The sequence below is a fragment of the Sapajus apella genome, unplaced genomic scaffold (genome assembly GCF_009761245.1).
Source record: "Sapajus apella isolate SASKATOON/1434 unplaced genomic scaffold, GSC_monkey_1.0 scaffold23, whole genome shotgun sequence".
Lineage (NCBI taxonomy): Eukaryota > Metazoa > Chordata > Mammalia > Primates > Cebidae > Sapajus > Sapajus apella.
In genome coordinates, this window is record NW_022436963.1 from 17,762,376 (window position 1) to 17,834,464 (window position 72,089).

Below are 72,089 nucleotides of genomic sequence, written 5' to 3' on the forward strand. Positions count from 1 at the left end.
GAAGTCATTTTGGACCTTTTAGCACAGACCAGCTAAATGCAACTGCACAAATGAGCCTTGTCAACATCACATGAGCAGGGCTACGCCATCCCCAAGAGCCTTGCCCAAATTCCTGACCCACAAAATTATAGCCAATAAAAAAAGATCTTGTTTTAAGCCACTAAATTTTGGGGTGACTTGTTTGTTATGCAGCCACAGATAACTGAGATAACAAATGTGGCTAAGTGAGCATGCAATAAAACGAGTGGATCTTGGGGGGAGGGATAACATCTAATCAAATAAACCTGTCATTAGGAGTGTCAAAAAAATTAGTCTTATCAGTTGACCTTCCTGGCATGTTTGTCAGGGCCCTTGATTGAGTGCAACACGCTAACTAGCTGATGCCATTGAACAAAACTTCTTAGGTAATAAATAGTCCGGTTCTTCAGCAGGCCACAAAACAGGTTCCCTTCCACTTCTCTTGGAAACAGGTATGAGAGAAATGCAGAGCATCTGCTTATTTATAAAAGGTATGTTTTCCTGTGTAACTCCATGGCAGCAAGGTAAAATAACTGATTGAGAGGATGAAATAATTGAAGTTCTCTTCTGTTCTTCCTGAAAATATCAGATACAGCTTAAAGCGTTTACTCCATTTTTTCATTAGGGACAAATACATTAGTATTGAAAAATGGAATCCCAGCCATAAAACTGACATTGAGATACAGCGCTTGGGGGTATGTTTTGATAGGGGGTGACAGAGGTGGGGATTATACCTCTTAGCTGTGTGCTAACCTTTAAGGTCTGCAAAGCACAGCTTACTGCCTCCTTATGTATTTATAATCTTGCACTCTTCTCGCACTCTCGTTTGTTAGAAGCCATCACTGTGAAGCACTGTGGCATACAAAATCAAGTTAGCTAAGTCCCTGCCATCAGAGAGTTGATAATCTTATGGTGTTGTTGACTGCTAGGTCCCCAGAATCTAGAACAGTGCCTGACACATAGCAGGCATTCAACAAATATTACTGAATGAATACATGATCAAATGAATGAATGGTTTTCTGTATGTGGACCTCATTTTCTGGTCAAGCATATAAGCAGGTCACAGGAAGCAGGTCACAGAATCACAGGCTATCTGAAGACAAAGGGATTTCATGTCTTTGAGTGCAGGGGTCAGGCTTCACCTCAGATCTGCTGGGTCAGAAACTTCTGGTGACCAACCACCTAGGTTTGGAACTCAGGTGTTTCCCAGGTTGTGGGACTTCAAGTGCTGAAATAGGAAAAGTTTTGGAAAAAATCAGGCCAAATTGGTCACCCTAATTGGAATCCTAGTTTCTAAATGCACATTTGGAACCTTTTGCATGCCATATAGCTACACTATGTGAGAACCTACTACAGTATGCATAGGGAAATAACTTGAGTGTTTCAAATGTATTAACTCATTTGATCCTCCTTATAGCCCTATGAGGCAGAACTATTAAAATCTTTCCTTTCTATAAAGTAGAACACTGAGGTGCAGAAGGAATTAATCCACTTAAGATCACACAGATAGGAAATTAGACTACAGAGCTCACACTTTTATTACTATTATTATTGTTGTTGTTATTATTGAGATAGGGTCTTGCTCTATATCCCACATTGGGGTGCAGTAGTGCCATCTCAGCTTACTGCAACCTCCAAGTAGCTGGGACTACAGATGCATCCCACTATGCCCAGATAATTTTTCGTATTTTTAGTAGCGACAGGGTTTCATCATGTTAGCTAGGCTGGTCTCAAACTCCTGAGCTCAAATGATCCTGCAGCCTCAACCTCCCAAAGTGCTGGAATTACAGGCATGAGACACTGCACCCAGCCCAGAACTCACACTTTAAACCAGCGCTCTCATATACTTCATTATAGTAGATACCCAGCACCTTCTCAAAAAAGTTTTAAACCTCATCCCTTTGTTTGTATTCATAACACCTTTCACGGTTTGCAGTTATTGTTAGATTTTGTCAGCCCATTTTGTACCTGACTCTTTCTAATAGTAGAGCTGGAGCCTGATGCCAGGGATGTCCACTCTACCCCGCAGGGTCTCTCACAGCACTTGGCATGAGAAAAGCTCAGGACATATGTATGAATGAATGCAGTAGACACGAAACACGGTAGGTTGACTGAAGGACTGATGAGGTCGATTTCTAGCTCAAATGGAATCTAATATTAACCATGTTTCAGCCACCATCCAGGTAAAAATGCTGGCCAAACTTGGGCTTCACATGGAATTAATTTGGCCTCAAGTATTTATTTTCATTTTTGGAGACAGCATCTCACTCTGTCACCCAGGCTGGAGTGCAGTGGTGCAATCTCAGCTCACTGCAACCTCCACCTCTCAGGTTCAAGCAATTCTCCTGCCTCAGCCTCCCAAGTAGCTAAGACTACAGGCACACACTGCCACGCCCATCTAAATTTTTTTTTGTGTTTTTAGTAGAGACAAGGTTTTGCCATGTTGCCCAAGCTGGTCTTGAACTCCTGAGCCAAGTACAGCAATCTGCCTGTACTTGCTGTACAATGAGACTGTACTTACTGTACAGTCCCCAAAGTGCTAGGATTACAGGCGTGAGCCACCGCACCTGGCCAAAGTGTTTGTTTTTTTTTTTCAAAATTTGAATTTGACCTACCTTTAGAAGGTAGGCCTCTGCTGTCTTAATTCATATTTCCTGTGCGCCCACCTGACCAGGCATTTGAGTTTGCCTCTATGATCCCAGCCTTTCTCTAACACTCATTCATTTATCCTTTACAGCAAGCCTACGTAGTAGGCATTTCCGTCAACAGTTTATAAATAAGAAAACTGGCCGGGCGCGGTGGCTCAAGCCTGTAATCCCAGCACTTTGGGAGGCCGAGGCGGGTGGATCACGAGGTCAAGAGATCGAGACCATCCTGGTCAACATGGTGAAACCCCGTCTCTACTAAAAATACAAAAAATTAGCTGGGCATGGTGGTGCGTGCCTGTAATCCCAGCTACTGAGGAGGCTGAGACAGGAGAATTGCCTGAACCCAGGAGGCGGAGGTTGCGGTGAGCCGAGATCGCGCCATTGCACTCCAGCCTGGGTAACATGAGTGAAACTCCGTCTCAAAAAATAAATAAATAAATAAATAAATAAATAAGAAAACTGAAGCCCGGAAAGCATAGGTAACCTGGCCGAGATAAAAACTTACGAACTGGGGACTAATACTCAACTCAGGGCTAACTCCTCATGCTGTATCCACCCCCTCACTCCTTAGCCACTAAGTGCCTCTAGACATCACATGAATGAGAGAGCTATTACTTCTCAGTCAACATGTCTGTTTTACAAGGGTGAGGCTTCTACACAAAGGATAAGACTCCTCCTGCATTCAATACAGGCAACCCAAATGTGTCCCAGGGGCTCCTAAATGTTTCTCTCCCATGATTCACCACCTCTCCTGTGCTCTGCAGCAGACACGGTGTTCTGAAAGCTAAGTGGGTGGGACAGTCCACTGTGGGAAATGCTTTTGGAAGATCTAGGTGAGAACTAAGAACTGACCATTGGACTTAGCATCAGATTTTATTCCAACCTTGATGATGGCTTTTTTGGCGAAGTAGAGAGAACAAAGCCAAGATTAGAATATTAAAGAGAGAACTGAAGATAATGATTTGGCACAATGAGGATAGCCCTTTTGAGGAGTTGTGCTATAAAAGCAGAGAAATGGGATGATCGCTGGAGAGGGAAGTGGAGTCAAGAGAGTTTGTTTTATTTTGAGATAAAAGAAATAACATGGCATTTTTAATGATGAAAATACATTTGTAGAGAATAGAAAAAAGGCAATAATGTACTAGGGGCAGGGGAGAAATGTGAGAAGAATATTCTTGAATAGCCAAGAGTGGTCAAGAGGAGAGGAAGATTTTACCTGGGACCAAAGAGTGTTAACAAGCTGGAAGGCAGATTACAGGCACACCTTAGAGATACTGCAGGTTTGGTTGTATACCACTACAATAAAACAAATATTACAGTAAAGAGAGTCACAACTATGCTGGCTTCCCAGTGCATACAAAAGTTATGTTTTCACTGTTCCATAGTCTATTAAGCATGCAATAGCATATGTTTTAAAAAAAAAAGTACATATCAGTCAGGCATGGTGGCTCACGCCTGTAATCCCAGTGCTTTGGGAGGCCAAGGCAGGTGAATCGCGAGGTCAGGAGTTTGAGACCAGCCTGGCCAAGATGGTAAAACCCCATCTCTACTAAAAATACAAAAAATAATAATAATAACTGGGCATGGTGGCCAGCACCTATAATTCCAGCTACTCAGTAGGCTGAGGCGGGAGAATCACTTGAATCTGGGAGGAAGTTCAAGTGATTCTCCTGCCTCTAGCCTGGTGACAGAGCAAGAGCTCATCTTAAAAAAAACCGTACATATCTTACTTTAAAAGTGTTTTATTGCTAAAAAATGCCAACGATCATCTGAGCCTTCAGCAAGCTGTAATCTTCTTGCTGGTGGTGGGTCTTGCCTCAATGTTTGATGGCTGCCGACCTAATGAGGGTGGTAGTTGCCAAGGCTGAGGTGACTGAGGCAATTTCCATAAATAAGATAACAGTAACATTTGCTGCAGAGACTGATCCCTCCTTTTCAAGATTTCTCTGTAACATGCCAAGCTGTTTGATAGCATTTTACCCATGGTAGAACTTTTAAAATTGGATTCAATCCTCTCAAATCCTGCCTCTGCTTTATCAACTAGGTTGACGTGAAATTTTAAATTCTTGGGCATTTCAACAGTGCTCTCAGCATCTTCACAGGAAGCATATTCCATCTCAAGAAACCACTTTCTTTGCTCATCCATAAGAAGAAACTCCTCACCTGCCCACGTTTGAGCATGAGATTGCAGCAATTCAGTCACATCTTCAGGCTCCACTTCAAATTCTTGTTCTCTTACTATTTCCATTACATCTGCAATTCCTCCCCCCACTGAAGTCTTGAACCCCTCAAAGTCATCCAGGAGGGTTGAAATAAACTTCTTCCAAACTCCTGTTAATTTTGAAGAACATTCATGGCTTCTAAAATGGTGAACCATATCCAGAAGGTTTTCAATTTACTTTGCCCAGATCCAGCAGAGGAATCACTATCTGTGGCAGCTGAAATACATTGCAAAATTTATTTCTTAACTAATAAGACTTGAAAGCTGAAATGACTCCTTGATCCAGAATGGGGTGCAGAATGGATGTTGCGTTAGCAGGCATGAGAACAACGTTCATCTCCTTGGACATCGTCATTAGAACTCTTGGGTGACCTACGGCACTGTCAATAAACAGTTATATTTTGAAAGATATCTTTTCCTCTGAGAAGTGGGTTTCAACAGTGGACTTGCTATATTCAGGAAATCATGCTATAAACAGATGTGCCATCATCCAGGTTTCATTGTTCCACTTCGAGAGCAGAGGCAGAGTAGATTTAGCATCATTCTTAAGAACCTTAAGGTTATCAGAATGGTCAATGAGCATTGGTTTCAACTTAAAAAGTCATCAGTTGCATTGGCTCTAACAAAAGAATCATCCTGTCCTTAGAAGCTTTAAAGCCAGACATTGATGTTTCTTCTCTAGCTGAGAAAGTCCTAGATGGCATCTTCTCCCAGTGGAACACTGTTTCATCTACATTGAAAACCGATTGTTTAGCATAGGCACTTTCATCTGTGATCTCAGATAAACCTTCTGGATAACTTGCTGCCACTTCTCCATCAGCACTTGCTGCTTCACTTTGCACTTTTATTTCATAGGGATGGCTTTTTCCTTACACCTCACGAACCAATCTCTGCTAGCTTCTGCTACTTTTCTTCTGTAGCTTTATCGCCTCTCTCAGCCTTCATAGAATTGAAGAGAGTTGGGGCCTTGCTCTGGATTGGGCTCTGGCTTAAGAGAAAGTTGTGGCTAGTTTGATCTTTTATGCAATCCTCTCATACTTTCTCCATATCAGCAACAAGGCTGTTTAGTTTTTTTATCATTCCTATTTTCCCTGGGGTAGCATTCTTTTTTTTTTTTTTTTTTTTTTTTTTTTTGAGACAGGGTCTTACTCTGTCACCCAGGCTGGAGTGCAGTGGAGTGATCTTGGCTCACCACAGCCTCTGCCTCCCAGGCTCAAGTGACCCTCCCATCTCAGCCTGCTGAGTAGCTGGGACCACAGACGTATGCCACCACACCCGACTAATTTTTTGTATTTTTGATAGAGACAGGGTTTCTCCATGTTCCCCAACCTGATCTTGACCTCCAGCACTCAGGAAGTCCATCCACCTTGGCTTCCCAAAGTGCTGGGATTACAGGTGTGAGCCACCGTGCATGGCCTGGGGTAGCACTTTTAATTTCTTTCAAGAACTTTTCTTTTGCATTCACAACTTGGCTAACTGGTGCAAGAGGCCTAGCTTTCAGCCTGTCTCAACTTTCAACTTGCCTTCCCCACTAAGCTTAATTATTTCTAGCTTTTGATTGAAAGTGAGAGGTGTATGACTCTTCCTTTCACTTCAACACATGGAGGCCATTGGACAGTTATTCACTGGCCTAACTGCAATATTGTTGTGTCTCAGGAAAGAGGAGGTCCAAGAGGAGGGAGAGAGACTGGGAAATGGTGGCTGGTGCAGCAGCCAGAACGCACACCACATTGACCTGTTAAGTTTGCCATCTTCTATGGCATGGTTTGTGGCATCTCCCCAAAGTAACAATAGTAACACCCCCCTCTAAGAGTGAAAGTGGGTCAGGAGTTAAAATCTTTGAGGATCAGTAGATGACTGCTATAAGGTAGCAGAGGGTTTGGGGAGGCGTGGATAAGAGAATCTGAAATCATAAGATTGAGCCAGGAATGGAGGCTCATGCCTATAATTCCGGCACTTTAGGAGGCTGAGTCAGGAGAATCCCTTGAGCCCAGGAGTTGGAGACCAGCCTGGGCTATTTAGTGAAACTCTGTCTCTACATTAAAAAATAAATAAATAAAATTTAAAAAAAAATAGCTGGGCATGGTGGTACATGCCTATGGTCCTAGCTACTCAGCAGGCAGAGGTAAGGGGAATCACCTGAGTCCAGGAGGTCAAGGCTGCACTGAGCCGTAATTGCACCACTGTAATCTGGAGCCTGGGTGACAGGGTGAGACCCTTCTCAAAAAAAAAGAAGAAAGAGAAGGAGAAGAAGTGGAGAAAATATTATTAAGAAAATTATAAAGAAGATAAAATATATTTACAATTTAAGTGCAAGTGGATCATCATACAAGTCTTTATCCTTGTCTTCATATTGAGTAGGTTAAGGAGGAGGATGGAGAGGAGGGATTGGTCGTGCTGTCCCAGGGGCAGCAGAGGCAGAAGAAAACCCATATATAAGTTGATTTGCACTGTTCACACTTGTGTTGTTCAATGGTCAACTCCACTGTACTCCACCATTGTATCACAAAAGCAGCCATAGACTATATGAATATGAGCTTATTCATTTAGAATATGTGTAAGTGCAATACAATAAAACTTTATTTACAAAAACACATTGCAGGCCTGCAGGTGGAAATCTGCTAACTGCCGATCAATACTGCTGAAAAAGCTCAGCTAGGAGAAGGTCTAATGAACAAAAACAGAACATGCTTATCTGAGGACCAAGAATAAAAAGGATATAAATTTAGGATCCTGGTTGCAAGCAGAGTGGCCATGTATAGTTGTGAAGGTTGTTCACTGCACAACCCCGGGGACACTAGTCACATAGATTCCATATGCTGTGCAGGGCATAATCTGCATAGCCACACTTGACAGTCCTAGTCGCAAGTAACGTCAAGGATTTTACTATAATAAAGGAGTTGAGAGGAGCCTCAAGCCTGAGAGAATGTCTCTACTCTTTTTTTTTTTTTTTGAGATGGAGTCTTGCTCTGTCGCCCAGGCTGAAGTACAGTGGCACGATCTCAGCTCACTGCAACTTCCACCTCCTGAGTTCAAGTGATTCTTCTGTCTCAGCCTCTCGAATAGCTGGAACTACAGTCATGTGCCACCATACTCAGCTAATTTTTGTGTTTTTAACAGAGACGGGATTTCACCATATTGGCCAGGCTGGTCTCGAACTCCTGACCTCGTGATCCACCCACCTCGGCCTCCCAAAGTGCTGGAATTACAGGCGTGAGCCACCAAGCCCGGCCACAGATCTCTAATCTTTCTAGAAAAACAGTCACTGCTTTTACTGAGCACCTGGCTTAGGAATATATAAACATTATCTCATATAATCCTCCTAGCATGGCTGTAAGGTATATATTTTCCTCATTTTATTTTAAGGTTCAGAAAGGCTGAGCAATTTGCCTAATGTACCCAGCTAGAAAATATGTAAACCAACGTTTGCCTGACTCCCAAGTCTGTCTTCCTTCCTATTCGCCTCTCCTTTCAAACCGGTTACAAGGTTCTCTAATGATGACCCAGTCAAACATACATTAAAAAATTTCTTCTGGAAACCTAATTAAAGATAATTACATACCTTAAAAGACACTAAAAATACGGCAGGCATGCCAACAAAGAAGACAGTTCTTATTATATCAATGTCTTTATGGATTTGGATTCTGTTCAGAAAAGCTCAGGCTCAAAAGGTAATTGCTGGCAGCATGCAGAATCCATCAACCCATAATTAACATATGACAATTATTCTAATTGCCTCAAACAACATTTCTATGTTTTTAATTGTAGAGCAATTTGCCAATAGCATTGTTAATTGGCAATTTATATTTTAAACCTGCAAAGGACAATGGGTCCTTATTTCCTCTGAGGCAACTGCATGCATTAATTGAATTTTAAAAATACATTTTCTTCTTTTCTCTGACCCCAGGACCTCCTTCAGATGGTTCTTATTGCAGTTCCTTCTGGCCAAAGTGTGTTTTCTCTGGGTAACTTAATCTTCCTTTAGCACTTTAATACATTTTCATAACAATTCGCTTAGACCAGATCCTTGTTTCTCTCTAGACAACCTGAGCAAGGCTCCTGTTGACTTCAAAGGGAAAATAGTGGGTGCAGGGAAAACGAGGAAATCTGGTTCCTGGTTCAAAAAACCTCCACAAGCTATAAAACCTCACTGGTGTCTTCCTGTGTGTTAAGAGCCAATTAATATATGTGAGTGAAGCCTTTGTACGAAACCACCCTGGCAACTCGTGAACTTGCTGGGAAGCACAGCAGCTAATACAAACCAATGTTTCGTGGACCCAGTTCCCATGCAGACCCCCCATTTACTCATAGGGAGGGAATGAGAAGAGTAAGAATTGCCTCAAAAGGCAGAAAAGCAATAAAGACCACCATTGATTCTCTCTTTCTGTCTCCCTCTCCATTCCTTCAACACACAATTATAGACCACTTTGAACCAAACACTTGGCTAAGTATCAAAGATTAAAAATAATTCATTACCTAAGCATCAACCACCAGCCCAAACGTTAAGGGTCACCTTCCTCTGGTATGTTTGGGAATGAGGTGGTAAGCCTGGCACGGCTCCTCAGTGTTACAGAATCTTCCCTTTGGCCTGCTGGCTGTCACCTGGAGCTCCTGAGCTCAGCCCTGCCACAGGATGCTGCTCCTCTATGTGGACTTTAGTGGAGGGGAGCAGGAGGGGCAAGGTGCCTTTAGCTTGTCCCTTCTTGACCCCACTGAAACCAGCACCAGGACCAAAACCTCTACCTTGTAAAGCTGTTCTAGAATATGAGAATTTAGGGATGATCTAGAAGTGACTATGATGGAAATTGAAAGACAAAGCTTTAATAATATCAAACTCCTTTTAACTTAATATAACTGCTCCCCATAGACAAGGGGAAGGGAGAGAAAAGCCAATACCTTGACAGAGATTTCTAGCCTGGGATTGTTTCTCAGACTTCTGGGCACCCTCCTCCCAAGACCATCACCTGCAGACACAGTGGAGCTGAACTCTGGACTTATGTTAACTGAAGAGCTCTACCTGTACCAAGTCAATCAGAATCCCTGGATATGGGGCCTAGGGATCAGTAGATACGTTTTTCTCTCCCCAGGTGATTTTCATGTGCAGCTAGGATTGAGACTTCCTGCCCTAGGATAGATCCTGTGCCACCACCAGGCCATGGGGTGGAGTAGGGGTGGGGGTGTGGGTGGACGATGTCAGCATAGGTCCCAAAGCTGGAGTTATTCAGTCTAGACTGGAGTTTGCAAATTGAAGGCCCACCCACAGGCTGGATTCAGCCCACAGATGTGTTTTGTTTGGCCCGCATGGGGCTTTAAAAACATGAATTACTTGCCAGCATTTGTTAATGAGAAATATATTGCACAAAAATCTGGATATCTGGCTTCTTTTGGAAAATAGGAATATCTGACTACTCTTGGTCTAAATTTCTTTGTGACAACAATTGGCTGGAGGGGAGGAGCCACCAGCCCTTTAGGTACAGCCTGTGCTCTTGGATTCACCATAGTCTTCACTGCTCTCTAATCTCACACTGGTCCCACCCCACTCATTTACCTCCCTGGCCTCTATAGCTCTGCTTAATGAGGCACACAGGGGAAAGGGAGGAAGCTTTGTCTCCCTTTGTAATATCCTCCCCATGAAGTACAATCCAAGGACTGACATCCACAGGATAAGAATGTAGATAAACACAAGAGATTCCTAAGAATCACAGAACAGGACTATTTTTCTATATACAACTGAAACAGGAGAGTTCCCCGATTTCCTTCGAAGGACCGGCAACAGTGTGACTCACCTGTTCGGTCATCCCCGAGGCTCAAAACCCTAGGGTGAGCATGCAGATGGTCAGGTGCAGAGGCTGGGATGAGTGCTTTGGGTTCTCAGCCCTGTGGTAGCGTCTAGGAGTGGGTGTCTGCACTCCAGTGTTACCAGGCTCTTTCAGCTTTGCCATCTGCAGACGGCTTGTGTGTTAATCAGCTCAATGGACCCTCTGCTTTGCCGCAAGGACAGAGGGCCAGTGTGACAGCCTTCTGTATCCTGAGCTCTTGCTCAGTGTCCCAAAAGAATTGGATCCCATGTGGGCTAGAAGGATTAGTGCAAGGTTTTACTGAGTGGTGGAGGTGGCTCTCACTGAGATGGATGGGGAGCCAGGAGAGGGACGGAGTGGGAAGGTGGTCTTCCCCTGGAACTGGGCCACCCAGCAACCGGACTCTCCTCCTACCACCCACGGCCAAACTCCCCTCCCTCTTCTCTCTCCCTCTCTGCTGCATCACTCCTCTTTTTCTCTTTCTCATCATTCTGCTTCATTGGTCTGTTGGTCTGATGGTCTGCAGGTCCGCTCTGGAGCATAGGTTTTGGGATTTCTACGGGGGCAGGATAGCGGGTGTGGCAGGCCAAAAGACAGCTATTGGGGCACAAAAACAGAAATGCCTCTTCTCATTTAGGGCTGTGGGTATCCAGACTTGAGGGTGTGGCCTTTGCCAGGGAACCACTCTCTTGTACCCAGTATTTCCCTGTCTCTTGTCCGTATCACAATTAATCTGCCCAGGGCTCTGCCTACAATGGAGAGTGCTTAACCTTATCATCACAGAGTTTGGAGGCCCAACCCATTTCTATCCTCACCTCCACCTCTGCTCTTTGCTCAACCTCAGGCTTGAGCTTGCACAGGAAAAATCCCACCTCACACCCTTCAAGTATCCACCCTTTCAACGATACACAGTTACTGTTTATCAATGCCTTAGGCTAGGTCAGGTTGCCATGCCAGATGGCCTCACACCTGTCTTCCTGGGGCAGTATTTCCCAACATCTGACTCCCACACCTCCTGGCAGAATTCTATGCCCCAGTTCAGATTACTGAATCTAGATATCTAGAGGTGGGGCCAGGCACCCACATTTAATGTGCCCAGTGAGCGTTCTGCTCAGTAACAGCAATAGCAGCTACACTTACGATGTGCTTCACATGTGTTATCTTATTGAATCTTCATAAAGATCCTTGAGTTGGGTAGTAGTAGCACCTCTTTGCAGGGGAGGAAAACTGCAGCACGGAAGTTAGGTAACTTGTCCAAGTTCACACCGCTGGTAAGTAGCAGAGCTGAGATGGCGCTCACCTGCTCTGGTTGGTGATCCTGTGCTCTAAGCGATAGGGAGGCAAGTGATGAAGTCATGAACCTCCAGGCCAAGTCATTCAAGGAAGATGGGGTAGAGTTTGTCAGTTACTATGATGAAACATAGGCCTTGTTTTCTGTTACTTGAAATTGTTTTGAGGTAGAGACTAGACAAAAGCCTCTTACCTATAACATATGGCAGCATATGATTAGATGACAAAAAATATCCTGTGTCCCATAGGATCTACTCTCTGCTTGTCTCTCAGGGACCATCTTCTGCATTTAATTCCAGCCTTTCTGCTGTCCTCCTGGTCCTTAGGCTGGGACTTAGCAGGTGTTGTTTCCTCTATCTGAATAGATGATGGGTGGGATCTGGTGGGAGGTCGTCATTTGCCTTGGATCTCACAAACAGTTCTTTCTTGTGCCTCCAGCTCTGCTCAGCTCAGCTCAGCTCAGCTCTTGTCTTCTCAGAGAGGCCTTTCCTGATTTCTCTGGCTGAAGTTGCCTCTTTCTTCCTCCTAGTCATCTCTTTCTCATCAGCTTAAAAAATGAATAGCACTTACTGAGATTTTCATATTCATACTTAGTTTCTTTGCATAGAGTGGGTCTTCCTGTGCTAGCATACAAGTTCCATGAGAGGAAGGTGGTTGTCTGTGCTGCCCTTTGCTGTTTCTTCCATGTCTAAACAGTAAATGGCACACTGTAGGGTGAGTAATTGGGTAAATGACTAGGCAAAGCTCTCCCTCTCCTGTAGGACAACTCACATTTCCTTACCATGCTAAGCTAGGGGGCTACAAAGATAAAATATTACCCAACTACTGCCCACAGGAATTTTAAGTTGTAAGAAAAACACAAAACAAAGCCTGATTTCTCTTTCCTAGAACAGAATAGTTTCCTGTGTACAAAGGACATGAATAGGATATGAATTAGGATGGTGACAGGTGAATAATGCACATAATTCTTGGAGTTAGGCATTCTTTTTTTTTTTTTTCAACGAAAGAAAAGAACAGATTCATTGAAATGAAAATACATTCCACAGAGTGGGAGGGGCTCCAGCAAGTGACTCAGCAGCTGTTAGGCATACTTATTATTCCAAAAGTGAAATTTTCATCTTGGACAAAACTAAGGGTTTCTACATTTCCTTATGAAAAGCTTAAACAATCATTTCGAGACAGGGTCTTGCTCTGTCACCCAGACTGGGGTACAGTGGTGTGATTATGGCTCACTACAGCCTTGATCTCTCATGCTCAAGCGATTCTCCCATCACAGCCTCTTGAGTAGCTAGGACTACAGATGCATACCACCATGCCTGGCTATTTTTAGTATTCTAGTTTTTTTTTTTGTAGAGACAGGGCTTCATTATGTTGCCTAGGCTGGTCTCGAACTCCTGGCCTCAAGCAATCCTCCCTCCTCTGTCTCCCATGGTATTGGGATTAGAGGCATGAGCCACTGAACCTGGCCTTATTTTCTTTTGTAAATAAATAATACATTAAAACAGTTGTTAAATTGTGCCTAGTCAGAGTATGAAGAAAACAGTCTCCTTATACACTGGCAATAGCATGTACATGAAAGAACAAACAGGCTGTTAAAATTTTTGTAAGCAGGGTCCGTGGGGGCCCCACAATTACAGGAGAAGCTTCTCTTAAGGCCCCCAGGGTCAGCCAAGTAGCACAGATGGGGCAAACCCTATGACATTCATCTACATCATAGGGAAGTTTGATGCTGGAAGTTTTCATTAAACCACACTAAAAAGAGCAGCTGTCTATTTCATTCCCGCTAAGGACTTATAAAAGGGGACTGTAGGCCGGGCGCGGTGGCTCAAGCCTGTAATCCCAGCACTTTGGGAGGCCGAGACGGGTGGATCATGAGGTCAAGAGATCAAGACCATCCTGGTCAACATGGTGAAACCCCATCTCTACTGAAAATACAAAAAATTAGCTGGGCATGGTGGTGCGTGCCTGTAATCCCAGCTACTCAGGAGGCTGAGGCAGGAGAATTGCCTGAACCCCGGAGGCGGAGGTTGCGATGAGCCGAGATTGTGCCATTGCACTCCAGCCTGGGTAACATGAGTGAAACTCTGTCTCAAAAAAAAAAGGGGGGGACTGTATTGGTCTATTTTCATATTGCTATGAAGAAATACCTGAGACTGGGTAATTTATGAAGGATAGAGGTTTAATGGACTCACAGTTCCATATGGCTGGGGAGCCCTCACAGTCATGGCAGGAAGAAAAGGAGGAACAAAGGCATGTCTTATATGGCAGCAGGCAAGAGAGCATGTGCAGGGGAACTGCCCTTTATTAAACCATCAGATCTCATGAGATTTATTCACTATCATAACAGCATAGGAAAAAACCACCCCCATGATTCAATTATCTCCACTTGATCCCTCCACAACATGTGGGGATTATGGCAACTACAGTTCAAGATGAGATTTGGGTGGGGACACAGCCAAACCATATCAGGGACTTCATCACATTTGCAGATGGAATATAGAATGGGAGTGGATCTCAGTATTTCAGGGAATACAGCTCTGACACATGACTGACTCCCCAGATGTCCGCTGGGTCCCAGGTGGTGTTAGTCCCATGTGGACTTTACAACACTGAACAATCAGGCTGAAGGGAGTTTTGTAATAATAATAATAAAAAGACAGCACTGGTGCTGCCTAAGAGGCCTGTCACCTGAGGCCTGATGATGAATGCTGAGTCCTCTGCAAATCTATTTCAGCCAACGAAGTCCCAAAGGGTACTGTGAGAACTGAGGCGAAAGCAGCCATGTCTTAAGTGTGGGATTCCAAAATGAAGATCTGCTTGTTTCTCTGGCAGACAGCCCTGTTTTCCTCAATGCATCAGCAATATTTCCCTTATTACATTAATTATAAGTTGTTTAAAATGACTCAAGGATTACGTTCTTGTTCCCCAGCACTCAGAGCTTTGAGATTTGATCGACACTCTCTCCATACAAAGTGACAGGCTGGCAGGCAAGGAGCACAGTGGAGAGGAATACAAAGATGAAGAGAGGAGGGTCTCCCCATGCTGGGGCTCCCAACTGATCATGAGGAAGTATGTGTTGCACAACATATTTAGATACTAAGATACTGAGAAGGTGGGATTTTAAAATTTAAATTTTTCCATTATCACTGAAAAAATATCAAGTAAGCTGCTCTTACTGGCTACCAATGGTTACCACTCATTGGGTGCATAATTTGTGTCTTATCTAATTTAATTCTCAGAGGCAACCAGTGAAGTGGGTTCTATTATTGCCCTGTTTCATGGATGAGGCAACCAAGCATCAGAGATGTTAAAAGAAGCTGGTTCACACAGCTGGTAAGTAGATAAGCTGGGAAACAATTCGGAGCCTGTTTAAAATTCATACACCTGGCCACCAAGCCCCTTCTGATGACACCCTTCTGGGTTGATCCACCCTTAGGTACAGGGTGTGATTGGATCACTCTGTGATTAGAAGGGCCCTCTCATCCCTACTACCTCGCATGCCTTGCTTCTGAGAGCTGTGATTTTACTATTAGAGATTCATTTCTTTGAAGGGGAAATCTAGATCTCTTGATAAATTACAAGTGCCCCTTCAGAAGACTAACACATTACACCTTCATCCTTTATAAACTGCTCACTGTCATATTGTAAAAAGGGAACATGGAAAGGATGGTCCAGGAGGTGGGGATAGTTTAGAGAGTGGTCCTCAGAGGAGTCCCTTGTGAAGCTTGCAGTTTGGGGATTCTGGTACATCTGGATGTAGGGCAGGGGAGCATGGACATGGGAGATGGGCCTTTCTCTCCTCCACAATTTGGCTTCAGACCGCCACTGATATGTGACCTCTTCCTGGGTACCTGGCTGTGATACATGTCCTTGTCTCTCTTGGAATAGGTGTGGTCACACTGAGTTCAGGCCAGTGAACTATGAGGGGACATGAAATGAGTCTTAAGAAAGAGAAGAGTAGGGACCCCTAAGTAGCCACTGCATGGAAACCCCACCCCATCCTCATCAATGAACTACGATCTGAATGAGAAGTAAACTTGGTGCATGAAGCCTCTGAACGGTGGGGAGTGTTTGTTATGGCAGTAGCTTACCCTGCTGCATGGCCAACAATTTCCCCACTGTTCTGCCCCCTTGACTTGCCAACGCTCTGCCAGTATCCTCACAAGCCAAGTGGGAATGAAGAGCTGTTTGTTTGGAGTTGGCTACAGCAAGGTGTACTGGGCTGGACAGTGTCCCCCACAAAATTCATGTGCTTCCCAGAACCTCCAAATGTGATCTTCTTTGAAATCAGTGTTATTGCCCATGTAATTAGTGAAGATGAGGTTATACTGGAGTAGGATGGGCCCATAATCCATGGTGACTGGTGTCCTTATAAGAAGGGATGGGAGCCAGAGACAGAGGCCCGCAAGAGAACATCATGTGATGATGGGGTGGGTATTGGAGTGATGCATCCACGAGCCAAGGAATGCTGATTGCCGGCAACACTACAAGCTAAGAGAAAGACAAGGGGCAGATTGTCCCCTAGAGTCTTCAGAGAGAGCACAGTTCTGCTGACACCATGACTTGACTTCCAGCCTCTAGAACTGTGAGAGAATACAGTTCTGCTGTTTAAGTCACCAAACTTGTAGTTACTTCTTATGGCAGCTCTGAGAAATGAATACACATGGGAGTCAGCCACCATTGCTTGCATTTGGCAGACTCAAAGACTGCTAGGGGAGTGAAAAGCTTTATCGACAGAATAAGAGAAGACTTCAGGTGTGCTCTGATTGGAGGTTGTAGGCATGGGGCAGCTGGGGGCAGGCACACAAGAAGTGGGGCATTTTTTTTTTTTTTTTTTTGAGATGGAGTCTCACTTTGTGGTGAGGCTGGAGTACAATGGTGAGATCTCGGCTCACTGCAACCTCCGCCTCCCGAGTTCAAGCGATTCTCCTGCCTCAGCCTCCCGAGTAGCTGGGACTACAGGTGTGCGCCACCACGTCCAGCTAATTTTTATATTTTTAGTAGAGACGGGGTTTCACCATGTTGGCCAGGATGGTCTCGATCTCTGGACCTCATGATCCACCTGCCTCGGCCTCCCAAAGTGCAGGATTACAGGCCTGAGCCACTGCGCCTGGCCGAAGTGGGGCATTTTATGTGATTGGTTTGAGGGCAATTTGGCTTTTTCTGGTTGGTCTTGAGTTGGAAGTGGAGGCAAAAAATGAAGAGACCTTGGCAGTCATTGACTGAGTCCTGACTGCATAGATTGTGGTTTGGTTTCCTGAAGTGGCTGCTGTAGAGGTTGCGGTTTGGATTCCCAAGGCAGTTGCTGCAGAGATTGTGGCTCAGGATTCTCTCGTCCTGTATGGTCTCACCACTGCCTGTTTATATATTCCATCTCTCTATCAAACCCTCTGGGCCGGCATCTTTTGAGAAGACATCACTGATCCCCACCAATGCCCGCAGTGCATTTCCAAATATGTCCCTTACCCCTCCTGGCTCTTCTGTACCTGCCTGTCATCATTTTATGCCTTTTTCCCTCTTATCCTCTCTTCTCCTTCCTTTTCCTCCTCTTCTTTAGAGATAGTATCCTTACTAAGAAACCATTAATCAATAAAAATGATAATATCTAACACTTACTGAATACTCTCAACATGCTAGAAATGTATAGTGTCCTTTTAATCATTTCAACAACCCTGTGAGTTAGATATTAATAGCTCTGTTTTGCAGATGAGGAAAAAATAGCTCAGAATAACTAGGCAATTTTCTAAGAAGTAGAAGAGCTAGGATTTGAATTTAGGAGTCCTTTTTTTCAAGTTCTTCCTTTTTTACTCTTCACATTACCTTGTAATAAGTTTCTCTACACAAAACTAATAGCCTTATTATAATTATTTTATTACTATTGTTAAATATATTTTTTATTTCAGAAAACCTTTTCAATGTTCTTATTACAAGAATAAAAGGTAGCATTTTTTTCATGATATAATGATGGTTAAAATAAATGTGTTTCAGAAGGAACGCTGTATATTTAAACTAGGGTTTTTAATTTCTAAAAACTGATATTATATAACCTCAGAGCAGAGAGCTGATAAAAACTAATTTAATGGAAACTATTTTATTTTGTTATTAAAGATTAAATTTTGATTGACTTAGCAAAACAAACTATTAAGCAACATTGAAAATCGATGTGAAAAGGGTTTCTGTATAATATGCCCACTCATGAACTGAAGTTTGACAGAAAGCAGGTGCTTCATTGGAATCTAATTATAGAGACTGGTTCAATACAACTCCAAATTGATTACCCAAAATTCACATTATAAAGACTATAGACTCATGCCTGCAGTCTGCCCTCCAAAGAACATAGTCATCTATTTTCAGAATCTCTCCAGTGATCTCTAGCCCTCCAATTTTTTTTCACTCTGTAGAATTTAAAATTAGGTGTGATTGCCTTTGGCTAGAAGAATTTATTAAACACGTTTGTTCATTAATACAACAAAAATTATTGAGCACCTGTTAAACAGGCAAAGCACTGCATTAGGCAACATAGGAGCTATAAAATAAATCACACACCAGAACTCACAGCCTTGGAGAAAAGATCAGGTGTACATCAAAGTACCTAGACAATGATCTCTGTTCTTTAAGAAATGGCCTCAAATTATTTGATACTCTTCCTGTAGAATAGTGGGGTTCACTTCTCCTTCCCTTGAAATCTGGAATGTGACTGCCTTGGGCAGTAAAGTAAGGCAGAAATGATGCTATGTCAGGTCCAGGCTCGCTTTAAAGGGACTGGCAGCTTCCATTTTGGTCTACTGGAAACGGGAGCTACCATGTACAGATGCTCACTACCCTGAGGATACCATGCTATGGCAAAGTAATGCTAGGCATGTGGAGAAACTCTGGAAAGAGAATGGGCAAGAGGGATGCCCATATCCACTCAGCCGAGGCTCCAGAAATCACAGAGCAACAATAAGCCAGCCCTGTCTTGTCCTGATCTAAGTTTTGACTCAGGATCATGAAATATAAAAATCATTATATTTTTAAGCTACTAAGTTTTGGTGTAACTTGTTGTAACAGATAACCAAATGTGCTTCGTATCAATAAAAGTGGATAGAGGAGGGCCCTGTGAAATCAGAAGAAAAATTTATTTCCAGCCTTGAAGGTGGTGGGAGGAAACAGGGAAGGTTTCAAACTAGTGGTGACATTTGAGTTGAGTCCGGAAAACCTTGGGATTTGGAAAGGCAGGGAGGAAGGGATAAGGATACTCCAGACAGAGAAAATAATGCTGACAAAGATACAGAGGTGAGAAAGAGCCTGATGCATCTGGGGAAAATTGAGTGTTACTGAGCAGTGGGCTCGCTGGGTGACGCCCACAGAAGCCAATACTTACAGCACTGACTTTTGAGATAAGAAAAAGCTTTATTGAGAGTTGATCAGCAAGGAGACAGGAGGTAATGCTCAAATGTGTCTCCTCTATATACGGGTTGTGGGGAGGGTCAAGCTTTTATGGCATTGCTAAGTAGTCCTAGGTGATGCCAATGCAGCTGATCTGCCAGGCTGGTGGTATTAATAATTAGGTTTCATTGCAGGTGCCTGGGTGACATGGCTTGCAATTCTGGCTCTGTGCCATCTGTAACAACTTAAGCAATGGTTAATTGGTTTGAGCTGGTCCCACAGTAACAAATGGTTCATTTTGACAAAAGAAAATTGTTTGCGAGAGTGAATTGTGATGATATAAATGAAAGGAAGGCTGGAATCAAGTATCACCAAAGGCCCAAAAGCCTTAAAGATCAGGGTGAGGAGTTACATTCAGTTACGTGGATGCCAGGGTGAGGACTTAGATTCAATTATGTGGAAGAGGAAGAGCCATCCCACATTTTGAACAGAGAAGTGATATTGCTAACCTTGTGTTTTGGAGGAAGTTAATTAAAAATGAGAATTAATGGAAGGAAGGAGGCAAGTTATGCCAGCTCACTAGCCAGTTGGAGAGCTGGGGGCCCAAACTGTTTCCTCTTTGGGGTAGAGGTGGAGGCCTGGAGGGACTGGGTTGGTATGCAGAATAATGGCCCCTAGGGATGCCCACATCCTAGTCCCTGGATCCCATGAGCATGTCATGGCAAAAGGGACTTTGCAGATGTGATCAAGGTTAAGGCTATTGAGATTAGAAGTTTACCCTGAATGACCAGGGGCCTAATTTAATCACGTGTTCTCAAAAGGCAGAAACTTTGGAAGCTGTGGTCAGAGGAAGGTAGGACTATGGAAGAAAGGTGGGAGAGATGCAGAATGACAAGAACTTGACCTGCCATTCCTGGCTTTGAAGATAGAAGAAGGGGCTAAAAGCCAAGGAATGCAATCATCCCTAGAAGCAGGCAAGGGATCTCAGTTTACAGCAACAACAACAACAACAAAAACAGTTAAAATTAGAACCTCAGTTTTACAACTGTGAAGAACTGAAGTTTACCAACAACCCAAATGAGCAAAGAAAAGGATCCTCTCCCAGAACCTCCAGAAAGAACATAGCCCCACCAATACCTTGTTGTAGCCTAGTGAGACCTGTGTCCAACATTTGAACTCCAGAACTGCAGGTTAATAAATATGTGTTGTTTAGCCACTACATCTGTGGTAATTTGTTAAGGCAACAGGAAACTAGTAGGGACCTCAATTAGCTAACAGCATTTACTGGACACCATTGCATTAGAAACCAGGAGCTGACTGACCTCTCTTGAGCTGCAGCTTCTTTTGGGCTATGGTTCTAGTTTCACACTGCATAGGAACATGGCTTTTTGTCCCTGTGTTTTCTGGATTCAGCCAGGTGTTCTTGATTAACTTACCTAAGGTCTCTGAGCTTGTTTCATGCGTTCAATGAGGAGCCTGAGCAAAAACAGCTCCAAACTTTACTTTTTTTCGCTATGACATGTTTGATAGAGAATGTTCCCATCTTCCACTCAGTGACAGGCATCATCTAGGTTTGGGAAATTTCGAGCACGCTAGAGATAACACTATTTCCTCTCCCCATCAAAAAATCAGGCCGGGTGCCATGGCTCACACCTGTAATCTCAGCACTTTGAGAAGCTGAGGTGGGTGGATCGCTTGAGCCCAGGAGTCCAAGCCGGCTTCAGCAACATAGGGAGACCTTGTCTCTACCAAAAACAAACAAAAACAAGAGCTGGGCATGGCGGCATGTGCCTATAGTCCCAGGTACTCAAGAGGCTGAGGTGGGAGGATCACTTGAGCCTGGGAGGTCAAGGATGCAGTGAACCATGAATGTGCCACTGCGCTCCAGCCTGAGCCACACAGTAAGACCCTAGCTCAAAAAAAGAAAGCATCCTCATTTAAGCTGGGTACAGTGGCATGCACTCTAGTCCCACCTACTCGGAAGACTGGGGTGGGAGGATCACTTGAGTCCAGGAGATCAAGGATGCAGTGAGCTGTGAACGTGCCATTGCACCCCCGCCTGGCAATAGAGCGAGACCCAGTCTCAAAATAACATAAAATAAAAAATAACATAAAATAAAAAATCACCTCAGAATACAAGTGATAAGTGATGTTTTCATAGGGATAACCTTATATTTACTCTAATTTATTGAACTTAGTTGCAGGGTTTGGACATTTGTCTATATGCATCATAATATTCTATAAAAGTGGCACAGAATTACATTAATATAATGCACAACAAGAGATCTACCATAGACTGGGCACAATGGCTCACACCTGTTATCCTAGCACTTTGAGAGGCTGAGGTGGGAGGATAATTTGAGTTCAGAAGTTTGAGATCAGCCTGGGTAACATAAGGAGATCTCATATCTACTTAAAAAAAAAAAAATTAGCAGAGTGCGTGGTGGCACACTCCTGTGGTCCCAGCTACTTAGAAGGCTGAGATGGGAGGATTGCCTGAGCCCAGGAGGTTGAGGCCACAGTGAGCCATGATTGTGCCACTGCACTCCACCCTGGTGACAGAGTGACACCCTGTCTCAAAAACTGAAACAAAACCAAACCCAACAACAATGAAACATTGTATATCATAAATATAAGCAATGAAGTTTTACTGTTATTATCACAATGTAGCCGTGAGCACTGGGCTAGATGTTGGTAATACGCTTCCTAGCAGTGAAACTGAGTAGTTTCAGGAATTGAAGAGTGGCCTGAATTAGTTGAGGGAGAACCACTTGCACCTGAAAGGGTAGAAGAAGGTGAAGGGGGAAAAACCATTTTCTAAACCTTTAAAAAAAATTAGTCCCTCCCCCTGAATCCCCACCCCCAACCAAACTGAAAAACCCCTTAATATAGCAATATGGTATTAGAGTTGTAATGATTTCACACTTCATCCTGAATCTGTGGAGGGAGCTAGGGCCAAGGGCCCCCTGATAATTCCTAATGATCTTCCTATTGAATAAGAAAGAATTAAAACAGGGTAGCAAGAAAACCGATCAATATCGATAGCAGGCCTGCCTGAGCTGCAGTCTATTTAGTGGCCCTGGAGCTGCTTCACATTGAGCATCTGTGCCAGGAATAGTTCTAAATCTGAATGTTTCAATATTTTCAAGGCAGTTCAACTTGAGCTAGGCATCCAGACACAAAGCACATGAATTTCTTGAAAAAGAGACGAAACGGTGTTGGGAAAGGAGTCCTTACATGGTGTGGCTGGGATCCTGGGCTCTGGGGGTCACACATCCCGGTGTATCAATCCCAGTTCTGCCATTAACTATGAGTATGATATTAGGCAAGTTACCTCACCTCTCTCGACCTCAGTAGCCTTTTTTGTGAAGTGAAGAGAATCATAGTGCCTTCTTCCTGTGCTGAGGACTTAGACAGATGCCTGGTGGGAAGTGAAGACTCAGTGTCAGCTTTCACCATTATTAAGACCACAGATACCTCAAGGAAAAACCTGCCAAGTAGACTGGATTGCTTTCTCATCATGCATTATATTAATGAAGTTGCATTATAAAAAATTTCAAGTCCTGCTTCTACGCTCTTATGTACTTTTTGAAATCTACAGTGTGGTTTTCATGGCATTTCCTTTTTTAGATGCGAATCCTTTTTTGTTTTTTTTCCATATAGAGTCTTGCTCTGTCCCTCAGGCTGGAGTGCAGTGGTGCAATCTTGGCTCACTGCAACCTCCACCTCCTGGGTTCAAGTGATTCTTGTGCCTCAGCCTCCCAGGTAACTGGGATTACAAGCACGGCACCACCACAACTGGCTAATTTTTTTTTTTTTTTTTTTTTTTTAGTATTTTTAGTAGACACAGGGTTTCACCATGTTGGTCAGGCTGGTCCTGAACTCCTGGCCTCAAGTGATCCACCCGCTTCGGTCTCCCAAAGTGCTGGGATTATAGGGGGTGAGCTACCGTGCCCAGCCTAAATGCTGATCTTTTTAATGTGTGAATTGCACTAGACTTCTGTTGAGAACAGGATTATACTCCTGTTCTCCTGGCCCAGTTCTGAGAGCAAGAGATGCATCAATTACTGGAAATCTGAAGTCCAGTTAGAAGACCTTCCTTCCCACTCCATAGCGATATGCAGTAGAGAATGAAGAACACAGATAAAGTAGAAGAAATGCTTTTATTTTTGTGCAAATGACACTGTTAGTTCTGAACAGATGACTGGACCACAGAATTATTAGGATAGCACAGCAGGTCCCTGGTAGGAGTGACTTAACGTGGTTGCCTTGCTTTTTGTTAACACCAGTGAAATTTGAATTGCACAGAGGAAAAAATGCATTGGAATGGGGAGTCAAGGGTGATGGATTCTAATCCCTCTTTTGCCAGAAATAGTTATGTGACCCTGAGCAAGTCACTTGCCCTTTCTGGCTTTAAATTTCTCCTCCATAAAATGAAGAAATTGAACTAGATCAATGCATCTCATTCTGGGACATGCAAAACATCAGTGCTGTGTGATTAGGTAATTTTGTTATGTATTTACTTTAACATGTACTTAGAAAATATATGAAGTAGCTGGGCGCGGTGCCTCATGCCTATAATCTCAGCACTTTGGGAGGCCGAGGTGGGTGGATCACTTGAGGCCAGGAGTTCAAGACCAGCCTGACCAACATGGCAAAATCTTGTCTCTACTAAAAATACAAAAAATTAACCTGGCGTGGTGGTGCCGTACCTGTAATCCCAGCTGCCTGGGAGGCTGAGGCATGGGAATTGCTTGCTTGACCCCAGAAGGCGGAGGTTGCAGTGAATCAAAATTGTACTACTGCACACTCCAGCCTGGGTGACAGAGTGAGACTCTCTCTCTCTCTCTCTCTCTCTCTCTCACACACACACACACACACACAAAGGAAAATGTACTAAGTATATCAGCCCCATGATTTCACAAATCGTATTGCTTAAAATGAAGCTAAACATATTTAAGTTTAGAAAGAAGAAGCAAAAACAGATGAAAACATTTTGTATTAGACACTGGTCTGATTTCCTAAGATATATATCCCGGCTGATGATGTTGGCTGGTATTAATCATGTTCTTTATTTTGCAGATTTTATGGTGCTTTGATATCTGGAGGCCTTTCCATTACAGGAAGGGACTGCTTCTCTCAGGATTAGCTAATTCCTAGAGATAGCAAACAACTGCTTTAGAGCATGCCTTTGATATCCAAACCAACCAATCCTGTGTCCATACCTCCCACCCACCTCTTTCATTAGGCTCCAGCAGTCTGGGATGCTAGCCTCCTGCCCTAAATCATACTGGGCCAGGTACAGGACAGTTAGGGACCATCCCCTATAGTCATGAGCTCACTGAAATTATTCAAACTATTCAGTGCTAAATCTGATTACCCTGCCTCGCCCATTTCTTCCTGTAAAAACCATAATAAAAGCTCTGGCCCATGCCCATGCATTTTCTTCCCTCCTTCTGCCTCCTGACCATCCCTGGTGCTTCCTGACTTGGCCCTGCATGACATGCCCTGACCCTCCTCTTGGGAACCGTGAGTAACAAACTGTCTTTTCACTGGTGGTCAATCTCCTGATCTGATGGCCTCACCATACCTGGATTTCAAAATGGTGAAAGAATACCTTTGAACTACTCTAATTGTGAAGAACTTTTACCTCATCACCTTTCAGGCCTGCTTTTTCTCTGTTTTAAAAATTATCTTGTTACAGAAAGTAGATTAGTTGCCAGGGGCTGGGAGGAGAGAATGGGGAGTGACTTCTAATGGTGATGGGATTCTTTCTGGAGTAATGAATGCTGGTTGTGGAATGAGATAGTGATGATCGTTGCACAATTTTGTAAATATACTAAAAACACTTTAAAAGGGTGATGTTTATGGTATGTGAGTTATATCTTGATGAAGAAAAAAATGCTCCTGTTGACCACTTTTCCTCTCTTCTAACTCATTTGTCTTGCAAGATTCAACTTCGATGTCATTTTGCCCCCCAAAGCCTTTGCACAAAATGCCTATGGTTATAATAGTTCTCCTTGCTGTGTTTTCAGGATTTTGTTTTTGTTTGTAGATACACAGGGTCTTGCTCTATCACCTAGGCTGCAGTGCAGTAGTACCATCACAGCTCACTGCAGCCTTGAACTCCTGGACTCAGTAGCTCAGGACTCAAGTAGCTGGGACTACAGGTACATACCACCATGCTCTGTAAATTTTTTTTTTTTTTTTTGAGACAGGGTCTCACTTTGCCACTCAGGCTGGAGTACAGTGGTGTGATCTTGGCTCACTGAAGCCTCAACCTCCCACGTTCAAGCAATCTTTCCACCTCAGCCCCACTAGTAGCTAGGACTACAGGGACGCATCACCACGCCTGGCTAATTTTTGTATTTTTTGTAGAGACAAGGTTTTACCACATTGCCCAGGCTGGTCTTGAACTCCTGACCTCAGGTGATCCACCAGCCTTGGCCTCCCAAAGTGCTAAGATTACAGGTATGAGCCACCATGCCTGGCCCTGGCTAATTAAAAAAAAAAAATTTATTTTTGTAGAGATGAGGTCTCACCATCTCATCTCATCTCAAAATAAAATTTTGTAGAGATGATGAGACCTCATCTCACCTTGCAATTAAGGTTGGTCTTGAATTCCTGGGCTCAAGATATCCTCCCACCTCAGCCTCCAGAGCGCTGGGGTTACAGGTGTGAACCAGTCCACCAGCTTCCTTGCTATGTTTTCAAACTGGTTTATGAGGGGTTGGGGTTAAGAAAGAGAAACACTTTGGGACGCCTTACTGTTGCTTGTGGAACTTGCCATTTAACCCCCACCCCCACCCCTGCCACCCCACCCCACCCCACCCCACCCCAACCCACCCCACCACTTCTTTGATTCAAGAAGTTCCTAGGCAAATCTCAGTTTCTACTTCAGTCTGAAGTCTATGATTTTCTGGTATGACTTTTCCCACACTTTTTCCTGGGGCTTCTAAGTCAAAAAATGTGAGCAAGAACTTGTTTGGACATTTGGAGGCACGGCTTTTCAAAGATCTGGGGACAGATGAGTTAGCAGTCAAGCAAGGTCCAAGTCTTATCTTTGCTATTAATTCATACTGGAAAAGATGACTTTTTCTCAGGAAAAGCCTATGACTTTGGGAAGAGCTCCAATCCACAAATGCCCATCAGAAGAGCCATACGACATGGAAGCAATTTCAGCAGATGTTGACTCTAAAGGATTAACTGCAAGGTTTGATAACTGGTTTTGTCAGCTTGTAATTGGCTCCTGGGGAGGAGGGAAATCAAATCCTTCTACTTCTATGTATCTATCCATATCTTTTCTGTGCTGTTTGGTCTCTGCTGTTTTTCTTGAAAGACTACAGCAAACCCGCTTATGACAGAGCCTCCTGATTCAATGCTGATGAACTGCAATGGTTCCTCTTAGACAAGACAGGACTCTCTCTAGCTGCCTTTACTCCTGTAAAGCCAAGTCACAAGCCAAAGCACAATCTCCTTGAAGAATGAAGAATGAAGGAAGGGTTGTTTAGTACCTGAATGGTGGGTGGAGTTTAAGGAGGTAAAGGAGTAGGCCAGAGAATTCACAACCTCCTATCCCACTGTGCTAGGGTTTCTCCAGCTGTAATGGGCATACGAATCACCTGGGCGTCTTGTTAAAATACAGGTTCTAGTTCAGTATGGTGAAATCTGAAATTCTGCATTTCTAACGAACTTCCAGATGACGTTGATGCTGCTGATCCTCAGACCATATGTTGAGTAGCAAGAAATATTTCTGATTTCCTATGTATCTTTTTGTCTTCCTTTTTATTCTTTTTGAGACAGGTTCTCACTCTGTCCCTGAGGCTGGAGTGCTGTGGTGAAATCACGGCTCACTGCAACGTTGGTCTCCCGGGCCCACGGGATCCTCTTGCTTCATCCTCCTAAGTAGCTGGAACCACAGAGATGTGCTGCCACTCCTGGCTAGTTTCTTAAAATTTTTTGTAGAGATGGGGGTGGGGGAGTCTCCCTATGTTGCCCACACTGGCCTTGAACTTTTGGGCTTCAGCGATCCTCCCACCTCGGCCTCCCAAAGTGCTGGGATTACAGACATGAGCTATGTAACTTTAAAATCTAGATTGAAAATAACTTTTTGAAAGTTGACAATTGGGGGTTCTTTCTTGCCTGTCTCAGTTAAATATTAATGATAGCAATAATAATTAAAATAACAACGACTGACATTTATGGAAGGCATAGTATGTGCAGGGCTAGCCTAGCCTAACTATAACTGCTACTCACCTGTGAAAGGACTATTTCTGGTCTAGAGACACTAAATAACATGCCCAAGATCTCTTTGCCAGGAGTAAGTGGCTGAGCAGGAATTCAAAGACGATTTGACTCCACAGGTGTGCTCTAAATATTACTGTCTCTCATCTCCCTGTGTCTTATTTTAGGTTTAGTGAGGCTGAACATGTGAAGTGTGATCTTTGCTTTCAAAATGGAGCATTTTCCTGTGCTCAGGACTAAGCCAGTGGTGCAAAGTTACCCATGAAGTCAGAGGAAGGCGTGGGCAGGCAATGCATGATACACAGGCAAAAACTCAATGGAGAAACTGGATGACCTGAAGACTTGGTCTGCACTGAGAGCAAAATGCTTTCCCCAGTGATTTATTTTTTCCTTGTAAAGCAGACACTAGATTAGGAGATTGTTGTCACTTTAATATGAGGCTTATTGAAAATTGGTGGGGTGGTAAGAAAGCTGTATCAATTATGTTTTTAAGTCAAAATTATGTAGTCTTTCTCGAACACAAATTAAAATGCTTAGACAAGACACCAAAAGCACAGAAAAAAAGCACATAGAAGAAAAAATAGATGACTTGGACTTCATCAAAATTAAAAATGTATACACTTCAAGTGACATTGTAAAGTGAAAAGATGAGCCACACAGTGAAAGAAAATATTTGCAAATTATCTATCTGATAAAGGGCTTGTGTCCTTAAACCTCAGTATTAACTCAATTAAATAATGACTAAAAGATCTGAATAGACATTTCACCAAAGAGGATATGCTGATGACCAATAAGCACATGAAAAGGTGGTAATATCATTAGACATTAGGAACATGTGAATTAAAGCCACCATAAGATGCTACTTCATGCTCACTAGAGTGGCTGTAATAAAAAAGACACAATAACAAGGGCTGACAAGGATGTGGAGAAACTAGAACACCCATGCATTGCCTGTGGGAATGTGAAATAGCTCAATTACTTTGGAAAATTCCAGTCATATAAAGGATTTTGTTTCCTTGCATACTGCAATGCCTTTTTTGTGGTAGGTTTCACTTATTTTTTTGACCTAAAATTTTTTTCACATCAAAAATATTTTAAATCCTTTAAAAGATGAAGTAGCTAAACTTAGACATTTTTGTTTTTGTTCTTGTTGTAACTTTTTAAAAATCATATTAATCGCAAGCAGCAGTTCATACCCAGAGCTACGGATAATCAAATTTAAAATCCAGCTTTATTTAAATAATTAAATTTAAAATTATAATAGTTGTCAGTTTTAATTTATATTTTGCCTTTTAAGTTTAATAGATAATTTAAAACATTTTAGAATAGAAACCATTTAAAATATTTCAATATTTTATATTTACTTTAATATTTTAAATAAAATGTATGCATATTTACGTATGTTTGTGTTAGTTGATTTCCCTTCTCTTTCTTCCCCACACTATTTTTATATAGTGTTATTGTGGTTAACTTTACAGTTGAGTCCACAGGCCTTATAATATTGAGATGGGATCCAAAAGAATTAGAAGAATGGTCCTCATGCAGAAACCCTGGACTTTGAGCTGGATACAGGAACCAAAGAGATTTTGTGTTGCCTTCTTCTGGGAAGTGGATGAGATCGTGATGAGATTTGGTTGCAAAACATTAACTGGAAACTTAAAAATATATACATACATATGGAAAGGCATGTTGAACAGCCAAAGGAATGAACTGTATTTCTTTAGCAGCTATCTCCTGTTCTAATTTGGGAGGAGTCACCAATTGCATGTGCTGCCTCTCTTGTTACAAAAGTCAGAGGGAGATGACAGGTTGCTCCTCTTCATTCTTCATGGATGCCAGAGTGGGGGCACGTGAACCTGAGCAGTCACTCAGCTAGGTCTGTGCAGGCCTTTACATCTTGATTGAGTGACACAGAGGAACATTATCACAGTTCACTCCTGACAGCAGCCTGATCTTGTCTGAGGACCTTGATCATAGTACCGCTCATTCTGCCTAGAGATTTTCGCATCAATCTCCCGTGGCAGCTCCATTTCTTTTTTCACGTCTCGGCTCCAACGTCACTCCCCTGGTCATCTAAAACAGTCACCTCCACTTCCCATCATTCTCTGTTCTCTAACTCGGCTTTATTTTTTCTATGTGGCACATATATAGAATTACATATTTATCTAAAAAAAATTTTTTTTTGAGACGGAGTCTCGCTCTATCTTCAGGCTGGAGTGCAGTGGCACGATCCCCGCGGACTGCAGCTTCCGTTGTCCGGTTTCAAGCAATTCTCCTGCCTCAACCTCCCAAGTAACTGGGACAACAGGCACGCTCCACCACGCCCGGCTAATGTTTTGTATTTTTAGTAGAGACAGGGTTTCGCCATGTTGGCCAGGATGGCCTTGAGCTATTAATCTCGTGATCCACCCGCCTCGGCCTCCCAAAGTGCTGGGATTGCAGTTGTGAGCCACGGCGCCCAGCCAATTGCTTTTTTTTTTAATTTTAACTACAATGTACTGTATTCTCCTCGAGGATACAAACATGTTTTGTTCACTTTATCTCCAGGGTACAGAACAGTGCCTAGCACAACTAAGTGCTCAGTACATTTTTGTGAAAAGTGAATAAATAAATGAACGCTAGTCCAGGGCTTGGCAGGCCAATCAATACCTGTGAAACTAAACTGAATTAGTATTAGTTCTATATCAGGCTCACTTGGGCGGAAATTGAATCTACTAAGTGACACAAAGATTAACACACGATTAGAGTTTATTTCCAGCAGCAACTTGTTTCTTTTGTGATGAAGCATGAAAACTTGGCCTAATTTAAAATGGCATCTGCTTGCAGGCCCTGACACAGTATCTGCCAATGTTCACTCAAATACTTATGAGAACTAAGAAAAATATAGAAACCAGCACTGACAGACAATCAGATGTAGTACATCAGAAGAATTTTCACTAATTCTAAGTCAAATAGTGCAGTGTTAGGCAAGCGAGTTGCAGTTCTTAAGAAACAGTGAAGCCTGCTCCCTCAAAAGAAATTAAAACACACTTTCTTCACTAGTAACTGACACCAGTTAAAAGAATAGAAACAAAATATAGCATATTGGTTACAAAATCTCTCCCCAAAGGAAATTAATGAGAAAAGGCTAGACATAAAAGAATGAGTAAGATTTTTCTAATGCAAAGGAAAGAACACAGAGGTGGCAAACTTATTTTCTGACAGTGTAGAATCTGAGGCAAAGAAAAAAAACATTAATGAGGCAAAAGAGGAAATTTTATACTGATAAAAGTTAAAATGGACGGCAAAGGTAGAAGAGTCAGTAATGTACATGCATGGTTTGTCAAAGAGCCAGAGAAAAAAGGAAGAATGGATAAAAGGCAACTGTGGGAGCTTTTGAAACATTTTTCATACACTTTTACAAATCTGGTAGTTAAAAAATATGTGTAGAGGAGAAAATTTGAACAATAAATTAAGATTTATTACGTATATTTGTATCTCTAAACCATATGCTCTTCTTGGGCACACATAATTTTAAAAAAAATTGCTTGTGGGTTAGCATAGTGAAAAAATAACTTCCCCAAATGAAAATACAGACCAAATGTTCTGAATATAGTACAGTAAAATTAGAAATGAATAACAAAAGTGTAAGAAAGAAATTTTAGGCCGGGTGCAGTGGCTCATGCCTATAGTTCTAGCAGCTTAGGAGGCCAAGGTGGGAGAATTGCTTGAGCCCAGGAGTGTGAGACCAGCCTGAGCAACACAGTAAAACCCTAGTTCTAAATTAAAAAAAAAAAAAAAAATTAGCTATGTCTTGTGGCATGTGGCTATAATCCCAGCTACTTGGGAGGCTGAGGCATGAGGATTGCTTGAATGCAGGAGGCCCAGGTTGCAGTGAGCTGTGATCACAGCACTGAATTTTAGAAGAGACGGGGTTTCACCATGTTGGCCAGGATGGTCTTGATCACTGTAGCCTCTGTGACAGAGTAAGACCTTGTCTCAAAAAAAAAAAAAAAAAAAAGAAAGAAAGAAAGAAAAGAAAACAGAAATAAATTTTAGAAATAAATAAAAATAGGGTCAAGTGCAATGGCTCATGACTTTAATCCCAGCACTTTGGGAGGACAAGCCAGTAGATTGCTTGAGTTTAGGAGTTCCAGGTTAGCCTAGGGAACATGGTGAAACCCTGCCTCTGCCAAAAATACAAAAAATTAGCCAGGCATAGGTCTGCCTGTGGCCGCAGCTACTTGGGAGGCTGAGATAGGAGGATCACTTGAGCCTGGGGGTGGAGGTTGCAGTGAGCCAAGATCACGTTACTGCACTCTAACCTGGGTGACAGAGCGAGACTGCATCTCAAAAAAAAGAAAAAAAAAAAAAAAGAAAGGAAATACTTTTCCCAAAAACACTGAGTCAAAAGAGAAATAAAAAGTATGATTTCTGACAATTTAGAAATTAATGTAAAAAAATATTTTCAGAAATCCAGCAAAACCAAACTCTGAGCAAAATCATTGGCTTAAGGAAGTACAAAAATAAATGAAGTGACTGTTCAACACAGAACTTATCAAAGTGATAAAACATAGGCATTGAAAAACAGAAGAAAAAATAATAAATGTTGAACAAAAGTTAGTGGATTTGAAAGAAGAACAATTTAATGGATAAATAATTAGATAAGCTTTTAAAAGGAAAAACAGTAAAATAGACAAATCTCAGGAAATTTTACCCAGCAAAGGAGGGAAAACAGAATAAAAGAAATTTCTTTTTTTTTTTTTTTTGAGACAGTGTTACTCTTGTTGTCAAGGCTGTAGTGTAATGCATGATCTTGGCTCACTGCAACCTCTGCCTCCTGGGTTCAAGTGATTCTCCTGCCTCAGCCTCCCAAGTAGCTGGGATTAAAGGCATGCACCACCACACCCAGCTAATTTTGTATTTTTAATAGAGACAGGGTTTCTCCATGTTAGTCAGGCTGGTCTCTAACTCCCTACCTCAGATGATCTGCCTGCCTCGGCCTCCCAAAGAGCTGGAATTACAGGCGTGAGCCCACGGCACCCGGCCTGATAAAAAAATTTCAAATGAAAAACAGCAAGGAAAAACAGATGTCCTCTGTCTATTAATATATTTGAGGATTTGAAAAAAATGGATGATATTTTGTGAGAACATAAAACTACCAAATAATCTTAGATGAAAATTGAACTATTAGTTAAAAAATTATCTCTAAACTAGCTTCCAAGGCCAAACCAGTGAGATCTCACACCATCACAAAATAAATAATTCCTATCTTTACTACATAAACTTTTCTAGAATAAGGTTAAATAAAATTTAACATTATTTTATAATAATCATTTATGATGACCAAGTACAGATTATATTAGTATTTCAAAGGAGTTTTATACTGGGAAACGTGATACTTCAGAAGGTTTCATATAAAAATTATTGTTTAATAAACATAGAAAAGGCACCTAATATTAACATGTTCTTATCTAATAAAAATTTCTTAGAAAAATATGAAGAGTAGTTTATTTCCTCAGTGTGCAAAGAACATTTATTTCATATCAGCAGGAAACAATGTTGAATAGTGAAATATATTCCCATTAAAATTGGATTTAAGATTGTTGTGGATGTTCTGGCCAGTGCCAATAAGACATGAAATAAAATATGAAAAATATTATTGGAAGGAATGAGATGAAGTTCTTAGGATATAGAAGATAGATTAGTAAATTTCCAGGATATGATGTAAATAAAAATTGGTAGCATTTTGCATACCAGCAATAACTAACTAGAAAATACAGTCGATAAAGTAGATTTCTTTCCAAATAAAAGTAACAACAAAAAATGAGCTAGAATCAATTTCAGTAAGAAATGTATGATACACACACACACACACACACACACACACACACACGTAATAAAACTACAAGAGGGCCTTTGAGATTATTTATGATACAATGTTATTTTTAAATGGTAGGATATAAATATACATATTACAAGTTTAATGTTATATTACATGTCATATATATGCTTAGAAAAAATATGGAAAGGAAATATAAGTAAATGTCAACAGCAATAAAATAATAGTAAGAGCTTTGGAGTCAGAAGAACAGGGTTGAATCCTCTCTACCTCTTGCAGAGACCCACTGAGGGTTAGGCCTTCAACCTATGAATTTTGGGGAAACTCAATTGAGTCCACAACAGAGATATTTGTGGATGAAAGAGAAATCTGAAACTTATACTTATGTCTTGCAGAGTACACACAGGTATGTTAATATCATTCATAGCAGTAACAATAAATATTCCTTAATATTTTGTAGTTTATAAAGCCTGCTGACATATTTTCCTCAAATCACTGAAATGCCACCTCTTCCTTGAGGTCTCCGAATAGCACCCATGTATCATGTGGCATTATGTGTACATAATAGTATCCCCAGACATTGTTCTCTCACCTCTTACCTAGCTTTACTTTTCATTCATCATCTTACCATCATCCAATATATTTATTTTTTCAACTTTATTAAGGTATAAATGACAAAAATGGCATATATTTAAGGTATACAATGTGATGCTTTGATATACATATACATTGTGGAATTATTAGTACCATCAAGTGGATTAAGACATTCATCACCACACAAGTTACCATTTCCTGTGTGTTTGTGTGTGATGAGGATACTTATGATCTGCTCTCCCAACAAATTTCAAGTAAATAACACAGTATTATTAAATAGTATGATTAACTACAGTCAGCAGGCTATAGATCCTCAGAACTTATTCATCATATAACTGAAAGTTTGGACTCTTTGGCCAACATATCCCCTTTTTCACCCCCTTTCAGTCCCTGACAGCCACAGTTCTAGTCTCTACTTCTATGAGTTTGACTTTTTTTCTTTTTTTTAAGAGACAGCATCTCATTCTGTCACCTAGGCTGTACTGCAGTGGCATGATCATAGCTCACAGCAACCTCGAACTTCTGGGCCCAAGTGATCCTCCTGCCTCAGCCCCTTGAGTAGCTAGGACTACAGGCATGCACAACCATGCCAAGCTAATTTTTTAAAAAAATGTAGAGATGGAGTCTTGCTATGTTACCCAGGCTGGTCTTGAAATCTTGGCCTCTGGCAACCCTTCCTTCTTGTCCTCCCAAAGTGCTGGGATTATAGGCATGATCCACTGTGCCTGGCCTCTAATTCTGACTTTTAAAAAATTCCACATATAAGTGAGATCATACATTATTTGTTTTTCCGTGTCTGACTTATTTCATTTAGCATAGTGTCCTCCAAATTCATCTATGGTGTTGCAAATGGCAGGGTTTCCTTTTTTAAGGCTGCGTAATATTCCATTGTGAATATATACCACATTCTTATTATCCATTCATCTTTCAGTGGATACTTAGATAGTTTCTGTATCTTATCTACTATGAATAATGCTGCAATAAACACAAAAGTGCAGGTGTTTCTCTGATATATTGATTTCATTTCCTTTGGATATATACTCAGTAGTGAAATTGCTGGATCATATAGTAGTTCTGTTTTTAATATTTCGAGGGACTTCATACTGTTTTTCATAATGGCTGTATCAATTTCCATTCCTGCCAACAGTGTATAAGGGTTCTCTTTTCTCCACACCCTTGCCAACACTTAGTTCTTATTTTTGTTTGACAACGGTCATCCTAACAGGTAATGATGTGATATTTCATTGTGATTTTGATATGCCTTTCCCTGATTATTAGTGATGTTGAGCATTTTCTTCATATACTTACTGGCCCTTCATATGTCTTCCTTGGAAAAGTATCTACTCAGTTGCCCACTGTTTAATTAGGTTGTGTTTTTTTGCTATTGAGTTGTATCAGTTCCTTGATATATTTTGGATATTAACCCCTTAGCAGATCTGTGGTTTGCAGATATTTTCTCTCACTTTGAAGGCTGCCTGTTCATTTTGTTGACTGCTAGCTTTGCTGTGTAGAAGCTTTTGGGTTTGATGTAGTCCCACCTGTTTATTTTTGCTTTTGTTGCCTGTGCTTCTGGTGTCATGCTCAAAAAAACATTGCAAGTATTGGTTTAGTTATTTTTTGCCCATTGCCTATACTAGGAAAGACTTCCTGAGAGCATAATATCCACTGGCTTTGTTCACTATTATGTCCACATCCCAGCATCTAAAACAATGTCTGGTGCACAATAGGTGACCAATACAATTTTATTTGAAGATTAAGTTATTATGTGATCATCCCAATTAACCATGTGGTTAAGTAGGTAGTGTAGGTACTGTTTATAGATGAAGGACAAGAAGCTCATATGGTCATAGGGCTTCTGATTTCCTGTCCCATAGGCTTTCTGTTATCAGGTACATTCTGTTATCAGTCTTCATGACTCATGATCTTGTCTTAGATTATGAAATAAATATGTGGGTTTTTTTTTAAAAAAAGCTTTGTTGAGATATAATTCATGTGCCATATAACTGACCCACTTAAAGTACACAATCCAATGGTTTTTAGTATATTCACAGAGTTGTACAACCATTATTACATCAATTTTATAACAATATCATCACCTCCAAAAGAAATTCCCTATCCTTTAGGCAGCACCCCCCCAATTTCTCCATCACCCCCAGTCCCAGGCAACCACTAATCTGTCTGAAGTCCTTTTAGATTTGCCTTATAGCTCACTGCAGCCTTGAACTCTTGGGCTCAAGCCATCCTCCCGCCTCAGCCTCCTGAGCAGCTAGGACTACAGGTGTGCACCACCAAAACTGGCTAATTAAAAACACTTTTTTTTTGTTGAGATGGAGTCTTACGCAACCCTCCTGTTTAAAAAATATACACAGCTTCTATACATTGCTTGTTAGAATTACTTCTATATGGTTTAGGTGTTTGTTCCTATTTTGTGTTTTTTTTCGTTTTTTGTTTGCTTGTTTGTTCTTGTTTTTGAATTGTTTTTTGCATAAGACTTCTGGTCTTATGCAATGCTCCTGCATAAAAAATACACACAGCTTCTATACATTGCTTGTTAGAAATATTTCTGTATGGTTTAGGTTTTTGTTGCTATTTTGTTTTCTTTTTTTCTTTTTTTTTTTTTGAGACGGAATCTTGCTCTGTTGTCAGGCTGTATTGCAGTGGCTCGATCTCGGCTCACTGCAACCTCCGTCTCCCAGGTTCAAGCGATTCCCCTGCCTCTGCCTCCTGAGTAGCTGGAAGTACAGGCACATGCCACCACACCTGGCTAATTTTTTGTATTTTAGTAGAGACAGGGTTTCACCATGGCCAGGATGGTCTCTATCTCCTGACCTTGTGATCTGCCCACCTTGGCCTCCCAAAGTGCTATGATTACAGGCGTGAGCCACTGCACCCAGACTTTTGTTGCTATTTTCAAAGAATTGAGTGTTCTAGAGCTGTGCTGTCCAACATAGTAGCTGCTTGACATATGCAACTATTGAGCTCATGAAATGTGGCTGGTCCTGTTTCTTTTTAAAGTCACTAGTAGCACATTTAAAATGACAGATGTGACAAATTATATTTCTGTGGAATGGTCATGTTCCTGACAGAACAAATTTATCAGATGAATTTAAAACACGTATTCTACTTTGTATTTTGCAGCCAAAATACTACAAGCTCTCAAGAAAATTGAGATTTGCTGTGAGGGTAAAATATACACCAGAATTGTAAAACTTGGTATGAAAAAAGAATGTACAGGCGCGGGATACAAGATGGCCGTTTAGGAACAGCTCAGGATTGCAGCTCCCAGTGAAAGTGGAGAGGCTGCTGCAGGTGATTCCCAGGCATGCAGGGCCTGGAGTGGACCTCAGCAGACCTACAGCAGAGGGGCCAGACTGTCAGAAGGAAAACCAAGAAACAGAAATAACCTCATCATCAACAAACAAAACGTCCACTCAGAGACCCAATCTGAAAGCCAGCAACTACAAAGATGACAGGTGCATAAATCCATAAAGATAGGAAGAAACCAGCACAAAAAGGATGAAAACACTTGAAACCGGAACACCTCTCCTCCTACAAGGGATCACAACTCCTCACCAGCAAGGGAACAAGGTTGGATGGAGAACGAGTGTGATGAAATGACAGAATCAGACTTCAGAAGGTGGGTAGTAAGAAACTTCTGTGAACTAAAAGAACATGTTCTAACCCAATGCAAAGAAACTAAGAACGTTGAAAAGAGATTTGATGACATGCTAACGAGAATGGACAAAATAGAAAGGAATATAAGTGAATTGATGGAGCTGAAAAACATAACACGAGAACTTCGCGAAGCATGCACAAGTATCAACAGCCGAATTGACCAAGCAGGAGAAAGGATATCAGAGGTCGAAGATCAACTCAATGAAATAAAACGAGAAGGCATGATTAGAGAAAAAAGGGTAAAAAGGAATGAACAAAGTCTCCAAGAAATGTGGGACTATGTGAAAAGACCTAATCTATGTTTGATAGGTGTACCTGAATGCGACGAAGAGAATGAATCCAAGCTGGAAAATACTCTTCAGGATATTATCAAGGAAAACTTCCCCAACCTAGGAAGGCAGGCAAATATTCAAGTCCAGGAAATACAGAGAACACCGCAAAGATATTCATCAAGAAGAGCAATCCCAAGGCACATAATCGTCAGATTCACCAGGGTTGAAATGAAGGAGAAAATACTAAGGGCAGCCAGAGAGAAAGGTCGGGTTACCTGCAAAGGGAAGCCCATCAGACTCACAGCAGATCTCTCAGCAGAAACCCTACAAGCCAGAATAGAGTGGGGGGCAATATTCAACATCCTTAAAGAAAAGAACTTTCAACCCAGAATCTCCTATCCAGCCAAATTAAGCTTCATAAGTGAAGGAAAAATAAAATCCTTTGTGAACATGCAAGTACTCAGAGATTTCGTCACCACCAGGCCAGCTTTACAAGAGCTCCTGAAAGAGGCTCTACACATATAAAGGAACAACCAGTACCAGCCACTTCAAAAACATGCCAAATGGTAAAGAGAATTAACACAATGAAGAATCTGCATCAACTAATGGGCAAAACAGCCAGCTAGCACCAAAATGGCAGTATCAAATTCACACATAACAATATTAACCCTAAATGTAAATGGACTAAATGCCCCAATCAAAAGACACAGACTGGCAAATTGGATAAAAAGACAAAACCCATCGGTGTGCTGTATCCAGGAAACCCATCTCACATGCAAGGATACGCAAAGGCTCAAAATAAAGGGATGGAGGAAGATTTACCAAGCAAATGGAGAGCAAAAAAAAGCAGGAGTTGCAATTCTCATCTCTGATAAAATAGACTTTAAAGCAACAAAGATCAAAAGAGACAAAGATGGACATTACATAATGGTAAAAGGATCAATGCAACAAGAAGAGCTAACGATCCTAAATATATACGCACCCAATACAGGAGCACCCAGATACATAAGGCAAGTTCTTAATGACTTACAAAGAGACTTAGACTCCCACACAATTATAGTGGGAGACTTTAACACCCCATTGTCAATATTAGACAGATCAACCAGACAGAAAATTAACAAGGATATCCAGGACTTGAACTCAGACCTGGAACAAGCAAACCTAATAGACATTTACAGAACTCTCCACCCCAAATCCACAGAATATACATTCTTCTCAGCACCACATCACACCTACTCTAAAAATGACCACATAATTGGGAGTAAATCACTCCTCAGCAAATGCAAAAGAACGGAAATCGTAACAAACAGTCTCTCAGGCCACAGTGCAATCAAGTTAGAGCTCAGAATTCAAAAACTAACCCAGAACCGCACAGCTTCATGGAAACGGAACAACTTGCTCTTGAATATTGACTGGATAAACAATGAAATGAAGAGAGAAATAAAGATGTTCTTCAAAACCAACGAGAATGAAGACACAACTTACCAGAATCTCTGGGACACATTTAAAGCAGTCTCTAGAGGAAAATATATAGCAATAAATGCCCACATGAGAAGCAAGGAGAGATCAAAAATTGACACCCTATCGTCAAAATTGAAAGAGCTAGAGGAGCAAGATCAAAAAAGCTTAAAGTCTAGCAGAAGACAAGAAATAGCTAAGATCAGAGCAGAACTGAACGAGATAGAGACACAAAAAATCCTTCAAAAAATCCATAAATCCAGGAGCTGGTTTTTTGAAAAGATCAACAAAATAGACAGACCACTAGCCAGATTAATAAAAAAAGAAAATAGAGAATAACCAAATTGATGCAATAAAAAATGATAAAGGGGATATCACCACAGATTCCACAGAAATTCAAACCATCATCAGAGATTATTACAAACAACTCTATGCACATAAATTAGTAAACCTGCAAGAAATGGATAAATTCCTGGACACTTGCCTCCTCCCAAGCCTAAACCAGGAAGAAGCCGAAACCCTGAACAGACCCATAACAAGGTCTGAAGTTGAGGCAGCAACTAAGAGCTTACCATCCAAAAAAAGCCCAGGTCCAGACGGGTTCACAGCCGAATTCTACCAGACATACAAAGAGGAGCTGGTACCATTCCTTCTGAAAGTATTCCAAACAATACAAAGAGAGGGAATTCTTCCCAAATCATTTTATGAGACCAACATCATCCTGATTCCAAAACTCTCTTGTTGAGGCAGAGACTCAACAAGAAAAGAAAACTTCCGGCCAATATCCATGATGAACATAGATGCAAAAATCTTCAATAAAATACTGACAAGCCGATTGCAACAGCACATCAAAGAGCTTATCCACCATGATCAAGTAGGCTTCATTCCCGGGATGCAAGGCTGGTTCAACATACGCAAGTCTATAAACGTAATTCACCACATAAACAGAACCAAAGACAAAAACCACATGATTATCTCAATTGATGCAGAGAAGGCCTTTGACAAAATTCAACAGCCCTTTATGCTAAAAACCCTCAATAAGCTAGGTATTGACGGAACGTATCTCAAAATAATAAAAGCTATTTATGACAAACCAACAGCCAATATCATACTGAATGGGCAAAAACTGGAAGCATTCCCCTTGAAATCTGGTACTAGACAAGGATGCCCTCTCTCACCACTCCTATTCAATATAGTACTAGAAGTTCTAGCCAGAGCAATCAGGCAAGAAAAAGAAATAAAGCGTATTCAAATAAGAAAGGAGGAAGTCAAATTGTCTCTATTTGCAGATGACATGATTGTATATCTAGAAGACCCCATCATCTCAGCCCAAAAGCTCCTGAAACAGATAAGCAACTTCAGCAAAGTCTCAGGATACAAAATCAATGTGCAAAAATCACAAGCTTTCCTATACACCAATAACAGACTTAAAGAGAGCCAAATCAAGAACAAACGGCCATTCACAATTGCCACAAGCAGAATAAAATACCTAGGCATACAACTAACAAGGAATGTAAAGGACCTCTTCAAGGAGAACTACAAGCTACTGCTCAACGAAATAAGAGAGGACACAAACAGATGGAGAAACATTCCATGTTCATGGTTAGGAAGAATCAATATCGTGAAAATGGCCATACTGCCCAAAGTAATTTACAGATTCAATGCTATACCCATCAAGCTACCAATGACCTTCTTCGCAGAACTGGAAAAAACCACCTTAAACTGCATATGGAACCAAAAGAGAGCCCGCATAGCCAAGTCAATTCTAAGCAAAAAGAACAAAGCGGGAGGCATCACACTACCAGACTTCAAACTATACTACAGGACTACAGTAATCAAAACAGCATGGTACTGGTACCAAAACAGAGATATAGACCAATGGAACAGAACAGAGGTCTCGGAGGTAACACAACATATCTACAACTATCTGATCTTTGACAAACCTGACAAAAACAAGCAATGGGGAAAGGATTCCCTGTTCAATAAATGGTGTTGGGAAAGCTGGCTAGCCATGTGCAGAAAGCAGAAACTGGACCCCTTCCTGACACCTTACACTAAAATTAACTCCAGTTGGATTAAAGACTTAAACATAAGACCTAACACCATAAAAACCCTGGAAGAAAATCTAGGCAAAACCATTCAGGACATAGGTGTAGGCAAGGACTTCATGACCAAAACACCAAAAGCATTGGCAACAAAAGCCAAACTAGACAAATGGAACCTAATCAAACTCCACAGCTTCTGCACAGCAAAAGAAACAGTCATTACAGTGAATTGGCAACCAACAGAATGGGAAAAATTTTTGAAGTTTACCCATCTGACAAAGGGCTGATATCCAGAATTTACAAAGAACTAAAACAGATTTACAAGAAAAAACAAACAAGCCCATTCAAAAGTGGGCAAAGGATATGAACAGATACTTTACAAAAGAAGACATACATGAGGCCAACAAACATATGAAAAAATGCTCATCATCACTGGTCATCAGAGAAATGCAAATCAAAACAACATTGAGATACCATCTCACGCCAGTTAGAATGGTGATCATTAAAAAATCTGGAGACAACAGATGCTGGAGAGGATGTGGAGAAATAGGAACACTTTTACACTGTTGGTGGGAGTGTAAATTAGTTCAACCATTGTGAAAGACAGTGTGGCGATTCCTCAAGGACCTAGAAATAGAAATTCCATTTGACCCAGCAATCCCATTACTGGGTATATATCCAAAGGATTATAAATCGTTCTACTATAAGGACATGTGCACACAAATGTTCATTGCAGCACTGTTTACAATAGCAAAGACCTGGAACCAACCCAAATGCCCATCGATGATAGACTGGACAGGGAAAATGTGGCACATATACACCATGGAATATTATACAGCCATCAAAAAACGATGAGTTTCTGTCCTTTGTAGGGACATGGATGAACCTGGAAACCATCATTCTCAGCAAACTGACAGAAGAGCAGAATATCAAACACCACATGTTCTCACTCATAGGTGGGTATTGAACAATGAGAACACATGGACACAGGGAGGGGAGCACTACACACTGGGGTCAGTTGGGGGGAAATAGCGGAGGGACGGTGGGTGGTGGGGAGGTGGGGAGAGATAGCAAGGGGAGAGATGCCAGATGTAGGTGATGGGGAGGAAGGCAGCAAATCACACTGCCACGTATGTACCTATGCAACAATCTTGCATGTTCTTCACATGTACCCCAAAACCTAAAATGCAATAAAATAAATAAATGGAAAAAAAAAAGAAAAAAGAATGTAAAGTATTTCATTACTAATTGTAAATGTTGATGACATATTGAAGTGATACTATATTAGGTCATATATTTAATTAATATTTAATGATAAAATATGTTATTAAAATTAATTTCACCTACGTCTTTTAAGTTGTTTACTGTCACGATTAGAACATTTAAAGTTACATTATATGACTTGTGATATATTACTGTTGGACAGTGAGAGTCTAGACATCAAATTTATCAGATAAGTTTAAAATATGTATTTCAGTTTGTATTTTGTAGCCAGAATCTTAAAATCCCTCAGAAGGAAACATATTTTCAAGGACAGTAGAGGAAGATCCCATAATCAGAAAAGATTGAAGATATACCAAGAAAGTAATGTTTGACTTTATATTCAAATATATCACAAATTTGATGACTAGGCATGGCCTAACCATATTTATCCCACCCTGGGCCTTCACAATAGCCTCCCTATGGGACATCCTCCTTCTGTTCTTGCACTGTCCCTGGGAATAATCCCCCCACCAGTCAGAGGGCTCTTTCCGCAATGCTGGTCAGGTTCCACCACTTCCTGGCTCAGCACCCGTCAATGGCTTCACAAAGCCTTATGTGATCTGGGCTTCCTCTCCAATCTCTCTCTTCAATCTAGGCTTTGCTCATCAGTCGTGGCTCCTCCATCCCCTCTCCTTGTTCCCTTTCTCCTGGGATACTCTCCTGGCCTGGTCTCGTCAGGGCTGGCTCCTTCCTGTCAATCATATCTCAGCTGCCTTTGCAGTGGGTTTTCACAGTGTCTCATGAAGAGTAGAGACTATGAAGCTATCCTGCCTGAGTAGCTGTGTGACTCTGGGAGAGTTTACTTTTCTGTTCCAGTTTGCTCATCTGCAAAAGGGGATAATTATGGTGTCCTCAGAAGGTTAAATGAGTTATTATATGAAAAATGCTTACAATGGTGTCTGGCATATAGTAAGTACCATGTTTGTATCATTATCACTACCACCACCATCATCATTGTTACTATTAAATGTTTGGCAATCCCAGCACTTTGGGAGGCAGAGGCAGGTGGATTGCTTGAGCTCAGGAGTTCAAAACCAGCCTGGGTAACATGGTGAAACCTCATCTCTACTAAAAATATAAAAAATTAGCAAGGTTGTTGGCATGTGACTGTTGTTCAAGCTACTCAGGAGGCTGAAGTGGGAGTTGAGGCTGCAGTGAGTCCTGATTGCACCACTGTACTTCAGCCTGGGCAACAGAGTGTGAGACCTTGTCTCAAAAAAAAATCTTGGCAACACGTGTCTGGGAACTTAAGAAAGGGCTTCACCAGTGATCCAACAATTCAGTTGAAGAAATTTATCCCACATAAATATGTAAATATTTACTTAGACAAGAGTATATGGATTTGTATACTTCATGGGGTTTTAAAAATTATTTTAAAACAATTATAATTATTTATTAAATAATAATTAAAATAATATATTTTAAAATATTATTTAAAAATTATTTTAAAATAGGAGAAATAAATTGAAAATAGCCTAGGTATTGATTAAATAGCAACAACAGTGAAATAATAGACAGCCATGAAAAATTATCTAAATTGAAAATTCTTAACCTTTTCTTGTTTCATGGACCCCTTTGGCAATCTGGAGAAATGTAATCAATGTCTTCTCAGGATAATGTTTTAATGGCATAAAACTGAATACATAGGATTGTGAAGAAAACAGATGCATAGAAATAAAATTGTCAGAATACTAATTTTTTTGTAATGTATTAATAAATGTGATTTTTTTTTTTTTGAGACAGGATCTGATTTGGAGTACAGTGGCGCCATCATAGCTCATTATAGCCTCAATCTTCTAGGCTCAAGTCATCCTCCCACCTCAGCTTCCCGAGTAGCTGGGACTACAAGTGCATGCCACCGCACCTGGCTAACTTTTGTATTTTTAGTAGAGATTGGGTTTCGCCATGTTGCTCAGGCTGGTTTTGAACTCCTGGTCTCAAGTGATTCCCCTGTCTTGGCCTCCCAAGGAATTGGGATTACAGCCGCGAGCCACTATGCCCAGCTGATTCTTCTTTTTAAAGTCATAAAATAAAAAGATCTAGTACCAGGTCTAATAATTATAATTTTCAAGTAGTGGTAAACATAAATAAATCAAGAATACCTATGACAAACTCTCTGTAGTATATTAATACCTACGGTTTTTAGTGGAGACAAATTCACAGGTGTTGCTAACACAACTGTGATTTATTGTCTATACCAATAATTTGAAAGATATGTTACGTTTCAGCTAGAATTGGTAAAAATAAAGATGTAATCTTCCCCACCAACCCAAATTCATAAACCCTCAGGTTTAAAATCCATGATCTAGTTTATAGGTCCCCAGGCTTTCTTTTTACAGGGCCAGATAATAAAAATTTAGATTTGTGGGCCATATGGTCTCTGTCACAACTACCGAATTCTCCTGTTTGTAATGTGAAAGCAGTCACAGACAATATGCAAACAAATGAGCACGGTTGTGTGCTGATAAAACTTTACTTACTAAAGCAGGCAGAGGGCCTGTTACGGCTTGTAGAGTATACTTTGCTTTCCCAATCTAGAATAAAAGTTTCTAACTTGGAAAAATGTTCCTGAACTGCTAAATAAAAAAGAGCAGGTTACAAATAATTACGAAGTGTTCCATTTTGGTGAAAAAAAGTATATTTCTATGTATGTCCCTGTGCATATGCATATATGTATAAAAATACACACGTTTGGAAAGGCTTACTAAAATGTCAATGGTGATTGTTTCTGGGTGATGGGAATATGAACACTCTATACTTTTCTGTATTCTCTCATCGTTTTTCAATCAGGGTACATTAATTTTATAGTTAGAAAAGTAAGAATTAGCTGGATGCGGTGACTCATACCTGTAATCCCAGCACTTTGGGAGGCTGAGTAGGGCATGGCTTGAGCTCAGGGGTTTGAGACCAGCCTGGGTGACATGGTGAAACTCCATCTGCACTAAAAATATTTATACAAAAAAATAGCCTGGTGTGATGATGCATACCTGTGGTCCCAGCTACTTGGGAGGCTGAGGTGGGAGGATCACTTGAGCCCGGGAGGCAGAGTTTGCAATGAGCTGAGCTGCAGCCACTGCACTCCAGCCTATGAGACGAAGTGAGGCCCTGTCTCAATTTTTTTTTTTTTTTTTTTTTTTACAAAAAAAGGAAAGAAAAATAAGAATGAAAACAAATAAACTGGAGGAGTTCTTAAAGATCCAAATTTATACAAAACAAAATCCCTCTTGAATCCCCCCAGCCATCCCTCCTAAGTCTTTGCCTGTATCCTTTCACTATACTGAAATAAGTACATGTGCTGATATTCTGTTTTATGCAGTTAAAAACATTACTCTAAGACAGGATCCAGCGGACTTCTCCAGGCTACCAAATGGGTCTGTGGAACAAGTGAATGTAGTATCTGCCCGCCCCAGTCGTAACCCTCTAGGAGTCAAATGACGCAAGCTTAGTCTTTCACTGTAGTGCTCTCAAAATTAAAAGCAAAATTCATGTGAAAAAAAATCCAACAAAGGACAGGTAATTGGAGATCCTCAGTAAGTGTTCATTCTGTCCTCCTTGTCTTCTGTAGGCTAGTGTCACCAACATTTGGAATTAGCTATCGGTTCTCTTAGCTGAAATCATATTGCTTCCAGAATGGGTACCTCTAGTTGTTTTACCAGTTCCTCCCTTGTATCAGACAGAGCCATGTGTCACCTTCTCTGTTCTCTCAAGCCCCCTGCTTTACTCCTTGCTGACAAGTATTAATTTCGCTATGTGTTTTGGGAAGGTTATCCTTTCCCATCTCTTGGGAGGATTTAAGTGCAAATGAGTTTGAATCAGTGGTTTTCAACTGGGGCCATTCCACCCTATCAGGGATACTAGACAATATAAGAGACATTTTTTATTATCAAAAGGGGTGCCACTGGTATTTAGTGGATAGAGGCCAGGGATGCTTCATATAATGCATAAGGCACTCCCCACAATAAAGAATTACCTTGCCCAAAATATCAATAGTACCACAGTTTAGACATCTTGATCTAAAGATGGAATTACCAATCATGGTAATTCCATTTCTTTTTCCAGGTGGTGAGCTCAAGAGAAATCCTGGGAGGAAAAAACCCTTTATCCCTGATATAAAATGTGCATGAGGAGAAACTGCCCTTCCTATGGCCTTTGGATATTCTTGTGGAAAAATGTAATGGTTGCAGCTGCTGTAGTTTTTTGTCATTAATATAAAGGATGACAGAGATAAGACAGGAAAAACACCTATGTCCTCAGTGATGTTGCTGAGTCTTGGAAACAATCCTGCAACCTCCTTAGTGCTCTGGACTGCTTATTGGTGGAATAGTTTTTTTTTTTTTTTTTTTCTTTGAGACAGAGTCTTGTTCTGTTGCCCAGGCTGGGGTGCAGTGGTGTGATATCAGCTAACTGCAACCTCCACCTTCTGGGCTCAGGTGATCCTCTCCCCTCAGCCTCTTGAGTAGCTGGGACCACAGGCATGCACCACCATGCCGAGGTAACTTTATTTTTTTTCATAGAGACAGGATTTTGCCATGTTGCCCAGGCTGGTTTCGGATTCCTGGGCTCAAGTAATCTGTCCACCTTAGCTTCCCAAAGTGTTGGGATTACAGGAGTGAGCTGCTGTGTCTGGCCTGAAATAGTTTCTTTCAAAAATGTACTATTGGCCCCTCATGTTGGCTCACACCTGTAATCCCAGCACTTTGGGAGGCCAAGGCAGGAGAAGAATCATGAGGTTAGGAGTTCGAGACCAGCCTGGCCAACATGGGGAACTCTCGTCTCTATCTACTAAAAATAAAAAAAATTAGCTGGGTGTAGTGGCAGGCGCTGTGATCCCAGATGCTTGGGAGGCTAAGGCAGGAGAATTGCTTGAAACTGGGAGGCCGAGGTTGCAGTGAGCCAAGATGGCACCACTGCACTCCAGCCCAGGTGACAGAGTGAGACTCCATCTCAAAAAAAAAAACAAAAAAAAACTATGAGTTCTTCTTGTGTTATGTATAGCCTTTTAAAAATGTTAATGCTAGAGTTTATACAGGGTCCTGCCCCCATTCCATGGATGTAGAAATTAAGACCTAAATGATTTAGGGGACTTGCTTATGGCCACACAGATTTTTTAGCAACACAGCTGAGAATGGAAAGTCAGCTGATATATTGAGCCCCTGGTGTATTTACAATGCCTGGGGAAGTTTCCAGAAAATTAAGTAGGAGTTAATTCATAGGCTCTTCAGATACAGATCTTGCACTGGATCAACAATAATGACAATGAGCTGAGCACCTACTACGTGACAGCCACTTTATTTATTTATCTTGAATCTTCACAATCCCCCTGAGTGGTTGGTATTATTTTTTCTCATCTTGTAGACAATAAAAATTGAAACTTGGAGAGGTTCAATGTCTCACCCAAGTACACAAAGAGATGTTCATGAAATCAAACCTATGTCAGATCTTAGAGTCCACCCTAATTCTACTATACCATATGACCTCCCTAAGTATCAAAGCCTGCTAGACTCATGACAGGGCTAGCTCCAAAGTGGGTGCATTTGAAGGAAGATTTTGTCTTAATATATTTTACTCAATGGATGATGCTTCTTTTTTTTTTTTTTTTTTTTTTTTTTTTGAGACAGAATGTCACTCTGTCACTCAGGCTAGAGTGCAGTGGAGCGATCTTCGGCTCACTGCAACCTCTGCCTCCTGGGTTTAGGTGATTCTCCTGCCTCAGCCTCCCAAGTAGCTGAGACTACAGGCGCATACCACCACACCCACACCCGGCTAATTTTTTTTTTTTGGTATTTTTAGTAGAGACAGATTTAACTGTTTAACTGTGTTAGCCAGGATGGTCTCGATCTCCTGACCTTGTGATTCACCCACCGCAGCCTCCCACCGGGTTGGGATTACAGGTGTGAGCCACCGTGCCCAGCCTGGATGATGCTTCTTGACAGTGACTTTAAGAGCAAACTAAAGAGTAATATTGAGGAAAAGAGTTCAGATAAAACAACCTCCACCTGCGGTTAAGGAGCAGTGAGGTTTGGCTGGGGTTGAGGGGTAAGGCACACAGATGAAGATCTTGCTTCAAGATCAGATTCCCCAGGGAGCTACTCAGTTCTTCTCATTGGGCTGCCAACCTCCTTCAAGCCAGCCATCAACGTTGTGATATTAAGAGCACAAAAGCTATCATTTCTTGTGTGATCGCTGGTCAATATTGTGCTATTCTTCCTAATAAGGTTGAATAAACTACAACTAACTTAACATACATTGTTTCCTTTAGTCCTCTCAAAACTTAGGGAAGCATTTACCATTAAAGGGACCCACAGAACCAACAAGGTGGAGCCCTTTGCCCAAGGCAACACAGCCAGCAACTGCAAGGAGACTCAGCTCCCACTAACTCTCGGAGCCTCAGTCTCCTCCATCTCCACCTCAGACCTGCCTATTTCTCATTCCTTGTCTTTGCTCCAGCTGAGCGTCTGTTTGAAGTGCAATCGCCCTCCCCCTCTTCGCAGTCATCTCTCACAACTAAAGTGAAATCCTGCATTCTTGGGGGAAATGTGTCTGTGAGCGCTTTAGTCCACAGAGCTTTGTCCCCTAAAGCCAGACACCAAAGGGTATATAATATATATTTCCATTTCTATAAATACAGAAAGGGTAAAACCTAATGTATGGGTTGTAAGTTAGGATAATAGTAACTGTTGGAGAGAAGTAGTGATAAAGGGAAAAAAAGAGACTTCTGGGGTACTGGCAATGTTTCTTGATTTGGGGTCTGGTTGCACGGGTGTGAAAATTAATTGAACTGTCTACATATTTGTACTTTTCTGTACATTAATATTGCAATGAAAAGTTAAAATGTGGCCGCGTGTGGTAGCTCACACCTGTAATCCCAGCACTTTGGGAGGCTGAGGCAGGCAGATCACCTGAGGTTGGGAGTTTGAGACCAGCCTGACCAACATGGAGAAACTCTGTCTCTACCAAAAATACAAAATTAGCCAGGTGGGGTGCTGCATGCCTGTAATCCCAGCTACTCTGGAGGCTGAGGCAGGAGAATGGCTTGAACCCGGAAGGCAGAGGTTGTGGTGAGCCGAGATCGCACCACCGTACTCCAGCCTGGGCAACAAAAGTGAAACTCCATCTCAAAAAAATCCTTAAAAAAAAAAAAAAAGAAAGAAAAGTTAAATGCTAATCCCTGTGCTCTAGCCCAGACGAACAGAGTCACTCTCCAGTGCAGGTGTGTTTGTCTGTGCATGTGTGTGAGTGTGTCTGTGCATGTGTGTGTGTGTGTGTGGTCAACAAGATCCCCAGGCATTTCCATTTAGGTCATTAGGGTAACATTTTTTGAAAATTACACTGCACTTGAATGACACACATATTTCCTTCTTCAAGGGGCTTCTACAAGCAGCACTCTTGGCTAACTCAGCATCTGCCTTTCCTAGTTTCTTTTGTTGTATATGCCCATGTTTTACCAGAAGGAAAGAGGGGCATAACATTAAGAGGTCTTATGGGTACCTTTAAACAGTGGCACTTGGAGCAACAGAGAGAGACAGCTCTGATAATGTGCCAGCTTATAAAATATAGCTAAATAAAATTAAATGTTTATGGGGTGACTAATGCGCCATATCCCTAGGGGAGTAAGTCCAGTGCTCACCGTTGCTGAATTTCCGCTGAATCCTGGCTTCTCCCGAGAAAGATTGCTGGGTGGAGGCCAGAAGGATCTGAGGCTTTTCCTGGAAGGAAAATGGAGAGACCGTGACTGGACAGGAAAGGACCAGTTTATGGCCAGTATATGCCCAATTTAGTGTCCAGCGCTCACTGTGCTCAATAGATGATGTTTGTTGCTATCTTTTCCAGCTAGAAGGGGCTGTAGAGACCATCTGGTTCAGAGGCTCTCAGAGATCTGCCCAGAGAGTTGCAGCAGCATTTGTTGTGATGAGGTAAATATGCAGATTTCCGACAACAGACCTGCTGAGTCCTAATTCCATTGCTTTGGAGCTTCATTTCAATATTAAGAATTTAAAGTGAGTATCAACACAGCAGAATAGGCTAGGCATGGTGGCTCATGCTTATAATCTCAGCACTTTAGGAGGCTGAAGTGGGTGGATCACTTGAGGTCAGGAGTTTGAGATCTGCCTGGCCAACCAACATGATGAAATCCCATTTCTACTTTTAAAAAAATATTAGCTGGGTGTGGTGGTGTGATTCCAGCTACTTGGGAGGCTGAGGCAGGAGAATCACTTGAAACCAGGAGGCAGAGGTTACAGTGCGCCGAGATTGTGCCACTGTACTCTAGCCTGGGCCACAGTGCAAAACTCTATCTCACACACACAAAAATAATAATAATAATTTTAAAAAATAGAGCAGAGTAGCAGGGTCGAAGGCAGCTCTGATATAGCAACTGAGCAAGTTGCTTAAGTGTCTCTGAGCCTCACTTTCCTCAACTGTGAAGTGAGAATAATACTATCTACCATGGAGGGTTGTGAGAAAGGCACTTACAAAGCCCTGCAGCCCTACCTGGAATATCCCCAGCATTCCATCAACGTTGGCTACTAAGAAAGGTACTTCAGATTACATTGTTTTTACTGGAATTAACTCACGATTTAAAAAAAATTTCAGGCCGGGCGCGGTGGCTCAAGCCTGTAATCCCAGCACTTTGGGAGGCCGAGGCGGGTGGATCACGAGGTCAAGAGATCGAGACCATCCTGGTCAACATGGTGAAGCCCCGTCTCTACTAAAAATACAAAAATCAGCTGGGCATGGTGGTGCTCAGGAGGCTGAGGCAGGAGAATTGCTTGAACCCAGGAGGTGGAGGTTGCGGTGAGCCGAGATCGCGCCATTGCACTCCAGCCTGGGTAACATGAGTGAAACTCCGTCTCAAAAAAAGAAAAAAAAAAAAAAAAGAAAAAAAAAAATTTCAGCAAGGTGCGGTGGTTCATGTCTGTAATCCCAGTGCTTTGGGAAGCTGAGCAGGGAGGAGTGCCTGAGGCTAGAAGTTCAAGACCAGCTGAGCAACCTGGCAAGACCCTGTCTCTATAAATATAAATAAATAAATAAATAAAAATAAAAGAATAAAAAATTAGCTGGGTGTGGTGCACACCTGTAGTTCCAGCTACTTGGGAGGTTGAGGCGGGGGGATCACTTAAGCCCAGGAGGTTGGGGGTGCAGTGATCCATGATGGTGCCATTGCACTTCAGCCTGGGTGACAGCAAGATCTCATCTCGAAAAATAAAAATAAAAACTCATCTGTACCACTCTAATTATGTTTTCACCTTTAAATATCTGAAATGTAGTAAAAGGAACTTCATACTGAAAAGGTTATCTGGGTGCCATCCAAAGTCCTCCTACAGGTTCCCCTCTTCAGGGCCACATGGATAATATACTTGAAAAAATAATAAAAAGAGGGCCAGGCGAGGTGGCTCACACCTGTAATCCCAGCACTTTGGGAGGCCAAGGCTGGCGGATCATGAGGTCAAGAGTTCAGGATCAGCCTGACCAACATGGTGAAACCCCATCTCTACTAAAAATACAAAAATTAGCCAGGTAGGCCACTGTAAACCCAGCTACTCAGGAGGCTGAGATAAGAGAATTGCTTGAACCCAGCGGGTGAAGTTTGCAGTGAGCCGAGATTGTGCCACTGCACTCTGCACTCCAGCCTGGGTGACAGAGGGAGACTCCGTCTCAAAAAAAAAAAAAAAAAAAAATTGGACAGGCTGATGGATAGAAATACTTTCAAGATCACATTTCTTGCTAACACTTTTGTCAAGACTAGGGGAAGTGTGCAGCCTGTTGCCTGAGACAGAGTCGGTAGATGGGGGAAAGAGTTGGTTTCTTCCAGGAAGGGTGAAAATAAACATGTTGGTGCCAAGCTCTTGAACATTTACACAAGACAGGACACCTCTTTGCATGTTGGACTACTTTTGCCTAGCGTGACCTGAACATTAAAGTGGTTGTCAAGCTGTCTGGCTTGGAGTCTACAAAATACAGCAGATCCGCAGAGTTTAAGATTTATGCTCCAAGATGGTAGGAGCACCACTCCGAATATACAACCCATGTGGGTTCTTGGCTCCCTCCCTTTGGGTCTCTGTTGCTTTTTCCCTGCCTTCTTGGGCTTAAATATTACTCAAGTATTTACGAAAAGGGAGCATAAAATTTGGCTGAGGTCCGGCGCAGTTCGGTGCAATCCACTTGTAGGAAGCCCTGAAATGTGCTGGAACACTGATTTGATTTTATAACTAAATAACTGAATAGGAAAGTAAGAGAACCAGACAGAATTTGATTCTATAGGCTGGGCATAGTGGCTCATGCCTGTAGTCCCAACACCTTGGGAGGTCAAGGCAGTCAGATCACTTGAGGTCAGGAATTCGAGACCAGCATGGCCAATGTGGCGAAACCTATCTCTACTAAAAATATAAAAATTAGTCAGGCATAGTGGTGCATGCCTGTAATCTTAGCTGCTCAGGAGGCTGAGGCAGGAGAATCATTTAATCCCAGGAGGCGGAGGTTACAGTAAGCCAAGATTGTGCCACTGCACTGCACTGCACTGCAGCTTGGGTGACAGAGTAAGACTCCATCTCAAAAAAAAAAAAAAAAAAAGAAAAGAATTTGATCATATAAAAGGGAGCCACATTTTAAGGATGAGGAAATGTAGTGGCATAAAGTAACTCATCTGGGGTCCCACTGGCTACTCCTTAGCTTCAAAAATCAACTCATATCCCCAAATGCCTCACGTCAAAGCCACGTGCAGATGATCAGACAACAGATGAGGTTTTTTTTGTTTTTTTTTTTTTGAGATGGAGTCTCGCTCTGTTGCCCAGGCTGGAGAGTGCAGTGACTCACTGCAACCTCCGCTTCCTGGGTTCAAGCGATTCTCCTGCCTCAGCCCCCTGAGTAGCTGGGACTACAGGCATGTGCCACCACACCCAGATAATTTTCGTATTTTTATTAGAGACGGGGTTTCACTATATTGGTCAGGCTGGTCTTTTACTCCTGACCTCATGATCGACCTGCCTTGGCCTCCCAAAGGGCTAGGATTACAGGGGTGAGCCACAATGCCTGCCCACAACAGATGAGGTTTTAAAGACAAAGAGGAAGACGGCGGACTCTGAGGAAGGCTTTTCTACCCATTGAGTATGTGGACACTGAGAACTTGATGGTATCTTTCCTGGTATTAGTTTGACAAAGTTAAGAACTAATGTGAAGCAGAGGCACCCAGGATGCTAGACCGACCATCTGGATCCACACACAACTGTGGGAAGAAATCATTAATACTGGAAGACAGGAGGTGTGTTTCTTATGAAATTGGCTCCTTTACCAGCCAGTGACATAACTACACCTGCTGGCATCATGCCACTTGTTCTGGGAGAAATGAGTTCAAGCCACCTGGTTAAACCCCTAAACAATGGTGGAATTTGGTAAGAATGGACAAAGAGAGTATTGCTAATTCATTCCCCTATCACTAGCTCATATAAAATGCCTACTCAACTGTTAGTATCATCTTTGAAGGATGGCCAGGTGTTTGGGTATGATTTAGACATTAAAATTGTTTTGCCAGGCATGGTGGCTCATGCCAGTAATCCTAGCACTTTAAGAAGCCAAGAAGGGAGGATCATTTGAGGCTATAAGTTCAAGACCAACCTGGTCAACATAGCAAGATCCTATTTCTACAAAAAGATTTTTAAAATACTGTTCAGCAGACACTTGGCATTCTCAGATGTAATGCTTAGTAATAACAATGCCAATGAGAATATGAACATAGTGCTTACTATGTGTGAGATACTGTGTTAGCATTTTTCATGTGACAACTCATTGACCTCTGAGGACACCATTTGTATTCATCCGTTGTCACGTTGTTGATAAAGGCAAAACCGAGACTGGGAAGAAAAAGAGGTTCAATTGGAGTTACAGTTCCACATGGCTGGGGATGCCTCAGAATCATGGTGGGAGGTAAAAGGCACTTCTTACGTGGTGGTGGCAAGAGAAAATGAGGAGGAAGCAAAAGTGGAAACCCCTGATAAACCCATCAGATCTCGTGAGACTTATTTACTATCACAAGCATAACATGGGAAAGACTGGCCCCCATGATTCAATTACCTTCCTTTGGGTCCCTCCCACATGTGGGAATTCTGAGAGATACAATTCAAGTTGAGATCTGAATGGGGACACAGCCAAACCATATCATTCTGCTCCTGACCCACCAAATCTCACATCCTCACATTTCAAAACTCATCATGCCTTCCTAATGGTCCCCCAAAGTCTTAACTCATTTTAGCATTAACCCAAAAGTCTACAGTCCAAAGTCTCATCTGAGACAAGGCAAGTCCCTTCTGCCTATAAGCCTATAAAATCAAAAGCAAGCTAGTTACTTCCTAGATACAGTGGGGGTACAGGTATTGGGTAAATACAGTCATTCCAAATGGGAGAAATTGGCCAAAACAAAGGAGTTACGGGGCCCACACAAGTCTGAAATCCATCAGGGCAGTCAAATCTTAAAGTTCTAAAATGATCTCCTTTGACTCCAGGTCTCACACCCAAGTCATGCTGATGCAAGAGGTGGGTTCTCATGGTCTTGGGCGGCTCTGCTCCTGTGGCTCTGCAGGGTACAGCCTCCCTCCTGGCTGCTTTCATGGGCTGGTGTTGAGTGTCTGCATCTGTTCCAGGCTCACAGTGCAGGCTGTCAGTGGATCTATCATTCTGGGGTCTGGAGGATGGTGGCCCTCTTCTCACAGCTCCACTAGGCAGTGCCCTAACGGGGACTCTGTCTGGGGGCTCCACCCCACATTTCCCTTCTGCACTGCCTTAGCAGAAGTTCTCCATAAGGACCCTGCCCCTGTAGCAAAGTTTTGCCTGGGCATCCCAGGCATTTCCATACATCTTCTGAAATCTATGTGGAGTTTCCCAAACCTCAGTTCTTGATTTCTGTGTACCCGCAGGCTCTACATCTCGTGGAAGCTGACAAGGCTTGGGGCTTGCACCCTCTGAAGCCACAGCCTGAGCTGTACATTTCAGCCATGGCTGGAAAGGCTGGGACACAGGGCACCAAGTCCCTAGGCTGCACACAGCACAGGGACTCTGGGTCTGGCCAAAAACCACTTTTTCCTCCTGAACCTCTAGGCCTGTGATGGGAGAGGCTGCTGTGAGTCTCTGACATGCTCTGGAGACATTTTCCCCATGATCTTGGGAATTAACATTAGGCTCCTTGCTACTTATGCAAATTTCTGCAGCCAGCTTGACTTTCTCCCCAGAAAATAGGTTTTTATTTTATTTTATTTTGAGACAGAGTTTCTCTCTTTTTGCCCAGGCTGGAGTGCAATGGCACAATCTCAGCTCACCACAAACTCTGTCTCCGAAATTCAAGCGATTCTCCTGCCTCAGCCTTCTGAGTAGCTGGGATTATAGGAATGTACCACCATGCCCAGCTAATTTTTTTTTTTTTGTATTTTTATTAGAGACGGGGTTTCACCATGTTGGTCAGGCTGGTCTTGAACTCCTGACCTTAGGCAATCAACCCGCCTTGGCCTCCCAAAGTGCTGGGATTATAGGTGTGAGCCACCGCGCCTGGCTGGTTTTTATTTTTTATTGCTTAGTCAGGTTGCAAATTTTCTGAACCTTTATGCTCTGTTTTCCTTTTAAAACAAATGCTTTTAACAGCACTCAAGTCACATTTTGAATGCTTTGCTGCTTAGAAATTTCTTCCACCAGATACCCTAAATCATCTCTGTCAAGTTCAAAGTTCCATAAATCTCTAGGGCAGAGGCAAAATGCCTCCAGTCTATTTGCTAAAACATAACAAGAGTCACCTTTACTCCAGTTCCCAACAAGTTCCTCATCTCCATCTGAGACCACCTCAGCCTGGTCCTTATTGTTCATATCACTATCAGCATTTTGGGCAAAGCCATTCAACAAGTCTCTAGGAGGTTCCAAACTTTCCTACGTTTTCCTGTCTTCTTCTGAGTCCTCCAAAATGTTCCAACCTCTGCCTTTGACCCACTTCCAAAGTTGCTTCCACATTTTCAGGTATCTTTTCAGCAACACCCGACTCTACTGGTGCCCAATTTCTATATTAGTCCATTTTCATGCCGCTGATAAAGACACACCTCAGACTGGGAAGAAAAAGAGGTTAATTTGGATTCATAGTTCCACATGGCTGGGGAAGCCTCAGAATCATTGGAGAAGGAAAAAGGCACTTCTTACATGATGGCAGCAAGAGAAAATGAGGAGGAAGCAAAAGCAGAAACCCCTGATAAACCCATCAGATCTTATGGAGACTTTTCACTATGACGAGAATAGTATGGGAAAGACCAGCCCTAATGATTCAATTACCTCCCTCTGGGTCTCTCCCAACAACACATGGGAATTCTGGGAGATACAATTCAAGTTGAAGGCCAGCGCAGTGGCTCATGCCTGTAATCCCAACACTTTGGAAGGCTGAGGTAGGTGAATCACCTGAGGTCAGGCGTTTGAGACCAGCCTGAGCAAAAGGGTGAAACCCTATCTGTACTAAAAAAAAAAAAAAAAGAAAAAATTAGCCAGGTGTGGTGTTGGGTACCTGCAATCCCAGCTACTTCGAAGGCTGAGGCAGAAGAATTGCATGAACCCAGCAGGTGGAGGTTGTAGTGAGCCAAGACCTCGCCATTGCACTACAGCCTGGGTGACAAGAATGAAACTCTGTCTCAAAAAAAAAAAAAAAAAAATTCAAGTTGAGATTTGAACGGGGACACAGCCAAACCATATTGCCATTATTATCCCCATTTTATAGATAAAGAAACTGGAGCAGAGCAGTAAATTCACCCAGGATCACACATCTGTTGGTTGTCATAGCTTGGATTTAAACTAGGACAGGATGGCTTCACAACTTTCAGTTCTCACGAATACTCTGAAGACCCATAAAATAGAGTCATCTGACATTCTTCAGAGGCAGGGATTGAATTCACTTGTTATGAAGGGCTTTGTGCAAGAAGAAAGTCATCACTTAGCTAGCGACTGAGCCCAGCGCATTGAACATCTGAATCTCAGAAAACTTTTGCTTTTTCCTGGTCAGCCTAATCTGGACTTTTTGTGATAAAATTATATGCCACAGTAGATAGCATATAATTTAGTTAGATGTATAATTAGGATGCTTTTGACAACAGGTAACAAAAATGCCAACTAACAGTTATTTTAAAAGTAAAGGCAACTAACTTTCTAATGCAACAAGAAGTCTGTAGAGAGGTGATTTTAGGATGGTACAGCAGCTCAAAGATCCTAAGCGTGTTGGTGTTGACTTCCCTCATGATCCCAAGGTGGCTGCAGTAGTTCCAAGCATCACATCTTCTTTCTCTGGTATCCAAGAAGAAAAGAGGGAGGCAAGGCAAAAAATATTTCCTCTTTTTAAGGAGGAAAAATACTTTCTGCAAGTTTCCCCTAGCTCTTCTCTGTCGCATTTCATTGCCCAGAACCGTGTTACATGTCAATCCCCAAACTGGGGTGTCTCCACCTCAGCCTTATTGACGTTTTGGCCCAAGTAATTCTTTGTTGTGTGAGGCTACCTGAGCATTGGAGGATGCTTAGCAGCATCCCTGGCCTCCGCTCATTAGATGCCAGGAACAGAGCCCCATTTAGGACAATCAAAAATGTCTCCAGACACTGTCAAATGTCGTGTGTGTGTGTGTGTGTGTGTGTGTGTGTGTGTGTGTGTGTGAAAGAGAGAGAGAGAGAGACAGAGAGAGAGAAAAACTGCCTGAGGTTGAGAAACATTGTCTTAGACCAATGACTGGCAAAAAGAAACGAGACAGTCCTAACTGACTTAGATGAATAAGTTTATCCTCTGGGGCTGGGCACACCGATGCCTAAAGAGTCCTGTTTAAGGGAGGAGGGGTAATAGCTGTGGTTTCACAATCATTCCCACATTGCTTTGTGTTTTTGTTTCTTTAAAATAGTGAAAGAGGGTTTTGGTTACACTGGCAATTGTCTATGTTGACAATACTATCTTGTCTATGTGGCCCAGGCTGGTCTTGAACTCCTGGGCTTAAGTGATCCTCCCCAACCTTGGCCTCCCAAAGTGTTGGGTTTCCTGGTTTGAGCCCCTGCACCTGGCCCCCATGTTGCTGTCTTGTTTAGACAAATGTTTTTACTGGAAATCCAAGGAAAGAATTGAAAAGGAGTGTCCATAACTTGGATTTAAACTAGGACTTCTCTTCTCACGTCCAAGAAACCATTTCTGTGGTATGTTGGGAAGAATCAGGTCTTAGAAATAGGTGTCTTAAGATAACTAATATTCAGCTTTGGTGGCCACAGGAAAACAATAGGGAGTCTGTGTAGCCAATCGTCTTTTTATTTAAAAAATCTACACCAAGTTGCCTTTTTTGGGGCATTCTTTTTTTTTTCTTAAATATAAACTTGTATTTGTCCAGGGATATTTGATAAATAAGGACTACAAAGGGAAAATTCCTAAATTTGTTCCTCCATTACATCCCTTGGACATTTAATTTCAGAAATTAAGATCATGGTTGTAAAACTTTTCAAGTTGGCTGTCTGAAAACCATTGGTAAACACCATCAAGTTGGCTGCCCAAGGTCATTTCAGTCTTACGATATTTATTTTTGAAATATCAATTACTGATGATGTACACAAGGTGGGATTCAGAACTTTCAGCTAGAAAACAATATGTGGATTTAAAGGGTTACAAGGTGTGATTTTTCTGGCTTTCAAAGAGCTGTATTTTAGATCATGGTTTTCATCACAGTCATTTTCTACATTTTTGCAAACATATTTAATAAGAAAAAATTTAAATAGCCAAAACAAAATGAAAAATTGCTCTAAATATGGAAACACTGGAATGAGTGCTATGTTGTAAAGGCTCTCCCTTATGAAAACACTGTAAAGCCAGCACTGTGTATCCTAGGGAAGGGGGACACTTTGTTATTGCTTTCTAAAAGAACTTTTTTACTCTATCTTTTAGCAGTGAGATTGAAAGACTATTGAGAATTCCCTGATGGGAACCCAGCTTTCATTATTAAAAGGAAGACCCTGACTAAATATGAAATTACTTATATTAGGACTACAGAAACCAATGACGGCTGGAAACCTGATTATAATAAATGAAAATTCTGTTAGTTGAATTCCCCCCAAAACCCCAGAGGCATAAATACTTCAGGAATTGATTTTCTTTTACTCAGATACCTTATAATGATTCAGCAAAACAAAATTATAAATACTTCAGCTCTGAGTAACATTAAATTGGGAGCAGATCGGATCCTACTCCCCAAAGTCCACTTGCCTCAGATAAATACCAGGATCAGGATGCGCTTCAGTGAAAAAGTTTATCCCAAATTGATTGGAGCAGAAAAAACACAATCTGATATATGTATTTTTAAACTCCTATCCCTCATCATGTGCTCAGTGCATTTTTACCCCTCATCGCAATTTTGTAAAGGTCTGATTCAAAATGTTTAATTGGAAAATGAGCTTAATCAGATTTTGGGGAAGTAAAAATAGAACAACCCTAAGGTGAGTGTACACACACACACACACACACACACACACACACACACACACACACAGGTTCTCTGTTGTCAGATAGGAATTCAGAAAAAGGAAAAAATTACCACAAAGAAAAAATATATGTATCTGTTTTATGTACACATATACACACACACATATAGTCAATTATATTATTCATGGTAGCTATGTTCTTTAAAGTTGGAGCAAATATTGAATTAGCAAATAGCAAATCCTTGGCTCTAGGGGAAACTTAGGGACAGGTTCCTGTAAACCTATGGTCACAACATGATTATTCACTGATCAACACATAACCTTGTTTTATGTATGTTTTTGTTTAAAGACACCTTCTTTAATACACAGTGCTGATTCATTTTTAACACTGAACTCACAAACACTGTAACTCACATCTGCACAAAATTTATCTTACACATGTATTTTCTCTGCAAAGCACGTTACAGCCTTCTTACGGTTAGGAACACAAGGGAACTACATTTGTGGGCAGCTTTAAACAGCAAAATCAACTAAAAGCTCACAAATGTGAAAAACATGGTGCTAGATAGACCTAGAAAAGGACCCCTATATAGTCAGAGAGCTGAGCAAGTATTCGACCTGGGAATATGCACATTAGGTGACTCAAATGTCCCCCCTCTTTGTGCAGGTTTGAGTGATCACAGAAGTACTACAGTATTGATTTTTGGAGTTACAAATATGTATGTATACACACACGTATATATATATATATATCTTATTTGATGGTGCAAGAAATTGGTTCTCTGGTCACTACAGGTAAATAAAACAAAGGCTTCTCTCTACCAGGCCTTCATATAAAACCCTCAAGCTGAGAGTAGGTGAAGTTTTTAATACGTGAACGGCTTTGAGGCTGTGGAAGATAAAAAGATGGATCAACTGACTAAGACAGGGGTCCTTAGAGAGTGGCAAATAGAAACTCCCACGCTGCCCATTTCTGAGGCACTCCTCAGTCACAGAGCTGCATACTAGGTGTGTGAACTTGGGCCAAGCAGGTAACTGCTCTGTGCCTCAGTTTTCTCAAGTATACAATGGGATAAATTTTAGAACATACTCTCATGGGGCCAGCATTGCACTGGTGGTAAGAAGAATTTATTTATTTACCAAGACAGTTGCAGTTAAAGAAAGGCAGATAAGAGAAACTATGAAAATATGTTGCAAGGAAGCAATGGGTAGGTCAGCAAGAGAGGAGCTGACAGCAAAGAGACAAAGGCTTGCTAGGGATTTTATAGGATAGTGCTTGTACTGTGTGCTGAAGAGGGCTTCGTGCCCTACTGATAATGCCAAGGTTGCAGTGAGCTAACTTGAATTTTTGTATTAGCCAAGGGTCTGGTGATAGCTGGGCTCAGGAAGATTTTGAGTTATTTATGCACAAGGTGCTATGTGTTCTGGACCATGAACAAAGGAGACTTAGAGTTTATCTGCTTTTTCTTTTTGCTTTCCCTCAGTTCTGGCAGCCCAGCTCCCTGTCCCTAATTAGGACTCCACACATACCTGTTTGAGTTGCTGTGAGAATTAAATGAGCTAATGCATGTAACAATTAAAAAGCACAAGTCTTTTTTTGGTACAACCAGACCTTAGATAACTCCTGATGAGATGCAATATGTGAAACATACAACCCAAGTATGACATAATATTGTCAAAAACAGTAAAGCCTGATCAAGCCTCCAGAGTCAACCAGGAGGGAGAGTTAGACAAGTGAAACAGTTCCATGCTTTGGAAATAATCAGATAAATTCAGGAGGTAGGATAGCTGACGTGTGTGTGTGTGTGTGTGTGTGTGTGTGTGTGTGTGTACAAGTCAATAGCATGAAAAAAAGAAAGGGAAGGGGGAAACTTTCATGAGATGGAAGACACATAATCATCAAGTACAATATGTGGACAACTAAATTGTAAAAAGACACTTTTGGGACAGTTAGGGACATTTGAATATAACTGGCTAGCTGGTATTAAATAATTAAAATAATTACCTCTATTGTTAATTTACCAAGTGGAAGAATGGTATGGCAGTTTTATAGGAAAATGTCCTTATACTTTAGAGGTTTATACAGAAGTGTTAAAGGGTAAATGATATGTTGCCAGGGATTTTAAAAAATATTATGGAAAGGAAAAAAAAGGAAAGGATTAGGAAAAAACATTGCTGATTAGTTGCTTGACTAAAGCTAGTAGTAAATTATTATAATTATTATAATTATTATCTGAGATGGGGTCTGGCTCTGTTGCCTAGACTGGAATGCAGTAATGTGATCATAGCCCACTGCAGCCTCAAATTCCTGGGTCTAGGTGATCCTCCCGCCTCAGCCTCCTGAATAGCTGGGACTATAGGTGCACACCACCGTGCCTGGCTACTTTTTAAAATTTTTGGTAGATATGGGGTCTCACTATGTTGCTCAGGCTGGTATTGAACTCCTGGCTTCGAGTGAAGCTCCCACCTCAGGCTCCCAAAAGTGCTGTGATTACAGGTGTGAGACATGGTACCCGGCCAACAGTAAATTCTTTTGAAGCAGTTAGATGTCTGCTGCCTATAGTACTTTTGAAGTTATGGAGGGGTTTAGCTCAATTATTTTATGTAGTTGTATTTCTTAAAGACTGAACTTTTAGTTTCAGCGAGAGAGGAGAGAAAGGTAAGATATGGTTGCTAAGTAATAGCTTAGTCAGCAGAGGTCTGGAATCTCTGGGGTCTCTGAGATCTTCAATGTGATTCATGAATTCCAAAACTCCTTTTATAAAAATATGAAGGGGCTGAAGCTGAGACCTAAAAGCCAAAAAGGAGTGTTCCAGGCAGAGGGAATAGTATGTGCAAAGGCTCTATGGAGTACTGTGCATATAGAGGTCTGATGCTAAGTGGTTCTGTGTGATTGGAATGTACAGTTCCCAGCACATACATAGCTGATGGAGTGGCTCGTGGGAGGATTCCTTTGCCTTACAGTTGTTCATTGGCATGGGATTGAAGCCTTGGTATTGAGTGCCACAATTCTTGCAATGAGGTTAGAACCTGTCAAGGCTTGGAAGGCCTGCCTTAAAGGTATCCAATTCTGAACATTTTCTCTCTTGTTCTTAGTACATCTAACACTACTCTTAAAGATACTCAGGTTTGGCAAAGTAATTGTAATCGGCTGGGCGTGGTGGCTCACGCCTATAGTCCCAGCACTTTGGGAGGCCGAGGCGGGTGGATCACGAGGTCAAGAGATCGAGACCATCCTGGTCAACATGGTGAAACCATGTCTCTACTAAAAATACAAAAAATTAGCTGGGCATGGTGGCGTGCCTGTAGTCCCAGCTACTCAGGAGGCTGAGGCAGGAGAATTGCTTGAACCCAGGAGGCGGAGGTTGTGGTGAGCCAAGATTGCGCCATTGCACTCCAACCTGGGTAACAAGAGTGAAACTCCATCTCAAAAAAAAAAAAAAAATAGTAATTGTAATAATCCCAGTCCACCCAATAGAGCACTTGTTAGTTTATAAAGCTCTTCCTTATGGGCATTTCTGCATTTGGATTTTGAGCCAATGGGGTAGACACAGTGGGCATTATTGTCTCCAATTTACAGAGCAGAAAACTAAGGTTCTAAAACACCAAGTTTCTTGACCCATGTTTTCCAGTTAATGAGTACCCAAACCAGGACTTGAAGCTTGGTCTTTAGTCACCAAATCCTTAACAAACTAATTAATTCATTAAAATGTTCATTGATTCCATGTAATTCTGTCATAGGTGATGGCTGAGGTTACAAGATGAATGAAACAAGTCCTTGTTTCACATACCTGTGCCCCGTGGTTCTCCACGTTTAAGTATGGTGTCTAGCACACAGTAGAAATTACAGACCAGTAAAATCCTATGTTCCTCGTTATCCATTCCTAATTATTTGCCTTTATGAATGGTTGTTAAGCTCTGCCAGATGTATTTGATATTGTATATTAATAGTGAAACCACTGGGGCGATAAGAGAGGATTGCCTGCTAGGCATTTCACAGTACTCACTCTTAGAATGATAATACTTTAAGTAACATGTCTGGGCCTCCAGTTGTCCCCTTGTCACCAACATTTCATATAACTGCACATGGCACTTTTAAAAAGTGCAAGTCTACATGCTGCCCCCTACCTCAGAGCTGTTAATGGTTGCTTAGTGTGTGTGTGTGTGTGTGTGTGTGTGTGTGCGTGCAGAATTTTGCTTTCTTTTCTTCTTTAACTTTTATTTTAAGTGCCAGGGTACATGTGTAGGATGTATAGGTTTGTTACTTAGGTAAACACGTACCATGATGGTTTGCTGCACAGATCAACCCATCACCTAAGTTTTTTTTTTTTTTTTTTAATAAAGACGGGGTTTCACCATGTTGGTCAGGCTGGTCTTGAACTCCTGACCTCAGGTGATCCGCCTGCCTTGGCCTCCAAAGTGCTTGGATTACAGGCGTGAGCCACCACGCCCGGCTGTCATCACCTAAGTATTAAGCCCAACATCCATTAACTATTCTTTCTGGTGCTCTCCCTTCCCCCATTGCCCCTGACAGACCCCAGTGTGTGTTGTTTTCCTTCCTGTGTCCGTGTGTTCTCATCATTTGGCTCCCACTTATAAGTGAGAACATGTGGTGTATGGTTTTCTGTTCCTGTGTCAGTTTGCTGAAAATAATGGCTTCCAGCTCCATCCATGTCCCTGCAAAGGACATTATCTCATTCCCTTTAACGGCTACATAGTATTCTATGGTGTATATTTACCATATTTTTTTTGTCCATTATATTATCGATGGGCATTTGGGTTAATTTCGTGTCTTTGCTATTGTGAATAACGCTGTAATGAACATATGCATGCATATATATTTATAACAGAATGCTTTATATTCCTATGGGTATGCCCAGTAACAGGATTGCTGGGTCAAATGGTATTTCTGTCTCTAGGACTTTAAGGAATCATCAAACCGTCTTCTACAAGGGTTGAACTAATTACACTGCCACCAACAGTGTAAAAGCGTTCCTTTTTCTCTGCAACCTTGCCAGCATCTGTTGTTTCTTTACTTTTTAATAATTGCTATTCTGACTGTGTGAAATGGTATCTCCTTGTAGTTTTGATTTGCATTTCTCTAATGATCAGTGATATCGAACTTTTTTTCATATGTTTGTTGACTGCATGAATGTCTTCTTCTGAGCAGTGTCTGTTCATGTCTTTGCCCACTTTTTAACTTTTCTTTTTCTTGTAAATTTGCTTAAGTTCTTTGTAAACTATAGATGATAGATCTTTGTCAGATGGATAGATTGCAAAAATTTTCTTCCATTCTACAGGCTGCCTGTTCACTCTGCTGATAGTTTCTTTTGCTGTGCAAAAGCTCTTTAGTTTAATTAGATCCCATTTGTCAATATTTGCTTTTGTCACTATTGCTTTTGGTATTTTTGTCTTGAAATCTTTGCCTGTGCCTATGTTCTGAATGGCATTGCCTAGATTTTCTTCTAGGGTTTTTATAGTTTTGACTTTTACATTTAAGTCCTTACTTTCTAAGGCAGAAATGGCAACATGGTAGCCTATAGGCCAAATCTGGCCCTCAGGTTAAATCAGGCTCACAGACAGAGTATGGGGCTTTCCCCTTGCTGGTTATTCTCTGTGTTTTAAAATCGAATGAGTCACCAACGTTTCCCATGAGGGAGAGTTGTACACAAGGATCTGGATCTTGGCCTCTTTTGAACAATGGAAAGATCTGGCAATAGCAGTACTGACTCAAGTGCACTCCTGATTGTCACAGTCTCCACTGTCTTCCCTTGACCCTGAGCCAGCGCATTCATTCACACCATCTGCCTGGTCTGGGCCAGGTCTAAGGAATCAAATACTGTGTCTTTAGTGCTACATCCATGGCCCTCCATGACTTGGCCTCAATTTACCTCTTTTGTTCCACCTCCATCCAATTAGAAAGTTTATGCTCTGGTAATAAGGAGATGATTGTAGTTCCCCAGCATAGAGCACACCTTTGCTTCCTTTGAATGACCTGTACCTTTTTCTCAATTCTACTGAACCATATGTTCCTTTAAGACCCAGTTTAGATACCATCTTCTCCAGGTGGCCTTCCCTGACCCGTAAGGTTGGAGAAGGATCTCTTTATATTCGCCTAGTTTCTTGTGCCCTCTCAAACTATGACACCGAAATGATCTGTTTATCCAGTTGTTCCCCAGCGGGAACTTCTCTCACCTGCCTACATTCACTTTGGTAGCCCAGCACCTAGTGCAGTGCCAGGCATACCGAAGGGCAGGTGTCATAAGAACTCAGACTCCAAATGCTTCCATTGGAGAAGGCCTGGGAATCCAGAGAGGGAAATTTTCTCAGAGACCAAATCCCTTTCTGCAGCTTTTTGCCTTCTTTTCTCTATGTGTCTCTGTGTCCTAGCTATGAAAAAAAATTACTACCTTTTTGGGCTTTAGATAGGAGATAATGTTTAAACAATCAAGTCTTTCTGGTTTCTTGCCTTTGCACACCTGGATGAGCCAGAAGTGGAAATGTAGGTGAGTCACTGAGTTGCCTCCCGGCCCAGGAAGCAGTGCTAGGCCTAGGAGACCACTCCTCAGGAATGGTGCTCCTGGCAATTTGGGTGAGGGAATCAATTCTGAGAAGCCAGCCTGAGGCTAGGATGGGTTAATCACTACAATTACTCATTGTAGCTATTAATAGTCGCTATTATTTAGATATGAAGTAATTAATTCACCTCTATTAAATAGAGAGATTTAGTGAGGAATTAAATACCTTGCCTAAAGCCATCCTTAGAAGAAAGGTACGGAGGCCAGGTGGTATGGTGGTGGCTTCTGCTTGTAACCTCAGCATTTTGGGAGGCCAAGGCAGGAAGATTGCTTGAGGCCAGGAGTTCGAGACCAAGCCGGGCAATATAGCGAGATACTGCCTCTACCAAATAATAATAATAATGGCAGGGAACATGGTAGTCTAATTTGGAGCCTGCGCTATTCCAAGCCAACTCCAGGAAACTCACCACGATGACAAGATCTTGTTGAGGATGTTATTTCTTACGTTGCAGAATGTCCTCCTGCTCCTCTGTATCAGGAAGAGCCTTGTTGTTCCTGGACAGTGTGAGTTAGAGAGCCTGTCCTGATTCCCTTTCTGTGTGAATTGCTGGAAACCTCAGAGTCAAATTTGTGACTTGCTTATTTACGTTTATATGGTGTTTGCTTTTGGAAGAAGCCTCATTCTTAGCTTCCTACTTGTATTTTTCTTTCTTTTGGCCTACCTACTTAAAAAAAAAAATCCCTACCCTGCCCTTACTAAAGAATGATACTTTGTGCAAACAGAATCTTTAACAATGTATAAAACACAGAAAAGTAAACACAAAATGAATAAAAATCACCTAGTCATACCCAGAGAGAACACCATCTATATTTTGGTATATTTTCTCCCTACCCCACCCAACCCATGGTATATACATATTTTTTAGGTTGGTACAAAGGTAATTGTGGTTATTGCCATTACTTTTTTTTTTTTTTTGAGACAGAGTCTTGCTCTGTCACCCAGGCTAGAGTGCAGTAGTGCCATTTTGGCTCACTGAAACCTCTGCCTCCCAGGTTCAAGTGATTCTCCTGCCTCAGCCTCCTAAGTAAGTGGAATTACAGTCGTGTGCCACCATGCCTGAATAATTTTTGTATTTTTAGTAGAGACGGGGGTTTCACCATGTTGGCCAGGCTGGTCTCCAACCACTGACCTCAAGTGATCCGCCTGCCTCGGCCTCCCAAAGTGCTGGGATTATAGGCGTGAGCAACGGCCCCTGGCCTATCATTGCTATTACTTTTAATGGCAAAAACCGCAATTACCTTTGCGCCAACCTAATACAAAATGAGATTGTATCATATATAGTGTTTTATAACTGTCCTTCCCTTCCTCCCACTTACTGCATCATGCACATCTTTCTATGTAATTAGGTGTCTTCTGTCTTGTAGATGTCCCATAATTTATTCAATCAATATAAGATTGTTGAATGTTAAGCTGTTTCTAAATGTTCCCTTTTATAAAACAAAAAAATGTAATAAACACTCTTGTAGCAGAATCTTCATGCATAGATTGATCTTTTGGTGAAAATTCTTAGAAGTTTTCATTGGCTTTTAACTTATGTTGCTTAATTTAATGTATCCTGTCAAGCCCCTTAAATACTTTCTGGAACAAGCTGAGATAGGACTAATCTCTTGCTCTGAATCACTACTCATCAGTTAACTGGGATTAACAAATTTTCTCAGAAGACTCAAGACACAAAGAATGATAAGAGGTGATCTCTGTGTCCTCCTGGGGTTTAAATTCCACTAGGCAAAACAGATGACCTATGAAAATGTGCACCGAGTGACCCAATACAAGGTTGGAGAAAAGTTTATATATAAGGTGGCATCTGAAAGGTGCCAAAGGCAACAATTCATAAGGGCAGGTTGGTACATTTAGCAAATATTTACTGTACCAAGTGTTTTGTATGCTCAAAGCTCAGGATACAATGGAGATTAAGACCCAGTCTTTGTCCCCAAGGAACTCAAGGTCTATAGGGGGTGAATGAGTGAAGGGGAGGGTCTCGAAGTACTTATACAGATTATTGCAAAACAACCTGGCAAGTGTTCTTAGAGACATACAGGATTTTCTGGAAGCTTGAAGGCTGGGCTTCTAAATAGGAAGAGGGGGCCAAAAAAGGCTTCCTGGAGTTGAGCCTAAAGGATGAAGAGAAAGCCAAACGAAAGAGCAAAAAGACATCTCTTTTGCAGAAAGCACTAGATAAACTTTTTGACTTTGCCCCACAGTGAGAAATTCATTTAAATCTTGATCTAGTATAGGTACATTTTTGTACATTAGTACAAATTTTCTTGAATCAATTCTCTAATACATGCAAAAGAATTTTACTTTCTATTTTAATTCATTTAAAAAAGTATGGTTGCAATCTACTAAATTGTTTTGACGATCCAGTAATGACTACTTATGTGCAGATTGTATATTATAAGTCTAAACTGAGGATGGGTTCAGTGCTTGACAAAGCAAAAATTAAACCCAAGTAGTGGCTAGAAGTCTCTGGAGTAGATCAGCCAGGTCAGGAAAAGGTCCTTGAAAAGTCCCTTTTACTTGCAAACGAAACCATAAATAGGGTCAATTGTCATAATAAAGAGAATGAAGAACACTTTTTTGTTCTTTTGAGTGGTTTACCAAAAGCTCCCTCACCCTTTGTTATGTAGAGCTGGTACCTGGGGAGACCTGATACCTCTATTTGTGGAAATTGCCTCAAATCTCTTTCCCCCAAGATTCCCGGGAGTCTTTCAGAATGGCGAGACTGGGGGACGAAGTACCTAAAATAACATTTCCGTGGCACAGCCTTACTAACGAGTAGATTCAACTCAAAGGGCTGAGAATTCACAAGCGTGGGCTGGTTTGGGCGTAGTGTGCGTGTGACGGTGTGAACTTCCGGGTGCCGGCCCTCCTAGCGCCGCGGATACTCTTTGGTTAAAAAAAAAAAAAAAAGGCTGAGTATGAGAGTGTAACGGGGAAAAAAACCCGTAACGCTAAAAGCCCCAATGAGACTCCAATGAGCTTCCGCAGGTGCCAGGATGTGTGAGGACAACCCAGTAACCAACGCTCCATCCACAAGCAGTGGTGCGCGGGCCAGTCTTCAGCAGCGCGCCCGGCGTTAGTGGGAAGCAATGACAGTAGTAACTGATGAGTGCAATTTCTCTGGCCTGGGGAACAGGGGTAGTAAAATCCTCACGGACTCGGTAAGATTCTAGGGTTCTTGGTCAGTTTTGCGTGTTGGGAGAGGCCTCAAAAGAATGATACAGAACGTCCTGCAGTTAAAGCACAGACGAGCTTAAAACATGTAATCAGATTTGACGTCTGAGTTTGCAGAGCAGGTATGTATGCCAGCACCATGTGGAGTTTAGGCTACGTTCATCTAACGGAGCCCATATTCTTCAGCATGCCACCAGTGGTTTTTCATGTTGGTTTCCTGACCAGAAGCATCGGCATCTCCCAGGAACTTGTTGCAAACGCACATTCTCAGACCTCCTTCAAGATCTGCTGAATCAGAAACTCTGAGAGTGGGCCCCAGCACGCTGGTTTCACAAGCCCTTTCAGATGAGGAAACTGAGACTTGGAGAAGGTCCCACAGCTGGCCAGCAATAACCTGAATTCAAAGTCAGGCACCAGCACGCATGCTCTAAGCCACTAGCATAGCTTTTCTCAAACTTTTTGGTACTAAGCCTCAGAGTCAGAAATGCAAATTATTCTTATTCTTATTTTTATTTTAATTTTTAGTTCTGGGTTACATATGTGGGATGTGCAGGTTTGTTACATAGGTAAACGTGTGCCATGGTGGCTTGCTGCAGCAATCAACCCATCACCTGGGTTTTAAGCCTGGCATGCATTAGCTGGAAATGTAAATTATGTCATGGCCCAGTACACACATACAAAAGTTTTAGGAAACAATATACGTTTTTTTCCTGTTCTATTTTCTTCTATGCTCTTCTATTTCAGCTAAAAACAGTTTTTAGCTATGGCTCACCAAATTGGTTTCACATCCCACTAATGATTGGGTTATAACCCATAGTTTGAAAAACTGTGTATGAGAACATAGTATTTTACACACAAAAGAGCCAACCAGTGTGGAATAGCAAGAATGTAAGTCACTGCAGATGTCATTTAAGTATGTTATTGTTTGGTACAGGTGACAAGTATTATCGTCAAACATTTGAAGGAGGGAGACAGAGAGAGATATTGAAATAGGGGAGGTAAGAGAACTGTGAGGCTTCCAGGGAGAGGCAGGATACAGAGTTATAAGCATTGAGAATGAAATAGAATTCAGAGGGGAAAATTCAGGGAAGGACACCGTAACAATTGCTAGGCCTTGAGGGATTAAAGTCAGAACTACTAAACGTCAGTATTATTGTCTGTAAAATGGGGTAATAATTGTCCCTACCTAAAGGGATTCATGTGGGGCTAGAAGAAAATAATGCATGTCGGCAGGGCACAGTGGCTCATTCCTGTAATCCCAGCATTTTGGGAGGCTGAGGCAAAAGGATCACTTGAGGCTATGAGCTCGAGACCAGCCTGGCCAACATGGTAAAACCCTGTCTCTACAAAAATACAAAAATTACGCAGGCATGGTGCCATGTGCCTATAATTCCAGCTACTTGGGAGGCTGAAGAAGGAAAATCGCTTGAGCCTGGGAGGCGGACGTTGCAGTGAGCTAAGATTGTGCAACTCTACTCCAGCCTGGGAGACAGAGAAAGACTCTGCTTAAAAAAAAAAAAAAAGGGAGAAAAGAAAAAGAAAAAAGAAAATAATAATGCATGTGCCAGGCTTTACACTTAGTCACTGTTCACTGGCAAAATGATGAGAACCACATAAGCAAGCATTTCTGGTAGTCACATTAAAAAAGCAAACAGATGAAATTAATTTTAATAATATGTATTACCTAACTCAACATATTCAAAATAATATTATTTCAACATACAATCCATATAAAAATTATTAAGATATTGCATATATACTTCTCATAGTGTATCTTTGGAGTCGAGTGTGTATTTTATACTTATAACTGGTCTCAATTTTGATGATCCACAGTTTGAGTGTTCACTTGCCACACGTGGCTCATGGCTGCTATGGTGGGTCAAGTGGGCCTAGCACAGAAGTGCTCTGTGAGTATTACTATTGTTATAATTATCATCATTGTTGTTATTCATTTCTGAGCAATGGAGTCAAAGACTTTTTGTGGGTGTGGGGTGGTGGCTGTGAGGAGTAGAGCAGAGGAACACTCTACTTCCCTGACATCCAGAATGCCAGCTTGCTGGGATTTCAGTGCAACCGAGGCCTAAGCCAGTTAAGCCTATGGGTCCCAGACCCACGGCCACTTGGTGGCCTTCATGCGATCCACAGACTGTTCAACTAACCATCATATGGTCATGTT